The sequence below is a fragment of the Lolium rigidum genome, chromosome 7 (genome assembly GCF_022539505.1).
Source record: "Lolium rigidum isolate FL_2022 chromosome 7, APGP_CSIRO_Lrig_0.1, whole genome shotgun sequence".
Taxonomy (NCBI): domain Eukaryota; kingdom Viridiplantae; phylum Streptophyta; class Magnoliopsida; order Poales; family Poaceae; genus Lolium; species Lolium rigidum.
In genome coordinates, this window is record NC_061514.1 from 274,521,568 (window position 1) to 274,593,656 (window position 72,089).

A 72,089-nucleotide genomic window follows, 5' to 3' on the forward strand; every position below is an offset into this window, starting at 1 on the left:
AACACATGTGTTCATATGAACCAGCGGAGCGTGTCTCTCTCCCACACAAGCATGATGTAATCCAATTTATTCAAACAAAAACAAAAACAAAAGCACAAACAGACGCTCCAAGTAAAGCACATAAGATGTGACCGAATAAAAATATAGTTTCAAGAGAAGGAACCCGATAATGTTGTCGATGAAGAAGGGGATGCCTTGGGCATCCCCAAGCTTAGACGCTTGAGTCTTCTTGATATATGCAGGGGTGAACCACCGGGGCATCCCCAAGCTTAGAGCTTTCACTCTCCTTGATCATAGTATATCATCCTCCTCTCTTGACCCTTGAAAACTTCCTCCACACCAAACTCGAAACAACTCATTAGAGGGTTAGTGGACAATAAAAATTAACATGTTCAGAGGTGACACAATCATTCTTAACACTTCTGGACATTGCATAAAGCTACTGGACATTAATGGATCAAAGAAATTCATCCAACATAGCAAAAGAGGCAATGCGAAATAAAAGGCAGAATCTGTCAAAACAGAACAGTCCGTAAAGATGGATTTTATTAGGCCACCAGACTTGCTCAAATGAAAATGCTCAAATTGAATGAAAGTTGCGTACATATCTGAGGATCACTCACGTAAATTGGCATAATTTTCTGAGTTACCTACAGAGAATTAGACCCAGATTCGTGACAAGCAAAGAAATCTGAACTCGCGCAAGAATCCAAATCTAGTACTTACTTTACTATCAAAGACTTTACTTGGCACAACAAAACACAAAACTAAGATAAGGAGAGGTTGCTACAGTAGTAAACAACTTCCAAGACACAAATATAAAACAAAGTACTGTAGCAAAATAACACATGGGTTATCTCCCAAGAAGTTCTTTCTTTTAGCCATTAAGATGGGCTCAAGCAGCTTTAATGATGCACTCGCAAGAAATAGTATTTGAAGCAAAAGAGAGCATCAAGAGGCAAATTCAAAACACATTTAAGTCTAACATGCTTCCTATGCATAGGAATCTTGTAAATAAACAAGTTCATGAAGAGCAAAGTAACAAGCATAGGAAGATAAAACAAGTGTAGCTTCAAAAATTTCAGCACATAGAGAGGCATTTTAGTAACATGAAAATTTCTACAACCATATTTTCCTCTCTCATAATAACTTTCAGTAGCAACATGAGCAAACTCAACAATATAACTATCACATAAAGCATTCTTATCATGAGTCTCATGCATAAAATTATTACTCTCCACATAAGCATAATCAATTTTATTAGTTGTAGTGGGAGCAAATTCAACAAAGTAGCTATCATTATTATTCTCATCAAGTGTAGGAGGCATAGTATAATCACAACAAAATTTACTCTCCATAGTAGGTGGCACCAAAAGACCACTATCATTATCATCATCGAAATAGGAGGCAAAGTATCATCAAAGAAAATTTTCTCCTCAATGCTTGGGGGACTAAAAATATCATGAAAACCAGCTTCCCCAAGCTTAGAACTTTCTATATCATTATCAACAATGGTGTTCAAAGCGTTCATACTAATATTACTACCAAGATGCAAATAAGATTTCATAGGTTTTTTAATTTTCGCATCAAACAATCCATGTTTTAAATCAGGAAATAGAATAAGAAGCTCACTCTTTGTACATTATGCCAAACTAGTGTAAACAAGAAACAACAAGATGCAATTGCAGGATCTAAAGGAAATAGCTTTGAGCACACACACAACGGCGCCGTAAAAATACTTTACCCGAGACCGTAGTATGAGTGCCTTTTACCTTTCCTCCCTGCAACGGCGCTGTAAAAGTGCTTGATGTCTACGGGAGCTTCTATTCTTGTAGACAAGTGTTGGGCCTCCAAGAGCAGAGGTTTGTAGAACAGCAAGCAAGTTTCCCTTAAGTGGATACCCAAGGTTTATCGAACTCGTGGAGGAAGAGGTCAAAGATATCCCTCTCATGCAACCCCGCAACCACAAAGCAAGAAGTCTCTTGTGTCCCCAACACACCTAATAGGTGCACTAGTTCGGCGAAGAGATAGTGAAATACAGGTGGTATGAATAAGTATGAGCAACGAGCAACGGTGCGTAAAAGTGCTTGTGCGTGATAGTTGATGGCGGTAGTAACTGCAGCAGAGTAGTAACGCAAGAAACAAGAAACAAGCAGTAGTAACTCAGCAGCATTTAGGAACAAGGCCTAGGGATTACACTTTCACTAGTGGACACTCTCAACATTGATCACATAACAGTAATAGATAAATGCATACTCTACACTTTTGTTGGATGATGAACACATTGCGTAGGATTACACGAACCCTCAATGCCGGAGTTAACAAGCTCCACAATAATGCTCATGTTTAAGTAACCTTTAGTGTAAGATAGATCAACGCGACTAAACCAAGTACTAGCATAGCATGCACACTGTCACCTTCATGCATATGTAGGAGGAATAGATCACATCAATATTATCATAGCAATAGTTAACTTCGCAATCTACAAGAGATCATGATCATAGCATAAACCAAGTACTAACACGGTGCACGCACCGTCACCTTTGCACACATGCAGGAGGAATAAAACTACTTTAATAACACATCACTAGAGTAGCACATAGATAAATTGTGATACAAAACATGTTGCATCCGAGCTCTTCTTCAGAAGAACAAGGGAGTTATGTCTAGGCTGCATGCCATGATCTTTCCAAACGCCAATCAAGAGAAGTCGCTGGAGAAACTAACGGACGCTTTCGCCATTGACACCGAAGCTACCATCGAGGTATTCAAACGTATCTTGCTTACCTACGGTGCTCTCCTTGCTTTCCATATTATGATGGGGCACGACTTTAAGGCCGATATGGAGATGATGACGAAGGAGCTGCTGAAGGATCAGGACGGGCAAGCTATTGACCTTAGCCTTTTCAAAGCATCAGCGCGCAAATGCGCACTACAGCTTCTTGAATTGGTTTCGGCTAACAAGTCAACTGCTGGGAAAGCTGGCCCAAGTTTATCGACCCAGACCCAGGCTCCTTGATTTTCTGTTTGTCACTTTGTAATCTTCATCGTTTTATTTGAACAATGCCTTTTCAAAAAAGGCCTTTTGATTGTAATGAATTATGTGCTAGCAGTGTTGTCAGTATCTCCTTGTTTTAATTGTGATGTTCCTGGCTTTTGAATGTATGCTCCCGATGGGAGTGAGATCAATTGATATTTTATATACCCCTTGACACACTTGATGGTGTATCTTGCAGGTGACTCCTGTACCTTCCTTTGCCGAAGGTTCTTCGGCTAATGATTCTTAAAACAATTGGCTTCAACGCATGAAGACCCGTATTCTCCAGATGGAAAAAATATATGCGTGGTATTCATGCCATGGCTGCTATCATAAAGAAGAAAGGTGAGCTAGACATTGATGCAGAACGATACGCACTCAGTGAATTGCAAAAGATAACAGAAAGCTTGAGTTGTAAGTGTTTGCCTCTTCATTAGTTTCTTTGATACCGCCAGGGGTTTCTTTCTGATGTCATCTCTGTTATTGCTTTCGATAATCATAGCTCTGAATTTATCGGAAGAGAACAAGCGCGTGCACGAACGTGTAAATGCTTTGACCAGTTTAGCACATTTTGATTAAGTCTTCTTGAAGAATCAATCGAAGGCTGCTACTGTTGAAAAGTTTCAAGATCGGGTGCAACAAGTACACCGATTCTTTGATAAGTGTTATACTGACCGAAACTGCTTTTGCTTTTGTGCTATCGAAACATCCTTCCGCGAATTTAATGGCAATTGCAAATGCTGATGGTGATGTAAGCCGATTTTATCCTGCTATGAAAGTCCCCGCTTCCATTGTAATTGAGTGGCTGGAAGATAACTCAAAGTTAGATGATCAAGCAGAATAGCTTCAATAATATTTGTATTTGTAATATGCTGATAACTTTAATTTAGCCGATACTTGATACAGCCGAATATTCGGGTTCAAATTTATTCATGTGTATGATGTAACTTTACTTAATATACTGGAGATGTTATATTTGCCACTTTTGGCTAAATATCACTTCCTCCTAATTTATTTTCAGATTGTGGGTGGCAAATATTTGATGTCTAAGAAGCAAAGTTTGATTCTCTTAGCATTTTTCAGGCATCAGTATTGTGATGCTACTATTCGAAAGTTATCGGTGGCGAATTCTTTGAGTGATCAACTCATGTTGCGGGTTCGATGAACTCGTAGTAATCGCAACTTCGCCCCAACCGATGATCCATGTTTTGGCGGCAGCCCCCGAGCGAATCGAGGGAACTATACATGTCGTCGACTCCGTCGCTCTTTAGTACCTCTTTTGTTCGATGTACCGACATGGGTCTTTTTGTGAGTCATTTTATCCTTGCCATCAGCAGCACTCACTTATTGTTGAGGCTTCAGCAAAGGACAATCGTATTGAGTAACAGTAAAATGGAACTACCATGACCTCTCCACAGCGATTTAACGTCCCTGGCCGTTCGATCGAACGATCTAATGGTGTGAAATCTGTTTGCCGCACCGAACTAGCATTCTTACCGATCTCGTTAAAAGAAGCCATTTTCGCTCTAAAGGCCCATTTTCGTTTTAGGGCTTCTACTCTCAGCATTGTGTTAGGCCGCACCAGGTTACTTGGGCCCCTAAACGGTTAACGGACCTACGTGTTTGGGCCTGAAACAAATTAAGTCACGTACGGGTGGTAGAAAAAAAACAATATATCTTCATCGTTCTCGCTCGTATGGCTGCACAGCCAATCTTCCTCCGGCGCCAATCCTCCTCCGCTGCGCTGCCATTAGACCCCGCCTGCGCCGCCGACTCCCACTACCGTCTGAAAAGCGATGGTAGGTTAGGAACTCCCCGTCTTGGCGTTTTTTAGTTCTATTTCAGCATGATTTTGAGACTAGCGTTGACCAATTTCGATTCTTCTCCGGCTAAGGCACCGGCCAAATTGGCATTCCCTGCAGGCCGTTGAGTGGGCTCTCTTCAAACATGCCTACGATTCGCACATCCGTTCTAAGACCAGGCCCATCATCTTAATCGGAGGAACGATTGTCCTTCTACACGAGTTAACTGTATCTGCCGGCGCCCTAATGATGGATTCATGGTGGTAATTTCTACCCATTCAATCCGTCCTGTGATTATGACGATTAATCGAGCGTTACTGTCAGTTCTCCCTTCTCTTGATATAAATATGTGACAGCACCGTGTCTTTGCTCAAAACTTCCATCTCACATTGGAGGCTGTGGGTGTGAGGGTGTTCCAGGCAGTCGTGTAGGTGTGCGCAGGGAGGTAGTCAAATCCCGAGCAAGGCATACCCACGTTCGAGCATGGCGGCGGCGGGGAGGACCACGGTGTGGCTGCAGTGCGGCCATGACTTCCATCCCGGTAAGGAGTTATGTAACACCAATCTTCCATGGATTTGATTCTGAATTTCGATCCCCACCCACTATATTTCGTACTTTCAGTAGCAGCCAAGTTTTTTGCCTAGGTAGTCGGCTTCATGCTTTGGTGCAGATTCGACATGTGTTTCTTTTTCGTTCTCACCTATCAGACGACCAACTATGAGAATGTTATTATGGTTCCCAATGTTTCATGGACAATTCAACGGTAATCCAGTTATCTTATAAGCTTATTGAGCTCCTGGCATGTCATTAATGATCGATGAATTATTGTATTCTTCAGCGACAAATTGTACCAAAGGAATGAGGCATCAAAAATATTTATGTTCCCTGTTGAATGGATCTTTTCTCAAGGCTGTATATGTTTATATAACTACAGTCTTCTTCTATCCCCTTATTGTCAACGTTTTTGCCAAGCAAGTTGCTGAAATATTTATACATTGTTTCTAAAATCGATATGTATACAGCCTGTGTGATATCGTTACTTGTGCAGAATGCTGCTTACCGCTTGAATTTTTTGAATTGTTAATTCATTAAATTCTTACATGGAGGTGCTTGTTCTCATGGATATGAGCTATTGATCTATCACTACGGTGGAGATATTCGATGAAGATTGGTCCAAGAAGAGTTGTTTCCTGTTCTCTACATAAGGTTATTTTCAATCCCTAATGTTGCATTCAGATTAGTACTAATTTTCTGATGTGATCTGGCCTTTTGTTATATGGTTTTCTGTTTCAGGGGCTAAGAGAGTTTGTTTGCTTATATCATTGGCACTGCTACTGATTGCCTGCTGCAGAATGTTGCATTCAGATTAGTACTAATTTTCTGATGTGATCTGGCCTTTTGTTATATGGTTTTCTGTTTCAGGGGCTAAGAGAGTTTGTTTGCTTATATCATTGGCACTGCTACTGATTGCCTGCTGCAGAATGTTTCCCCTAAGACTTTGTCAGCAACCACTTATCACTTGGTTACTAGGAGTTTATCGAGAAAATGCTAATCGTTAATACATTACGTGCGAGATAATTCATTTCATTTGCAAGCACAATGTTCTCCATCTGAACAAACCTGGAGCTAGGTTTGTAAATAATGGTCTGCCTTAGATACCCAGAAGTTGTGTTGCCAGTTTAATGATTCTTCACATGAAGCAGCTATCCAAATCATATCCACAGTTTTACCTCATTTTGCCAATTATAACTTGGAATATGCTTATTTTCTGGCCGAACTAAGTCCAGTTGGCTGGATTTAACCAAAATTTTAGTGGCTGCACCTTTTAGCTCTGCTATAATACTCATTGTGTGCATATGAAGAAGATGTAAGGTATCAAGTTAATTATTGGCTCTATGTTTATTTCAAGTACAAATTTAAGGGCTGAAGCTCTTGTTACTTATAAGGAAGTGTGGGCTATGCTTGGGAATAAGAGGCTTTTGATTTTCTTTTTATCATTTCCATCCAGGAATCAATCAACTCTGAAAATACGTATATAATTTGATATAAAATATGGAGAACTCTCGGTTTAGCGAGTCCATTCTTGTTTCGTTACACACCCTCTACCTCACATAGTTATGTCTTCCCATCTTTGTATCATGTTATGTTGGGACAATAGCTCATCTTTTTCTGTCTCATGCTGTTCCTTTTCTTGATTAATCATAATTCACGTTGAACCCTTTTTCTGAAAAATGTGTGTGCTCTTGAAGAAATTATGATATTATAACATCGGAGGGAATTCCCCCAACGATGCATCTGAAGGATTTCTATTTTCATTACCATAATAATAGGACATGCAATCAAATAAATCAGCAACCCACCATAATAGAAGACATGGAGAAGCTCAAGAAACTCGGTAAAATAATTTTGAACTGATATCTCCATTTACTACCTCTCATGAAGCACTACAGAAACACATGGCAGCCAATCAGTTCTATTATATCCATATATTTTGCAACACATTACCAAGTAAAATATACAACACCTACATATAATCATGGACGGTGGACTGCCTCCGTCCGACTTGCGGTATGCAAGTGGAGAAGCAGCCCTGTCCGCTCGAGACGGGGAAGGTGAGCACCGGCCTCGGAGGGCCTCTCACATGCAGCCTGCACTACAACAATGACATATGCCATCGGAGTATATTACGGTAAGTAATCTTGTGTGGTTACAATGTTTAAGTATGATCTGAACGAAACACGGAACTGCATTAAACAAGTCGATGTCACAAATATTCGAGTGGCATATAATCAATTAAAGAAAGGACCATAGCAATTTTACCATGAAGCAAATCGATCTCCCTCGACAGGATATTAATCACTTCCAAATTAAAGAGCAATGGTTGCCTGACTGTGGTTGGCATGTATTTTCACTTTTAAGAAATTGCAAGATCTTATTTTAAAAAAATCCACTCGTGAAACATTGTTGTCAGAAGGAAGACGGCTTCACTATGATTTATAACAGATGTTTCAATTACCATATGAAACAAATGAGCTGGACTGGAACACTGAACTAAAAGTGTAATTGTTAGGATTAAATTTATCATTCTTATGAAGTTGGTTATAACATTGTTTTTATCTAATGGATACCACATCTGGTTGGTTTCATCGGAGCAAAAGGTATTGCAAATTGTTGTACACCGTTGCATAGAGTTATGTGAGTTCGAGTACTCTGCTTGAGCTCTGTAAGAAATATCTCTTAATATCTGCTGTAGTCATATTGATAGGTTAAGTTTATCTATGGAATTCACTGAAATCTTAAAGATGGCAGTATGAGAGCTGGACCTCATTTAGCATCCTATCACTCCAAGTTTGACTCCAGTTCTGAACGTATAATCATCTGTTTCAGCATAATTAAACTCTCCGCTTGTACACATTTGTTCATCCCTGAATATGCCGAAGTAGTAGACAATGAAACTTGATGGAAAAACTGCAAGACTAAAGGATATTGTAGTTAAAGCTCACTAGGCCATGGAAAATAACTAACATTAATTTTGACAACCGAAACTCTACAGAAATTTAAATTTACAGAAGCTAACCGCATAGTATCTGAATGAAACGAAATGGTAAAAAAATGATATAACATTTATGATGAAAAATTAAATCTGAAGTAACAGTAAACCCTAAACTTAATGCTCCGAATGTCTCCCAACCAGCCCTAGATTTTGATCGGCCAAATATGATACAAAGAAAGATAGAGGATGAGTGGTAGAAGGAGCGTACCAGAAAGTAAGATACAAACAGCAGGTTGAGAGACCTGTCTCGCGTTCAAGTGCTGCCGCCGCATTGATGCCGGCTTCAGCCCATCAAGGAGCTCAGGGAGCCCTTTAACCCACCCTCTCCCTAACCTCCACCGGCGACCGCTGCTGCACGAATGGTGACTTCAACATCCTCCATGTCAACCAGATGCAACACCAGTCGCCTGCACTTGAGTCGGAGACCATGCGGGATGCAAGAAGTGGGAGGGAAGAACGAGATGGTAGAAGGTATAACATGGCGGTGGTGCATCTCTGTTAGGGATATCCCGTCCGCTTGAGATCATGGGTGCAACGACGAGGCGCGGCGGGCAAAAAAGAGCATGCCCTCATCCTTGTCGAGGTGGGGCTGATGTAGTGGAGGAAAGATGGAGACTGCAGCGACGGTTTGATTGATCAAAAATTCCTCATCGGGGCGCTGGAGAAACCACATCCGTTTGCGGGTGGGCGGGTACAAGGTCGCGAATGAGGAGTGGGGCAAGCCGCACGACGAAGGACGAACGGGAGGAAACGGAACAAGTTCGTTCTTTCTAGGTAGCAGAGATAGAGATATATCTGATAGCAACAACAACGGGAGTTAACCAACCATAACGTTAAGCGGAATATTATTTGAAATTTGGAACGTCCATGTCTTTTACCCATATATTTATGACAATTCCATTTATTTATATTAAGAAGGACGGGCGCAGCAACGCGCGCTATTATGGTCTAGTATTGTTGTAAGTCCCGTTTGATTACCATCCATTGCAGTGCTCGTATTTTTTCGAGACTTTAGATGGTAATTTTGGGTATAGTTATTGGAATCGACCCTCGATCTTTTTTATCGAGTTCACTTGCTGAAGTCAGTATTCGCGGTATTGTGCGAAATAATCTTGAAGAACTTGTTCGGGTGTCCCGAATCAATTCAAATAAATGAAACTTGGGTCTTTATTAATAAGTCTACGATGATAAGATAAGATAATACTGTTATGGATAGAAAAGCCTTATTGATAGAAAATATGTATGAGAAAATAAAGATGCATAACACCGCTTGTCTTCTTTATGCAAGAGGAGGGTCCTTCTTGTCTTGGTTCTTGTCTAGGGAGGTGATAGCTCTAGAGATGCCGATGATTTCTGGAGCAGTGCTGATAGTTTCCTTAGGAGTACTTGCGACAAGCGCCAGAGTGTTAACGTCTTTGGCTGAGGCCTTATCATCAACTGCCGAAGGCGCAATCATTGGAACTCCCAGAGCGGGGTCATCTGGTTTCTTTTTCGACTTCTTGACGTTGTCATCCTCCTAGAGTTTGAAATCTTTGTCTCAAGAGGCTAATTTTTTAGATGGGAAGTCGATAGTTTCCTGCTTCACTCCAAACTTAGCAGCGATATTCTGAAACTCACGATCATGGTTATCTGAGCGAGAGAAACTTCCATGGACTGTGGCATCTTGTCAATAGGTTAGTGCCGGAAAATATATAAAAGTGCAACAAAGTGTAAAAAACATATAGAAATTGGTGTAAAAGAAGCATGGAGCATAAAAAATTATAGATACGTTTGCGACGTATCAAGCATCCCCAAGCCTAACTCCTGCTCGTCCTCGAGTAGATAAGTGATAACAAAAATAATTTTTAAGGTGACATGAAGCCAACACAATGTTGATCAAGTTATTGTAAAAGCATTGTGAGCTGGGATCAAAGTACTCTAAACATAGGTATGATAGATATAATTCTAATAGTAGAACTTAGCAACTATGTTACAACATGAAAAGTAACTCAAACAAAGGATCATGAATAATAGTGCACTGAAAGCAATTGTTTGTTTTTTAGCAGAGAGAAAAAATAGCAAAGTGGTACTCAGCTTGTCCTTTATGAAGTAGCAAAACATAAATGTCAGGACACCTTTAAAGTTCAAAGGGTGACTAGATACAAGTAATTTAAGAACAAACAATAGCATAATCATGAAAAAATCAATAATAAATTTTGGGACTATGCACATTATACTCAGAATGACAACTATGCTCTCTTAATTGGTGCATAAAGCAAGAAGATGAAGACTCAACATAAAAGTAAAAGAAGGGTCCTTCGCAGAAGGAAGGAAGATTAACAAGTTTTATAAACCTTCCAAAAAGTATGGTACTCATTAGCTTTGAGCTCTCATTACCCCTATCATAAGCATCTTGAATTGTTAAAGTTGATGTGAGGGCAAATATGAGTTATATGCTTGACCCTTGAATACGAGTACCTAAACCTCATGCTACTCAATTTAGGTCCCAAATAAGTTCTTGTCATTGTAAGCATACATGTATCATTGAGAACGCTAACGGGGTACCTCCTGCCCCATGATATAGGAGCATTCCCATACCAAAATGACAAGACAAACTGACAATGAGCATCTCAGCAATCCTTTTATTTACTATATGGGCATAGCTTTTTTATTGAAGATGCTTCACAGATTGCACACTATGGTTCGCTGTAAATTTCCACCATGAATGATGCATGTCTTAAGTTGACCGCCCAAGCATTTCTCTAACACATATACAAACTCCATGAACTTACAAGTTTTCATTTTATTTCACACCGCTAGGCATCCAGAAACAAAAGAACATGATATCAACTAAATAGGAATAAGTGCAATGTTGAAAGTGTGCCCCATGAAAGCATGATTGTGCTAACTCCCAACTCACAATTTGTAAGCATATAATCTTCATAAGATAGTCACAATGATTCAGGTTTATTAAGTGCAAGAAAGTAAATGTGACATCAAGTTTATGAGAGCTTTACTAACTAATTTTCTCATGACAAGATTTAATTTGGAAGATAGATAAAAACATGATGAATATACTTGGAATAGCAATGATGCTAGTATGTAGATATGGTGGACACTTTTGGAAACTTTGGTTTTTAGGAGTTGGATGCACGAGTAGAGCTCATACTCAGTACATGAGAAGGCTAGCAAAAGTCTGGGAGCGACCAACTAAGAGAGCAATAATGGTCATAATCATGCATAACGACAAAACATTATTAATCAAAGAATAAAGTGATATTACAAGTCAAAAACTAAATGATCATAAAGACTTTAGTTGACTGGTTTGTGGTCATAACATGGTATAAGCATGTGCCAAGTCAACCCAATAAAGCATCAAAGGGGAATACCACAATATTATGTTTTTTTATGATGGAAACAACACATGATTCTTTCAATGAAACATTATGCACTCTCAGCTATTTGAGACAAGTCATGCTACAACAATAACTACTAAGCATATGATAAGAATAACATCCAACATGACATGCCAAAGTCTATGCCACAGTCTAAACAAGCTTTCTTTTGCATCACTATAAACTAAAACATTTTACTCGTGTCAACTTTTTTGAAACAAATCTCATAGATAATAATCAATAAAGACTATAGATCTACTCATACCTAAATAAAGGAAACTAACAAGCTCTGAACAAAATAAAAATGGAAAACCAAGAGCTAAACGCAGTACTAGCAAACTAGAACACTCGCAGAACAATAAGAGCGAAAACTAGAGTGTTCTATGCAATTAAAACAGAGTGTGTCATCCTCCAAAACAAATATGATAGGATCCAACCATATTCTATAGCAAAAAAAACAAAACTAAATTAAAAACAAAAATAAAGACGCTCCAAGAACAACACATAGCATATGAAGTAATAAAAATATAGCGTCTAGAAAGATGACCCGATGCTTTATTGATGAAGAGGGGATGCCTTGGGCATCCCCAAGCTTTGACACTTGTACCTCCTGAATATTTCTTGTGGTGACATGGGCATCCCCAAGCTTGATATTTTATCCATACTTCATATCATTACATCATTTTTCTCTCCCTACATTTGAAAACTTTCTTCATACAAAACTTAACACAATTTTTATTAGCAGCATTACTGCAATCAAAATAACAAATCCACTTGGGTTCAGTTCTAAGATATATAAAATTTCCATTAAAACATTATCTATTGTAGAAACTTATTCAAAAATCTCTTTCCTTGAAAGAACTAAAAAAAGAGATTAAGAGGCAAATGCAAATAGTGGATGTAATCTGTCAAAACAGAACAACAGGTAAAGATTGATTTTTTTGAAAATCTTCTGTTCCTCAGATCGAAAAGTGTTCAACTAATGAAAGTTAGATAATAACTTGGGGCATATGCTCAAACATTGGCAGCTCAAAATTACGTTCTGGCTGGGAATACGAATTTTTATGGTGACAGCACAGAATCTATTTCAGGACAGCAACTTCCCCAAATCTTACTTTCATCCTATTAGAGGCTATTCTTGCCACAAAAACAAAAAAAAATGATAAGGAGAGGTTATTACAGAGGTAATAACTTCCAAGACTCAACAAAAGAAAAATTATAGTAATAAAACGTGGGTCATCTCCCAAGATTGCTTTTTTAGCGCCTTTCAGCTAGGCGCAGAAAAAGAGCTAGCATCAGGTATTTTCAAGTGAAGAAGCATCAATATCATAACTTGTTCTAATAATAGAGTCAAAAGGTGACTTCTTTGTTTTTATAGGGAATTGTTCTGTACCTTTTTGAGTGGGAATTGATATTTAATAATCCTATCTCTCATATCAATAGCAACACCAACAATTCTAAGATACGGTCTTCCCAAAATAATTGGACAAGAAGCATTGCATTCAATATCCAAAACAACAAAATCAACGGGGAAAAAGTTATTATTAACCATAATAAGAAAATTATTAACACTCTCCAAAGGTTTCTTCTTAGCAACATCAGCAAGATGAACATCCAAATAACATTGTTCCAACGGTGGCAATTCAAACATATCATAGATTTTTCTAGGCATAACAGAAATGCTTACACCAAGATCACATAAATCATTGCAATCAAAGTCATCTATTTTCATCTTAATGATGGGATCCCAACCATAGTCTAACTTTATAGTAATAGAAGCTTCACGTTTTAATTTCTCCTCTCTAATTTTCATAAGAGCATTTGTAATATGCTTTGTAAAAGCCATATTTATAGCACTAGCATTAATACTTCTAGCAAGATTTTGTAAGAACTTAATTACTTCAGAGATATTGCAATCATCAAAATTAAAGTTATTATTATCAAAGGTAAAAGGACTATTGTCTCCCATACTCCGAAAAATTTCAGCACTCTTATCAGAAATAATTTCAGTGGTCCTAGACAATTTTGTAGAAGGAGCGGTGACTTTTCCTACACCAGTTATTTTACCATTAATAGTAGGAGGTTGGATAGCATTTGATACTTTAGTACTACTGGTGGTGGTAATGGTACAAACTTTAGTCATATTATTATTTCTAGCAATTTCATCTTCTCTTTCCCACGTAGCATGCAATTCCGCTAACGTCCTAACATTGTCATCAATTCTAACTTGAATGTCATTCAAAGTTTTACTTTCTTTAACATCATGAGGCATAACCTTTAATTTAAGAAATTCAACATCAAGAGCAAGGCTATCAACTTTATAAGCAAGAACATCAATTTTGCCAAACTTTTCCTCAACAGATTTATTAAAAGTAGTTTGTTTACTAATAAAGTCCTTAAGAATGACTTCAAGATCAGAGGGTGCACTTCTATTATTAATGTAGGAATTACCATAAAATTTTCATAAGCATTACCATTATTATAAGGATATGGCCTATAATTGTTACTACCAAAATTATTCCTATAAGCATTGTTGTTAAAATTGTTGCTTCTAATGAAGTTCACATCAACATGTTCTTCTTGAGCAACCAAAGAAGCTAACGGAATATTATTTGGATCAAAATGTGCTTTACCACTAACAAGCATAGACATAATAGTATCAATTTTATCACTCAAGGAGGAAGTTTCTTCGACAAAATTTACCTTCTTACCTTGTGGAGCTTTCTCGGTGTGCCATTCAGAATAATTTATCATCATATCATCAAGGAGTTTAGTTGCAGCCCTCAAAGTAATGGACATAAAGGTACCTCCAGCAGCTGAATCCAGAAGGTTTCTTGAAGAAAAATTCAGTTATGCATAAAAAGTTTGGATGATCATCCAAGTAGTCAGTCCATGAGTGGGACAATTCTTTACCAAAGATTTCATTCTTTCCCAAGATTGAGCAACATATTCATTATCAAATTGTCTAAATTTCATTATGTCACTTCTCAAGGATATAATATTAGCAGGAGGATAATATTTTCCAATAAAAGCATCTTTGCATTTAACCCAAGAATTAATACTATTTCTAGGCAAAGATGTCAACCAATCTTTAGCTCTCCCTCTCAAAGAGAAAGGAAACAATTTCAGTTTTTTTTTTTTTTTGAAACGGAGGCAAAAGCTTTGCCTCATCCATTAATTAAGCAGAAGGTGCACGGTTTTTAGGAGAAAACCGGGCAAAAACCTACAAACAACAGGGCCACACCCAAAACACGACTACCCCCAAGAGCACACCCAGCCACCACGGCTACCCACAAAAGCTACACAACCGCGAAGCTCAAGTCGGCCTATGCCAAACAGATGGCTCCTCGAGTAGAGGCTGGCGGCTCCGATTACGAAGACGAGCCTCGGAGAGGAGATGCGCAAGACCCGCTCGCCGAATAGGACCTTCAGCAGACCACCCCTCAAAGGTCATCGTATACCGCCCAAAGGCGGCTTCGACTTCACAGCGAGATGAGACCAACACGAAGACATTCGAACACGCCGGAACGGAGCCGACTAACACAGTACTGACGCTTCGATTTCAGTTTTATAATATCACCATCTACATCCTTATACTTTTGCATCTCACAAAGTTCAACAAAATTATTAAGGTGAGAAGTAGCATCATCATTAATAACACCAGAAAATTGCTCTTTCATAACAAGATTTAACAAAGCAGGTTTAATTTCATAGAAAGCTGCTTCAGGAGTAGGTGGAGCAATAGGTGTACCAATAAAATTATTGTTGTTTGTGCTAGTAAAGTCACACAACTTAGTGTTTTCAGGAGTACCCATTTTGGCAGAATTAAAACAGAGCAACAGAAATAAAAGCTACAATAGAAACTATTTTTGTGTGTTTTTATATAATGAAGCAAACAAGACAAAATAAAATAAAATAAGCAAAAGAATAACAAAGTAAAGAGATTGGAGATGAGAGACTCCCCTTTCAGAAATCCTCTTTCTCCCCGGCAACGGCGCCAGAAAAAGAGCTGGCAGTTGACGTGGGAGTTTACTTGGGCTTCACCACGCAGCAACCACTGTGAAACTACTCTTTCAGTTCCCCGGAAACGGTGCCAAAAAAAAGAGCTTGATGAGCGCAAATGCACACCGTTGGGGAACCCCAAGAGAAAGGTATGATGAACAGAGTAGCAAGTTTTCCCTCAGTAAGAAACCAAGGTTTAATCGACCAGTAGGAGAAAGGCGTGACTTCTGAAGGTGTTGCTAGCTGACTTGTGGCAGGACGCACTATCAGCGTCAGCAACAACGTGGAACCTGCACACAACACAACCAAAATACTTTACCCCAACTTACAATGATGTTGTCAATCTCACCGGTTTTGCTGAAAACAAAGGATTAACCGTATAGTGTGGAAAGATGATGTTTGTTTGCAGTGGAATTAAAGAGAATAGTGCTTGCAGTAAGTAAACAGAACATGATGATTTTATGAGTGTAAAAGAAAGGACCGGGGTCCACAGTTCACTAGAGGTGTCTCTCCATAAAGATAAATAACATGTTGGATGAACAAATTACAGCTGGGCAATTGACAGAATAAAGACCATACATGACAAGATGATTAATATGAGATTCATTTGGACATTACAATATAATACATAGACCGTAATCCAACTGCGTCTATGACTAATAATCCACCTTCAGGTTATCATCCGAACCCCTTCCAGTATTAAGTTGCAAGCAACAGATTATCACATTAAGCAATATGTGTAAAGTAAATAATAGAATTATCCTTAGACAAAGCATTGTTGTTTTCTCCCTAGTAGCAACAGCACATCTACAACCTTAGAAGTTATTGTCACTCTTCCAGAAAACTAGATACATGAACGCACTATCGAGCATAAATACTCCCTCTTGGAGTTACAAGTATAAACTTGGCCAAAGCATCTACTAGCAACGGAGAGCATGCAAGATCACAAATAACATATGACAAGTATATAATCGATCTCAACATAGTATTCAATATTCATCGGATCCCAGCAAACACAACATGTAGCATTACATAAAGATGATATTGATCATGATAGGCAGCTCACAAGATCTAAACATGAAGCATAAATTGGAGAAGACAACCATCTACCTACTGCTATGGACCCGTAGTCCAGAGATGAACTACTCAAGCATCACTTCGGAGGCGGGCATTGCGATGTAGAGGCCTCCGGTGATGATCTCCCTCTCCGGAAGGGTGCCGGGAAGAGCTTCAGAACCCTCCCGACCTAGGGTCGGCGATGGCGGCCGCGAAGGAACTATTCGTGGATGCAGGCTCATGTATTTAGGGTTTTCCCAAGATCGTGAATAAATAGGCGGAAGGGTTAGGTCGGTGGACGCTTGGGGGGCCCACACCACCCCTTCGCGTGGCCAGGGCCGCGCCTAGGGCTGTTCTGGCCGCCCTGTGGCACCTCTTCATCTCTCCTCCAGACTTCGTCTTCATTACGGTAAAATAAGATCTTCGGCTTTTGTTTCGTCCAATTCCGAGAATATTTCTTGTACAAATTTTCTGAAATACAAAATAGCAGAAAACAGAGAACTGGCCTTTGTGCCATCTTGTCAATAGGTTAGTGCCGGAAAATGTATAAAAGTGCAACGAATTGTAAACAAAACATATAGAAATAGGGGTAAAACAAGCATGGAGCATCAAAAATTATAGATACGTTTGCGATGTATCAGTGTCCAGAATTGACGGCAATCAGACACTTGTGATCGCACGTGCGCAAAAATATGGCAATGAAACTGACACATGGAGCCCTAGTTGGTCCTATTGATAGGCCTATTCCACTTCGGTAGCTGGCTGGCTAGCGGAATGGGTGGCCCCACACAAGAAGATCGTGTCGGTACCTAACATGCGAGTCCAAGTGATGCAGGTCGGGTACATGTGTGGAGGCAGTGGCTATCTCCCCCTATAAATATAGATCCCAATGCTAGAGGCTTTGGACTCTTGTGCGGGCCAGGTCGAAAAAACAGGCGGCAGACAGAAAAGTACATGAACAAAAGCGTGCGGAGGGTGGATTAGGTGTGCCCAGCAGCCCGGAGCCGAGATCTTGTGACGTCCCCCTGGAGGCTGCATTTCGGGCCGCCCACCTCCTGCGACACTTTTTTCTGGACAATCGTTGACGCTTAGAGGCCAACCGTCATAATTTTTCGTGACGAGCGGCCCAAAACGCGATCCGTGACGCGAAAATACGATACAGTCACAAAAAAAGACATTCGCTGACGGATTTCTCAAACGTTACCCCTGTTCCTTCATTGATACTCCAAGTTGTTGTAGTGCTTGTTACGAAAAACGTCTAACAAGGACCAAAGTACACCATCTGGTATGAGGATAGTTGATATTCTTATGGTCTAAAAACACGATAATACTAACAACATTTAATGACATTATATCATAGATCTGGATCGGTTTAGTACCCAATAACAAGAGGACTTGAGTTTCATGTGAGCTATTGTAAGCTTCAACAATTGCTTTGAGGGTCCCTTTTTACAAACTAGGTGAATAATTAGTTCAACATAAGAGGCAATACATTTACTTAGGCGATTGTTTGGTTACTTAACATGTTGTCGTACCGTAGCGGAGCGCCAACCGTATGGACGAAGGACTCCAATACAAGTGATGTGACTTAACATACTAACATTATATCTAGATACAACCCATAATTAATTTGAGAGTGAGCGAGAGAAGAAATTATGTCATTGTATTCAACGCTTTATTGCATGCATGATTACTATTTGTTGCATGATCCAAAATGGCATAGCCAACTGCAGTGAAGATATAGTTGAAGAAGAAACTTGAGAGATAGATATATACATAGAGTAGAGGGAGGGGAAAAGAAACCGCAACAACGGGTGGTAGTTGTGGCGCCAGGAAGTTGATGCTCCGTATTCATTCACCTGGGTGGTATTCATTTTGCCAAATTTTTGCCGCTCTTTTGCCAAAATTTTCCATGTTTTATCGAAATCTTCACTATTTTGAGAAAATCTTTAGTATTCAATGGAATACGAAATAATACCCTTAGCGCCGCCACGGACGGGTGGACACTTGGCTAATATTGATGACAATCCAATCAAGGATCAATTGTTTCTTTAGAGTACGATATGCGTACCCTGTTTTTATAGAAGGTAGAGATTTGAGTACAAGAAAGCCACCACTCGCTATAATCAACAAGCATAGCACCAACTCCACACGAGCTAGTATGAAGGCAACCATCATAGACAACACAACACAACACGAAAGAGCATGGCCTAAGCTTATAAAAAAACGCGTCTCGACCAACGCTGGACACCTCCGAAGAACAACCGCTCCAATAGGACCGTCCTAGTCAACGCACCATCAAAAGGAGATCGATCGCGGAACTTATTCGGTCCGGAGAAGGAATAGTCTTGGACTTGCCGGACATGACGTGCATAGCGCCTCTGGAGCTTAGCCTTGGACAGCGGCGAACACCAGAGGAATGCAACATCTGACCTTCGAGACGTGTCTTCAAGTACAATGCTCCCATTAGAGATACGACGTCGAGGACACCGCCATCGTTCTGATCCTGCTCCGAATCAAGGCTTTCACCCGAAGATAGTAACCAACTCCAAACGAGCAAGGGAGATGTCGACACACACCCCAGCAACGCCGACTGACACCCGCGAGTGTCGCCGCCAGCCTAACCAAAGTCGGGCAGGACTCTCGTGTGTACCGTCACACCTCTCCCGCACTCCGGAAAATGGGGCAGTACTGTCCATGAAGCCTCGCAGCGCCTTGTCCTTGTAGTCACAAAGCCCCATTACTCCGACACCCCTCATGGCCAAGAGACATGGTCCATCTTCCTCCTCCATGCCGGACAGGGAAGCATCCACCGACCCAAATTTAACATTCCCTCTATTTTGTTCGTTCCTACCGTTCCTAGAAACTCTACACGGTGCTATGTGCACATGCTGTCCTTGCCTATTTTTTCTTTCATCAAGGATCTCAAACGGGGAGAGCGACCGTTTGCGTCCACGGGTCGAAAAATGCGTCGGGTCCCTGCTCCAGCCGGGCGACGCAAAGTGACCGGGCCGTCCACGGCGACACAAACCTGGCCCAAATATGCGCATCGCATGCGTCTCCGCGGATGCTACACGGACGCACAAAGTGTTCGCTCGCGTCTGGCGGATGTTTCGTCGGGCCCTCCTGGCAGCGACCCTGGCTCGATACGTCTTCTCAGACGCGCCAACGACTGGCGCCGCTGCGTCGCTTCAGCAGTCTGCGCCACGTTAATGGTGATGCATCGCATGCCGAGCGGTCTCCGCCCACCTCCGCCAACGCAGTAATGGCGATGCCACGTGTCCCGCGGCCGTCGCCTGCCTTCGGCCTATATAAAGAGGGTGCACGCTCTTCTTCCTCATTCGCTCCTCCACACAAACCCTAGACGCCACAAGCTCCACCGTAGCGCCGCCTAGCTCTTCCTGCGACGCAGCCAGCCCCGCGAGGAAGTCCAGGCGGGTCCTAGTGGCCGGCGAGGCGGTCGAGGCCGCGGGCCTGGGCGCCCCCGGGGCCGAGGCCGGGGCCGCCGAGGTGGAGCAGCTACGGCCCCACGGTCGTCGTCGCCTACGCCGTCCTCGTCTTCGCAGGAGGAGCGCTGCTTCGAGTTCCTCCTCCGCATGGACGATGACCCACTCAGTATCAAGCGGCTCCCGGACAAGTTCGCTAAGTTCGTCGATGGCGTTGAGCCGACCCAGTTGCAGCTACGGGAGGCCAGTAGCAACTTCTGCCGGTGGCCTATCGAGATCTTGTTCGACGGACACGGCAAGATGTACCTGCACACGGGGTGTGACAAGTTCACCCGCGACCTCGCGCTCGAGCCCGGCTGCTGGCTCACCTTCATCTACGAGGGGGATGTCGGGCCGCTGGAGCCACCCCCATGCGCAAACGGACGCGCGGACAAAAATGATCATTTTCGCGTCCGCCAGGCGACGCAAACGGACGCGCGCGAACAATTTAGACATCCGAAATGCGTCGTTCCGTTGGAGATGCCCTCAAAGTAGGAACACAAGACGCATATTTATTTTTAGGCATTCACAAAGGTTGTCAGTTGTCACTCAGACAATTCCCGTTCGAACTGGTTCACCGAGCAGTGGGTATAACACCTTATTTTCCTTTTTTGGTAGTCACAGAGGTTGTCACTCGCCGAAATGTCTAGTGAGTCAGACGATCCACGTTTGAACTGGACATTTGTTCAGTCGGGTCTTTCACCAAGCAGTGCCGATTAGGGCGAGCGATCGACCCACTGCCAGATGGGGCCCAACGGGGCCAGCCCACCGGCTGGTCGTCGCCAGATGTCACTCGCCGTCTCGCTCCCTTGTACCCGACAAGCGCAGACCACACACGAGCCCTGGCAAAAACTTTCCGCACCGGGCGCGAACCCCACCACCCGACCACGCTCGCTCCGGCGACCAATCCCCGGCCGCGGGCGAGGCTCCCCAGCGGCGCACGGACATCCCGGGCCCGCCGGACCCACCCGCACCTGGGTCGCAACAACGACGCCGTCCGATCAAACGGCGGAGATCCGTCCACGTCTCCCCGGAGCCGCCCGCACCAACCACAACTCGACAGCGCCGCACGCGAAACCACCCCGGTTTCGCCACACCGCCCCATCGCCCGCATCTAAGCATTCCCTCCTCCCCCTCTTCCTCCTCCTCCGACCTCCATATCCCTCCCGACTCCCTCTCCCTCAGGTCGCCACCGTAGCAGCCAGCTAGCTATCGAGGTGCCTTCGCCGGCGAGCAAGGGACCCGGGAGGAGGCGGAGATGGGGCGCGGGCCGGTGCAGCTGCGGCGGATCGAGAACAAGATAAACCGCCAGGTCACCTTCTCCAAGCGCCGCAGCGGGCTGCTCAAGAAGGCGCACGAGATCTCCGTGCTCTGCGACGCTGAGGTCGCGCTCATCGTATTCTCCACCAAGGGAAAGCTCTACGAGTACTCCAGCCAGGACAGGTTATCAATCATCACCCGCGCGTTTTGTTTTTTCTTTTCTTTCTTTCTGCCGCTCGCTGCTTCTTTACGAGCTCTATTTGGGGATTGATTTGGGTTGGTTTGGATCGCGCGAGCTCTTTTCTCCTTCGGGCGCTCCGGTGGGGAATTTTGTCGCGGGAGATGGTTCCGGGTGCTTTGCGTGCTTGTTATTATTTCCTGCTATTTCTTCTGGTTTCTCCCTGCATAGTTGCATGGGTCATCTAGCTCGGCTCGTTTTTGATCGTGGAACCTGTTGCTGCCAAAGCTCAGGAAATACTGGATCGCTCTGCTCGATTCCCAGTATTAGTTCACACGCGCGCGTGCAGTCCATAGGTTCTAACATATGATTATAGTACATACTGTTTGGTACTTGACGGATTACCGTACACTTGTAGCACCTATTGTGTGAATGGTAGTTTCCTTCTTCTCTTGTCATTCCTTCTACTCCCTCCGGTCGGATTTAATCGACGCGGAGGGAGACTTGCTCACACATGTGATTACTGATTAGTGGGTTGCTGCGTCGATTAATTCTGTCCAGAGGTAGTACATATGTAGACATAGTAGAGCTTATTTTTCAGAATGTGTAGTGTTGGGCCTAAAAAACAAAGTACAACGAGAATAATTTTCGTCCAACATGTTAATTACATTAAAGGAGGACCTTTCTACTATATGTTTCCTAATTGGACTAACGTTCGCTATTTAATGATGATAATGTTTCTCTATCATATTAATTTCATATACACTAGTACAGTATGACATTACTGCTTGTTTGCTGTATAAACAATTTAGTATCAAAGCAAAGCCTCCATATGAGGAACAGCTGGTATTCTTTGATTTATTTCCCATTTTTTCAAAATTCAGAAGCACAGATTTCTCTATAGGTGATGTCCACTTGTTTATCCTTCATATATTAGATAGGTTGTTATTCTATCCCAAACGGTCTATGTACAAGTTCCAACTGGTATGCCTTGGTGACTGGCCAGCTTATCTGGCACACCGTTCGGTTTTGTACCAGTATTCATATGAACACCAAAGTTACGCGGTTGACTACCTTGATTGAACCAGTACTCTATGTACCAGTATTTTGTCATTCCTTCTACATATGTGGAGCTAGTTGAGGTTATATTTCAGAGTGTAGTGTTTGGTCTTAAAAACAAAGTACTGAGAATAATTTTGGCCCAACATTTTATTTACTTCAAATGGAGATAAATTCCTTATGAAATGGCAGTAAGGAGGACAGTAAGGAGGACTTTTACGCTATAGGTATCCTAATTGGACTAAACTTTTCTATTTAATGATGGTAATGTCTCTCTATCATATTAATTTCATATGTATTAGAAAGTGCATAAGATTAACTGCTTGTTTACTGTACAAGCAGTTCAGTATCAAAGCAAAGCCTCCATATCAGGAGCAGCTGGTATTATTTGATTTATTTCCCGTTTTTTCAAAATTCAGAAACACAGATTTCTCTATAGGTGATCAGTTCCCATTTCACATCTTTCATATATTAGATAGGTTATTTATTCTATCCCCAATGGTCTACGTACCAGTTCTAACTGGTATGCATGGTGACCCACCAGCTTATTTGGCACGCGGTTCGGTTTCATACAAGTATTCATATGAACAGCAAAGTTCATGGTTGATAACTTTGATTGCGGTGTTGGGTTGTTTAGTCAAATTATTGCCGTTTTATTATTAAATTAAGCTGATTCAAGGAGAAAAGTTGCTACACAAACCCAAACACTAACCAGTTAACAAACAATGTTTTGTTTCAGATTCTTTGCTTAAACCGTAAAACGATCTTTATATTTTATGAGTTAGCTAACACTATGTTAATACTCCTAGCATTATCTTGGATGCTTTTTTTAGTGGATAGCATTATATTTTGCTGCAATTTTGGCGCTGAAAGCCAAATAATGTAATCATAAAGAAGATTTTTTTTTGGTGATACTTGAATTTAAATGTAAACTGGAGGTTTTTCTTTTGCCGTGTTGATGTAAAGAGTGCTACTATAATAAAAAAAATCTTCTTAGTTACAATGTCGACATGTATAGTGCACAAGAGTACAACTAAGTGAACCAACATTATAAAAAGGTATACAGGGCCGTGTAGCACAAATTGTATTCCTCAAATATATAACATTCTTTAGTTTTACTACTGAAGATCGACAATACCTACACGTAAGGTACTATTTCTGGCGCATTAACATATGAGGTTTGTTGCGTATCATTTTCTTGTTGGATAGGCAGACCATAGATTAATCATGAGCGGGCATAGTTATCTCTTCCTACTGACTATTTTTTCTGCGGGGCAATTATGCTACTTAAAATTATATGATGCAACCTTCTGTCATGAAATCTTTGGTCATACTTGTATGGAGCATTAGTAACTTTGATTCACTTGTCTTGCATTTCAGGAACATTATATTGTGAATTTGTACAGAATTTTACCAAGCAATCGTTTCAAAACTACATCACCGTTTATTTCTACAAAATGGCTGGGCTTAATTAGCTAGCTACATGTATGATTAGGAGCAGTTGAGAACCGGCATCACCTTATTGATGAACAAAGTATGCACAACTTTATACAAAGCACAACAGCTAGTGCAGTAAACGTTATCCAAAATGGTAAAAACAAAACACATCCTAAACGGTTTTTGGGTCCATTAGAAATCTACCACCGCCTTGGATTTGTGCCTCAAGTAGGCGTGGTGTTGGGGGTTGAGGCTAGAGGTGTGGGGGCTCAGACGGTTATAATACGATGACCGTTTATAAGGTAAATATGTATTACTCCCTCCTCCACCACGAAATACAAGTCATATAAATTTCATGGTTTTAAATAGCCGGCTATAGCCTGGCTATAGCCCCGCTATAGCCTTTCAGGAGACCTGCCGCTGTGGCTATGCTCTTTGTAGGCTAACTGAGAAAAAACCGCTAATAGCCGGCTATAGCCTAATTTAGCCCCTGTTTAGCCTCTAATTTAGCCGCTAAACCTCCTGTATTTTGAATTTATCTTCTCTTTTATTTTTTATTTCTTGTTTTCCGAATTTTCATTCAGTATAATTAGATAAAACTTGTGAGTTGAATATCTGAATACTTGTTTGCCTTGAATAGTTAAATAAGTTGTATCACGAATCGTATTTGAGTCATAGTTTTCCTCTTCTTTTGGTAAGATATGACAAAAATATTTCTAATTTTTGAAAAAAGGCTAAATGGAATAGCTCGCTATAACCCAGCTATAGCCTTTTATAGCCTCTAAAAAATTGCGGCTAAATGAGATAGCCGGCTATTTTAAACTATGATAAATTTAGATAAACGTAAAATGTAATGAAGTTTGACCAACTATATAGAATGGAAAATGAGCAGCTACAATACCAAATATATATAAAAATAAGAAAACTATTAAGGTGGATCTTTTGATATTGATTTGGTATTGTAGATCTCCATATTTTTGTCCATATAATGGTTAAACTTAGAAAATATTGACCTTTGACTAAATTTATGTGACACATATTTTGGGACATAGAGTACTAAAGAAAATGGCGCTTTAAAAGTCTAATTCATGTCATCACGACTTCACCTAAACCGCACTCTGTGCGGATCCTCCGTTGCTGTCTAGGCCATAGTTACATACTTGTCGTCAAAGCCATTGTTGCATCTTTATCGTCTAAGACATTGTTGCATCTTTATTGTCAGCGAAGTAGAGACCGACATGGCGTGTAAGGACTGTCATGTCATGGGCACATTGTATCGAAAATTTGACTCCGGTGATGTCATGCTTCATGCACTAGCCAACATAATCAAAAGTTCAAAAATATGGAAAGAGGTGATGGAATCCACTAAGGACATGGCCAATGATATGCCGCAACATACCGCCCCGCAGGTCCACGTAGGTTCGGATGTCCTAAACCTGAAAAAGTAGTAGCCTTAAAAGTGAAAGTGTAGCTTGCAGAGGAGCTGAGGAGGACACTTGTCCACAAGAAAAGTGCAAGAAAGAGTGTAAAGAGAGTGAAAAGGAGGCAAGAGAGACTGTCGCGTGTACTTTGCTGAGCTCATCAATACTCGTTGGCTTTGGGTGTAAAAAGAATTAGCTATAGCTTCATCTATCCATACCTTGGTGGCTATACTGGGCGACACAAACTTACCGCTTCCATTGTTGGTGCCCTTATACACTTAAACACACCTTCACGTATGTCTTGAGAAGAGAAAGTCAAAACATGAATAGAAAAGCCTCACAGATTTGGCTCAAAAGTCACATAGGTGGACATAGAGGGGGCTTCAACAATTTTACGATAAATTATGAAAACCAGGACTCCTACTCAAGACTCTAGACTTCGATACGATGCCAAGCTTCATGCACTAGCCCACACACCAAAAGTCCAAACTTATGGAAAGAGATATGCAATCCACATATACACTTGACCATCTGGTATAGGACATCGCCGTCGAATCCATGCATGCTTCACCACGACTGCTCATTGGTGGTGCCGCTGCATATACCTCCCAAATTTGGGAGTGGCCTTGTCGCTGTTGAAGTATAAATGTATTACCCTCCTTTCCCCGTCAGTTTGAGCTTTTGGGGTAACCGGTTCGGTGCATGGAGTTCTACATGGTATCAAACCATATGTTCAATACTAGATTGGCACAATATAAAATAAAATGTTGCAGCCCACTGTCATTCCATGTTTAGGCCTGATGGAGCCACTTGTGATGTGAAGTGTTGAAGTATAAATGTATTGCCATCCTTTCCCCATCGGCTTGAGCTTTTGGGTGAACTGGTTCGAGACATACATAGTTTTACAATCACTTCTATATCAAAACGCTGGAAGAGTCCATACATGGTGTCCACTGCCGCCACTACTTCCTTCTTCTTGGAGTGGGAGCTAGGTGCCTTCACTTCCACCTACCTCCCAGATATAGGTGACGAAATCGGTGGACACCGTCATGTTGCGGTCGCCGCCTCTACCGAAGCTAGGAGAGGCTGAAATGGTAGAGTAGATGGATAAAGCTAGAAATCAAGAGAACTAGAAAGGATTCTAGAAAACAAGAGAGATCGAGAGAATCAGGACTAATGCGCGGGTTTAGTAGGAGTGGACTTAGGGTTTGAGAGGTAGTTTTGAGGTGTGGAGGGAATGGGAATGGTGGTATATGAGATATAGATTTTCGGATACTATATTCGATACACCATTGGGACAGATTTTCCCAAACAACGATGGATCAAGACCCTCTGTGGATTAAAGGCCAAATGATCTGTGCCAGTTTGGGATGTTTTTTTGACACCTTTACCGTATGGAAAGCCCCTACGGTGTAATTTTATATATTAAAATAAGAGTGCAAGTAATCCAATAGGACAAATTACATCAAGGTGGGAAGAAGTGTCTCAGAAACCACATAAAGTTTATTACATAAAAATGGAGGTGATTCAACAATTGCGTGTTTCAGGACTTTCAGATGCCATTTTACAAACCAACAAATCAGCGCAATAGCCATTGCTAGTACCAGTCCACAACCAGGTGGCGGTTTAGCGGCGGCCAGGGTGGCGCCTGGGTCCAATTCAGGCCCAAATGGGCTCGATTGGGCCGCAGTTTGCACACTGCTTTCTCCCTACTATGGCATCGTCTGATGGTGCTCGTGGGCTTCACCATATTGTTTGAGGATGTTGGGGATTCTACCCCAACATGGTGGTGGTGGCTGCCTCCTCCCCTGGATGGGGTTGGCTGGTTGGTCTCGACGACATGTTGGGAAGGCGTGGATGCTGGTGAAAACCAAGCCCCGACTCCGGTCACGGCGGGCGATGATGGCGTTTACACGTCGTTACCTTGTTGAAGGCATCGCATTGCAGCCTATGTCTACTCTCTCGTGCTGCTTCGGAAAGCCCTAGATCTGGGTATCGGACGATGGTTGCGCTTTATGGTTGGTTTTACCTCTTGGGGTATCGTTTTTGGAGGAGCGGTTTGATGGTGGTAGCAAGTGGCGGAGTGGTGTGCATCAACCGTGTCGACGACGGTGAGTCTCGGCAGCGTTGCGCAGTGTTGCGCAGCGAGGACTCAGCGATGAACTTGGTGTGATGGACTCATGCAGGGAGTGGGACGTTGTCTGGCGCCATGGTGGCGTCGACGATTGGCCTGGCAAGAGCTATGCGGATCTCTATCATGAAGATGGACCAGCGGTTGATGGCCGTGGCGGCTTCTAAAGCGAGTACATGATGTGCTGGCCAAGGGTTTGCTAGACGGCCAGACTGGATGAGTGTTCCCGTTTCCACCATAGGGCGACTCGGTGATGCACCCGGTTTAGCTGGTGGGGCGTTGTTTCTGTTTTAGGGTAGAAGACCCTAGCGTCAGTTTCTTCACCCATTGTTGGGTCCGTAGGTGTTGAGTGGAGGCTTCGGGTTTTGTGATGTGTGCTCTTGACAAGTCTTTGTTAAATAAAATCTAAATAATGGCTATATGCATCTTCGGTGCAGAGGCCGGGTCTCATGCTCCATTTAGTGAAATAGGTATATAGTAAAAAGTATAGCTTCTCATGACACCTGAGGGGCTCTACTATGTACCACGTTGTCTGATTCTAAAGCACACCTTCTGAATTTTCGGTTGTGGAGTCTAGTGGTTGGCGTGACACATCTTCAGTTGGACTTCGTATAGGTGCTGACATGTGTAACCTGATACTGATATATAGTTACCATGGATAGAGAAATAGACTAGCGAAGCGATAGGCTTGACACAATATCACGAAAGGGGCTATCCCTATGCCTGTATCAGGGGTGGCCGGACAGCCCGTGGTGCGATGGTGGAGGTGGTCTCATGGCTTCGGCAAACTTAGTTATGCCAATTTAATACATGGATAGGAGCACCGGTACCCTGTAGTCATGCAACGGGGATTTGGTCAGTGTTGGATTCGTTAATAAATATGATCTCATCGACTTGTTGGAGAGTGGACTTTTAGAGCAGGTGCTTGGTGAGCACCCGTATCCACACCGTCTATGTTGCATCAAGATCCGTGCAAGTTCTTTTTTTCCCCTCTCAAACAATTTCTCATTTTTGTATCTATCACACACCACACATTATTTGAACTCGAAAATTTGCAGATCACTTAAAAATAACAATTGGAATGTGGGAAAAATATTTTGGATTTTTTATGTCATTATCTATATATGTATTTCAAAAATTTATTTTGAAATTTAAATAATTTAAATTTTACATTTGCATTCGGATCTATTTTTCCTCCATTCTATTTGTTATTTTTGAATGACCTGCAAAAAAATCAAATCGAAATGTTACATAATTTGGAAGATACAAACAAGACAAAGTGGAAAAAAGTGAAGGTGCGCAGGACGCACCTGCTCCATTGAAGTTTTCCCATGGTCTACTTGCTTGGTTTATTGAGTTGGTTGGTTCTCTGCAAGGGATACACGGTGCATGTGATAATGATATTACCTGCATCTGAATGTACCACACAAGTTGCTTTACAACATCTAACGATGAGGTTTGCTCCAAACACATGTATTGCATTTTTTCTTATACATGTTACTGGAGCTACCATCAGAATATAATCCGTCTTGCACTCTGAATAAAGAGTACATTAGACCTTCTTATTTTTCAATAGTTTCAGTCATACGAGATGACTGTTTCGTACGAATTTGTGTACCATGAGTTGTGCATTATTCTAAAATGTCATATCAGAATATTAGTTTGGTTCTAATTGAAGACCTAATTTTTTTGCTGCATGCACAGCCTTGTTGTGGGACATTTCTACACATGTATTGCATTTTTTGTTATACATGCTACTGGAGCTACCATGAGAAAATAATCCGTCTTGCACTCTGAATAAAGAGTACATTAGACCTTATTTTTCAATAGTTTCAGTCATACGAGATGACTGTTTCGTACAAATTTGTGTACCATGAGTTGTGCATTATTCTAAAATTAGAAATGTCATATCAGAATATTAGCTTGGTTCTAATTGAAGACCTAATTTTTTTGCTGCATGCACGGCCTTGTTGTGGGACATTTCTTCAGTAACATGGATGTCATTCTTGAACGTTACCAGCGTTACTCATTCGAAGAAAGAGCTATAGTGGATCAAACTATCGGAGGCCAGGTAAATCCGTAAATAACACTCTTAATTGTTGCATAACTATATATGAACATGCAGCGAAGGGATTAACTTTTTCCAGCTGAACTTACTCATAATATGTACTTGATTTCCTTCTTGCTCTTAGACAAATTGGGGAGATGAATTTGGAAGTTTGAAAATAAAACTTGATGCACTCCAGAAGAGTCAAAGGTATTGAATTTATGTTGGAACATTCTTATTCTGGTTATATGATGAGTGCTAACCAGTGTTTGGTCTATTTCAACTCAAGGCAACTCTTAGGTGAACAATTGGACCCACTGACCACAAAAGAACTTCAACAATTGGAACAGCAGCTAGATAGTTCTTTGAAGCACATAAGGTCAAGAAAGGTGAACAAAGAACAAATTGTGTTGACGTTATGCTCTTGTTGTGCAGAGCTACTTTCATTTGCCGTTTTTTAAACTGAAATCTTATGAAATAGCATTGTGTTCTTTTCCAGAATCAGCTTCTGTTTGAGTCAATATCTGAGCTTCAGAAGAAGGTCTGTTACTCTCATTAAGTTTCTCATGTGATTAGCATGCTGCATGTATATAATTACCACTAAGGAGTACTGTTGACATGATCCATTGGCCTCCCGCAGTCTCGCCTTAATTGGGCAGTCACAGCTAAACATTTGAAGAAATAACTGCGCACATTTGTTAGAAAGGCTAGCATGTTATTAATGAGATTTCCAGTGCTTTAATTAGGGTTAAACATAGTTGAACATCTATTCCGATTTCATTTTCCCATGCATAAATCATAGCTGAACATCTATTCTTCATCATTTGCAAATGTTAAGTAGTTATGTTTGCATATGTTTATGCCTTGTACCGTGTAGGAGAAGTCACTTAAAGATCAGAATGGCGTCCTGCAGAAGGTAAAGCAGCTATGTTTACATCAAGGTAACTATGATGTGTACGAGGCTAAAATCTTGTTTTTGTTTTTCATAGCACCTCGTGGAGACAGAAAAGGAGAAAAATAACGTTTTATCGAATATTCATCACCGAGAGCAGCCGAATGGAGCAGCAAATATTCATCGCCGGGAGCAGCTGAATGAAACAACACATATTCATAACCAGGAGCAGCTGAATGGAGCAACAACAAGCTCACCGTCACCTACACCAGTGGCGGTCCTAGATTCCGTGGCAACTCTAAAAATTGGGTACTTTGACTTTCACTGTATTTAGGCTCAGTTCTTTTGGCAGCTTCTCCGAGAAGCTACCCTCCCCCAGCTTCCTGGGGAAGCCGCCCCCAAAATTTAGGAAGGCTTCTGAAATGGTCTAGCCTAGACTAGTCCGGAAGCCTCCCTAAATTTTGGGGGCGGCTTCTCCAGGAACTGGGGGAAGGGCAGCTTCTCGGAGAAGCCGCTAAAAGAACTGAGCCTTACTATTTTTTTCTCATGTACTGACTGTTCTCCTTTAATTATCTCATGCATGCCTTGCATATTACTAACGTATAGGTAAGTATGAAGTATACTTTAGCTATCTCCAAAAACTTAATTTTATGGAACGGTTGAGTCAAGGGTTCTTACTACTGTAAATTCTTTTTTCTAACTTAGTGTTCAGCAGGGCATGGCTATCGACAAGCCATCGAGTTGAATCCACGTATCCATTTTGCACATGCCTGAAACCATTTAGTTAGGTGATAAACCTTCTGTAAAGCACATCAGCTAGCTTGTTTCATTTATTTGCCAAAAGAAGAGCTTTTCGTTTTGCTAGATAAACCTTATGAAACCGAGGCTGGACTGCACTTACATTATCAACCATTTAGCAACGTATCTATCAGATACTTAAAGTTTTAGCCACGCTACCATTTCTTTTACAAAATGCAGGTCATCTCAATCTAGAGAAGCAGCAGGAGAGGAGCCAGAATCTCAGCCGTCCCCAGCACAAGCAAACAGCGGCAAGCTACCACCATGGATGCTCCGCACCATCAGTAACAGATGATGAGATGAAGGGTTCCGACGGGGCCTTGTGTGACTCCACTGGAAGGCGATCTCGGCGCCTGACTGTCCATCATGGAAGCTAGCTGCCGGTGTGAAATCATCCATATCCAACGACAGATCCCGGCGTAGCCACCAATAAGACCATGTGTCTTTGTTACAGGCTGAATGGGGTCTTCCCGTTCTTTAGCTTTTCCGCATTATAAGACACTGCGTCTTGTTTCCACGTTTCCTCCCTCTTTTTTTCTCCGATTGATGAGCTGTGTCTTGTGATTGGAGTTTGTATGTATGTTTTAACGGAGTGGTATGTTTCACGTGTTGTGACGGTTTGTGTGTTTATCTGCTGTAAGAAAACGAAAGGGCGCCAACTTCTCTCTGAATTGCTATTAAATGAGTAAGGCGCTAAACTTTTGGCAAATGCAAGCACGACTGGTGCTCCATTCTGTTTAGCTTCTGTCGGAGACAACATTTGAACTGTATGTTTTCTTTTACTGTCTTACCTGAACTCAGCAAGTTAATTCACTCTGTTTTCAACTCTCCGTCAAGTTTTACAACTGAAAGGTTAGCTCCTCCCGTAACAATTCACTAGCTATCATTTGTAAAAGCGAGTTGTGATACTTTTGAATAATAAATAAATCGTCGTATGCATCAATTGAGGGAGAGATAGGGCCTCGCCCCATTTCAAAAAAATACATGTAAGTGGAGTAGAACCTGCAATTAGGCACAAGGACCATGGACAAATCGGCCCCGAAGCACGGCACATCCCATAATTTGGAAGTTTCTCCTAACATTTGATCTATAGGTAGTGAAGTGACTAAAGTGCAAAATTTTCTCCTGTTTAGCCTAGAAATACAAAATTTGGACCTTTGGTCGTCTTCATGGACATGGTTTGCAAAGTATGCTCACAGGAGGAGGATGCTTAGAGAAACTCTAGTAGACTCCTTATGACTAGGCAATCCATCAAAATAACGAATTTTGAAGGTTTTGGTGGAAAAATAGGCCAAAGTCTTACATATAGGAGGTTTTGGCTGCTTCTTCAATCATCAAAACTTGGTACACTTGGTGCCCATTGATGGTTAGGCTGACCACCAACGGGGGTACAAATCGGAGGAAAGCTGAACACTACTTGTACGCATATCCATACATTGACACGGGTCGCCAACAAAAAGAGTGGAAAGAGGCCCTAGTGAATTTGAGCTCCCGGACACTCCTCGTCTTCGCTCTAGCCGACTTGCACCTTCTCCTTTTGCGTTCTTTTCCGTACCTTTCGATGATCATGAAGGTTTCCCCCACCGCTTGATGGCGCCTCGAGGCTGGGGGTGGGGGGGGGGGGGGGGGGGGGCTCCAGGTCTGTTTCGTTGACCCCACCTTCGAAGTCGGTACGAACTGCAATTTCATGAGAGACAGTCTTCCACAGCGTGAGAGCTGTAGTTGCCTTCCTGCATCTTGAGGCGGTACTCGAAGGTGGATCCTTGAAGGATACCCGCTTATCGGCGGCGGTAGCCCAGCCGTTCGCCCTCTTACTCTGGCTTCTTCTACCTTGACAAGGGTGGCCGCCTTCACGCAAGGTCCCTGCCTCGTAGTCGTGTTGCAGTGGATGGCTTAAACGGCGGAGCTTGTTCTCGTCCTCATAACCCTCTTGGTTTAGTGGGGAATTGCGTCGTCGGGCATTGAGGGTGTGGTGTAGGTCGGCGTGGCGATCTAAACGCTCGTGCACACCCCCAACTTGTTGTTCTTCTTATGGCTCCTTTTTGTGAGCAGGACTTCTTGCGCTTGTGCACCGGCTTGCCACTCGTAGGCTTTGGCGCCGGGGAGCCCCACTAGTAGAAGACCTTTGCCGAGTGCCCGCCTCGAGGAGCACCTTCATTTGTCTTACTGCTTCGTGACCTGGTGCATCCTCGGGTATCGGAAGGGTCCACGCGATGGAGGCCACGAACACAATGTTACCCAAAGCATGCTAATAAACACAGAATCTTTCCCTTTTATGTGTATTGATATAATGATGGTGACCGCATTGTGCAGTGTTAGCTATAGGTCTAGGGAAGGCGTACCTTGGCCTACGATGTCGGTGCTTGACGCTTGCCTTCAGCCTTGGTCATGAAATGCTCGCCATGGCTAACCATGTGCACCTCCCGAATGTCGGGCTTGTCTTTGGATTTTGTCTGTCGATGGTGGCTGTCCAAGTGTACAATGCGCCAACCCCTTGCATGCCCCATTTTTGAGGGGGTTGAATGGAAAAGCTCGAGGCGCGGCTTCCCCCACTTGAGAGTTGTTCTTACGATTGGTGAGGAAGTGGAGGTTACTCACATCGCAGTTTTCCTCCGTTGTGCGGAGATGTCTTGATGCATCCCCGATGCATCCCCACTCCCTTTGAGGGTCGGGGGAATCCATTCGGCAGCGTAGGCTGCCGCCAATTGATGAACCCATCGAAATACTTCGTGCCACGCAAAACCCCTACCTAGCGCTACAACTGTCGGGGTTTCAATTCCAAGTCGTAAATCTGTATGTAGGTCTGGGGTTTGTGACCATGATTCGATGGGATAAGAACCTCAGGCACACAAGATATATACAAGTTCAGGCCCCGGGAATAGATCGCAGGTAACAAACCCTACTTCCTGGTGGTGTCAATGGGACTAATATGTGTGGCTATGTGAGGTGTTGGTTTGTTGTGAGGGATGCCGACTTTCGGTGGGAAGTCAACTATTGCTTGTCCTTCCCTCCTAGTAAGAACAAACTATGAACGTTGGAAAATAAAAAGGTTCTCACTGCCTCGTTATCTCTGAGTGCGGGAGAGGAAAAAATTGAGCTTATCTCACTTTGTGACAAGGTATCAACTTGTCAATGCCTACAGAATGTAGACTTGGGTTTGGTAAGAAGTAGAGGGCAAGTAGATCTCGAAGGTTTTAGTCGACAAAGGTGTTTCGACTAAAGCTATGGTGGTTTCTGTTGACAATGAATCAATCCCCTTCTCTCCCCTCGGCTCCCCTTTATATAGGAGGCAGAGCCGAGGGATTTCGTGTCGTACAAGTTACAAACTCCGAGAGGGCCATCCGAGCCTCTCCCATATTGTTACATGATTCGTGATTCCTAATACAACTCTATATTCCTTATCGAGATTCTCTAGGCTTCTGGGCCTTGAAAGCTTCGGGTCGTGGGCCTCCAGATAACCTAAGGTACCTTATTCGGCAGGCCTATTTGGGATGCCTATGTCAGTATCCCCCGAGGTTTTCCTTGAATTGCAGAGTCGAGTACTCCCTCGTAAAATCGAGTCGCATATTCATAAAACCTTCGACTTATAACGAATATTTTTCTTAATATCAATTTTGTACAGGGATAATGGTAAATGGGGCTGGTTCATCTGACGGATCAGGTACCAGTTAAACTTACTTCAAGCTCAAGTCCCTGGACTCGAACCCGGGATACTGGCGTAATTCAACACGCGCCGCTTTAGGACTTATCGTAAATAGAATCCCAGCTGTCTTTTATCGAGTACCTAACGCATCCGTTAGGATTTTTCTTTGCATCTGCTGATACGGATAAAGTGGGAGAGCGCATTTGGGTGCGATACCATGCCACACATGATAGATCCTGGGGACTTACCTTCATAATCTCTCTCGAGTTACGATATTCAGAGTTTTTACCGTGGTAGACGCGCTCTAAGGATATATTGTCGAGTGCCTTTGTCGGCTGCTGGAATTGTGAATTTATTCGAGTTGTCTGATGAAATAATATCTTGATCTCCCGATGGGAGTACATGATGAGTTATGTGTAACTCAATGAAAATTCTTTGTCTTCAATTCTATATTGTCTTTTTATTCTCTTCTTTCTTCTTCCTCATATTTCATCGGGTGCGCGACCAGCGCTCCCGATGGGAGTAGCCCCCGAGGCTACAGCCGAGTATTTGCACTTGGTTGTAGGCTCAACTTTTGCTACTTTGATCAACTCTTTATTTTTTCTTTCGCCTCATCATCTTATCAGAAGTATAGACAATACTTCTGATAAGAGTAGCCCCCGAGCATATGAACAGATGCTTGCATCTGAACATAGGCTCTCGAAGTTTTTCTTTTTAACCACACTTCTTTAGATCTCGAAGTTTTCCTGTCGCTATATTTTGTTCTACCACTCGAAGTTTTCTTGAATGACGTCGTTGCTGACGACGGCCATGCATGCCCACCTTGGGAAGCCATGACTCCTGGCAACCCATTGGGCCGTGGGTCCAAACCTCTGCACCATCGACACGTCGCGCAAGTGGGGCGCACACGTCCTCCGAAATTCCCGGCACGCGCGCAGTAACTTCCCTCCAGTAAAACTGGAGCGGTAAGACCATTTTACCCTTTGGACACGCGTAGGGTTCGGAACGCTCCCCCTTTTCATCCGACGGTTGGACGCATCGTCTTCTTCCTATAAATTCACCTCTTATTCCTCATTTATCCCCTTCGCTGCACCGCACGACTCCTCTCTCTCTGCCATTGTTGCTTCTTGAGCTCCTCGCGCACGCACTCTCCTTCTTCTCCCTCTTTTCTCCACCGATCTTTCCTCCATGGATCCGTGCTCCAAGCAGTGCAGGAACCGTGCCCCAGGCACCAACGAGCTTGTGGAGAAAGCCAAGATCTTCGGCTGGGAGAGGTCGAAGCTTTCCGCTCAAGACCATAAACTGCTGAAGAAGATGGGCCTGCTCAAAAAGTAGGCCTTGAAGATGCCCGGAGACGAGAGTTCTCCTCATCCTCCCATTGGGTTCCGGGTAACTTTCATCGACTTCCTCACATGCGGCCTTGTTGTTCCTATCCACGAATTCCTTCGTGGCTTGCTTTTTATCTACGGGATCCAGCTGCACCAGCTGACCCCAAACTCTCTTCTCCACATACCTATTTTTATCACACTCTGTGAATATTCCTTGGGCATCCACCCTCACTGGGGCCGCTGGAAACACATCTTCTACCTCTGGCGCAACAACTCGAAGAACGTCATCTACAACGCAGGTGGCGTTTGCATCTGCGTCCGTCCCGATGTTGGCTATTTTGATGTGAAGTTCGCAGACTCCGTCCAAGGCTGGCGCAGGAAGTGGCTTTACATCAAGGACGAGTCTTCTGTCGCCCAAGAATACGGTCTTGCACCCTTTGATGCTACCGAAGAAATTCATAGGCACAAATCCTGGGATGCAGAGGCTAAAGCCGAAGAAAAGGTGGCCACTGACGCTCTGATTACCCGCATCCACGGACTTCAAAATACCGACGGGGCGGAACTATCGGGTGTGCAAATCATTGCACATTTCCTTAGGATTCGAGTGCAGCCTCTGCAGGCTCGCAAAAAACCCCCCTGGATGTATTCGGGTGCTGAATATGCCGACCGGATTTCCGATGATCTTTCTGTGAAGGATTTGGAAAAACTTGTCCGCCGCTTCACCTCCTTGAACAAAAACCATGAAGTCCCTTCATCCTGTTGCGTGGAGCCATTCGGTGGTAGCCACACCCTTCCAAAAGTAAGTGCTTTCTTTCAAGTTGTGTTTCCTGTTTTTCGACTGCTGTTGTTTTTTCCTTTGTGTATTGATTTTCTTTTGTTCTCTTGTTTTGTAACTGGCAGAACCACCAAACTCTTTCCTCTCTTCCCCACTACATGAAGGTGGGGAAGTGGATGAATGGGTCGTTGTTGCCGACGACTCGCAAGAATCCTCCCTTCCTGAGAGTGAACCCGCAGGATCTCAAAGATCTGCGGGTTCCTCTGACAAAGACACGGAGTCAGAACAACGTTCTGACTTTGCCCACTCCGTCTCAACTCCTAATGCCACTACTCCGGATGGGCGCAAGAGGAAGAGAAACGATGACAAAGATTACAGCGCGTCCAAACTCGCCGAACCAGCCGCCGAGGAATCTTCTCCAGACGATCAGCTTGTAAGTTGTTCTTTTTTGTCTTTTACTATCTCCTTTTCTTTTGGTTCCCTTATATTTTTATTTTGATGCTATGTTGACAGAGCTGACGAGGTGGAAGAAGAAGAAGAACCCGAAGCTCATCGGCCAGCTCCAACGAGCACTTCCAACACGCTAGTTCTTTCCGAGGAATGCCATGTTGCTTCGGGAGCCTCGCCTCCCCCGCAGCATAATTCAGATGCACCGACTCCAGTGCCCATCCCACGAGCGCCGAAGCGGAAGAGAGCTAAAAACCGGGGCTGGTAGCACACACGAGCTTGCCACTGGGAGTACGTCGAGTCCTTTCATTGAGGATGTAAGTTTCCATTTCCTGCTTGTAACCTTTTTTGTTTAGCCTGAAAGATTTTATCTTCTCTGACATTGTTTTTCTGTCTTGTCGACTTTTTGGCAGCCCTTAATGAAAGAGCTGGTCAACTTGGGCTCCCGATTTATCGAGTTTCGCGATGAGGCCGCCGCTTTAAGAGGTAAAACTTTGCTGCTCTTGACATGTTACATATCCCTATCTTGATTCTGCGTCCTCTTACCTTTTTCTTTCAGATGCACTTCGCCGTGCCAAGGAACGCGCCGACGATCTGGAGGCCTGATGGCGCGTGATGCACACGTCCGTTGGGAACCCCAAGAGGAAGGTGTGATGCGCACAGCAGTAAGTTTTCCCTCAGAAAGAAACCAAGGTTATCGAACCGATAGGAGATGAAGGCCACGTGAAGGTTGTAGGTGAAGGAGTGTAGTGCGGCGCAACACCAGGGATTCCGGCGCCAACGTGGAACCTGCACAACACAATCAAAATACTTTGCCCCAACTTAATAGTGAGGTTGTCAATCTCACCGGCTTGCTGTAAACAAAGGATTAAACGTATGGTGTGGAGAATGATGTTTGTTTGCGAAGAACAACAACGAACAGAGATTGCAGTAGATTGTATTTCAGATGTAAAAGAATGGACCGGGATCCACATTTCACTAGTGGTGTCTTTCCAATAAGATAAATAGCATGTTATGTGAACAAATTACAGTTGGGCAATTGACAAATAGAGAGGGCATAACAATGCACATACATATCATGATGACTAATATGTGATTTACTTAGGGCATTACGACAAAGAACATAGACCGCTATCCAGCATGCATCTATGCCTAAAAAGTCCACCTTCGGGTTAGCATCCGCACCCCTTCCGAGTATTAAGTTGCAAACAACGAGACAATTGCATTAAGTATTGTGCGTAATGTAATCAACACAAATATCCTTAGACAAAGCATTGATGTTTTATCCCTAGTGGCAACAGCACATCCATAACCTTAGAACTTTCTCATCACTCGTCCCGAGATTCAATGGAGGCATGAACCCACTATCGAGCATAAATACCCCCTCTTGGAGTTACAAGTATCAACTTGGCCACAGCCTCTACTAGCAACGGAGAGCATGCAAGATCATAAACAACACATATATGATAGATCAATAATCAACTTGACATAGTATTCCATATTCATCGGATCCCAACAAACACAACATGTAGCATTACAAATAGACGATCTTGATCATGTTAGGCAGCTCACAAGATCTAAACATGATAACACAAGAGGAGAAGACAACCATCTAGCTACTGCTATGGACCCATAGTCCAAGGATGAACTACTCACGCATCAATCCGGAGGCGGGCATGATGATGTAGAGTCCTCCGGTGATGATTCCCCTCTCCGGCAGGGTGCCGGAGTCAATCTCCTGAATCCCCCGAGATGGGATTGGCGGCGGCGGTGTCACAGTAACTTTTCTCGTATCGTGGCTCTCGGTACTAGGGTTTTCGCGACGGAGAGAATAAATAGGCGAAGGGGCAGAGTCGGGGGGCGCCCGAGGGGCCCACCCCATAGGCCGGTGTGGCCAGGGGCCCCACCGCGCCGCCTTGTGGGGTGGCCGCCTCGTGGCCCCTTTTCGTCTCCTCTTCTGACTTCTGGAAGGCTCCGTGGAAAATAATACCGTGGGCTTTTGTTTCGTCCAATTCCGAGAATATTTCCTGTGTAGGATTTCTGAAACCCAAAACAGCGAAAAACGAGAACCGGCGCTTCGGCATCTTGTTAATAGGTTAGTGCCGGAAAATGCATCAAAATGATGTAAAGTGTATATAAAACATGGGAGTATTGTCATAAAACTAGCATGGAACATAAGAAATTATAGATACGTTTGAGTCGTATCAAGCATCCCCAAGCTTAGTTCCTACTCGCCCTCGAGTAGGTAAACGATAACAAGGATAATTTCTGAAGTGACATGCTACTCTCATAATCTTGATCAATACTATTGTAAAGCATATGAGATGAATGAAGTGATTCAAAGCAATGGTAAAGATAATGACTAAACAACTGAATCATAAAGCAAAGACTTTTCATGAATAGTACTTTTTAAGACAAGCATCAATAAGTCTTGCATAAGAGTTAACTCATAAAGCAATAGATTCTTAATAGAAGGTTTTGAAGCAATACAAAGTAAGATATAAGTTTTAGCAGTTGCTTTCAACTTCAACATGTATATCTCATGGATAATTGTCAACACAAAGTAATATGATGAATGCAAATAAGCAAGTATGTAAGAATCAATGCACACAGTTGACACAAGTGTTTGCTTCTAAGATAGAAAGAAGTAGGTAAACTGACTCAACATAAAGTAAAAGGAAGGCCCTTCGCAGAGGGAAGCAGGGATTACTCTTGTGCTAGAGTTTTTATTTTGAAAACATGGAAACAATTTTGTCAACGGTAGTAATAATTCATATGTGTTATGCATAAGACATCCTATAAGTTGCAAGCCTCATGCATCGAATACCAATATTTCTCGCACCTTGAACTAATTAGCTCGGATTTCCATGGATTATCATTGCATTACATATGTTTCAACCAAGTGTCACAAAGGGGTACCTCTATGTCACCTGTACAAAGGTCCAAGGAGATAGATCGCATTTGATTTCTCGTTTTTAATAGATCTCAACTGGAGGACATCCATACCGGGACAACATAGAAAACAGATAATGGATTCCTCTTTAATGCTTAAGCATTCAACAACAGATAATATTCTCATAAGAGATTGAGGATCAACGTCCAAGCTGAAACTTCCACCATGATACATGGCTTTGGTTGGCGGCCCAATGTTCTTCTCTAACAGTATGCATACTCAAACCATTTAATCATGATAAATCACCCTTACTTCAGACAAGACGAACATGCATAGCAACTCACATGATATTCAACAAAATTTAACAGTTGATGGCGTCCCCGGAAACATGGTTACCGCTCAACAAGCAACTTATAAGAAATAAGATACATAAGCGACATATTCAATACCACAATAGTTTTTAAGCTATTTTCCCATGAGCTATGTATTGCAAAGACAAGGAATGAAATTTTAAAGGTAGCACGCAAGCAATTTACTTGGAATGGCAGAAAAATACCACATAGTAGGTAGTTATGGTGGACACAAATGACATAAGTTTTGGCTCAAGGTTTTGGATGCACGAGAAGCATTCCCTCTCAGTACATGGCTTTGGCTAGCAAGGTTGTTTGAAGCAAACACAAGTATGAACCGGTACAGCAGAACTTACATAAGAACATATTGCAAGCATTATAAGACTCTACACTGTCTCCTTGTTGTTCAAACACTTTTACCAGAAAATATCTAGACTTTTAGAGAGACCAATCATGCAAACCAAATTTCAACAAGCTCTACAGTAGTTCTCCACTAATAGGTTTAAACCACATGATGCAAGAGCTTAAACATGATATATTTGAGAGCTCAGAACAATTGCCAAGTATAAAATTATTCAAGACCATATACCAATTACCACATGATGCATTTTCTGTTTCCAACCAAATAGCAATGAGCGAAGCGGTTTTCAGCCTTCGCCATGAACATTAAAAGTAAAGCTAAGAACACCAGTGTTCATATGAAACAGCGGAGCGTGTATCTCTCCCACACAAGGAATGCTAGGATCCGAATTTATTCAAACAAAAACAAAAATAAAAACACACAGACGCTCCAAGTAAAGCACATAAGATGTGACGGAATAAAAATATAGTTTCACTAGAGGTGACCTGATAAGTTGTCGATGAAGAAAGGGATGCCTTGGGCATCCCCAAGCTTAGATGCTTGAGTCTTCTTGAAATATGCAGGAATGAACCACGGGGCATCCCCAAGCTTAGACTTTTCACTCTTCTTGATCATATTATATCATCCTCCTCTCTTGATCCTTGAAAACTTCCTCCACACCAAACTCAAAACAAACTCATTAGAGGGTTAGTGCATAATCAAAAATTCACATGTTCAGAGGGGACACAATCATTCCTAACACTTCTGGACATTACCCAAATCTACTGAAAGTTAATGGAGCAAAGAAATCCATTCAACACAGTAAAAGAGGCAATGTGAAATAAAAGGCAGAATCTGTCAAAACAGAACAGTCCGTAAAGACGAATTTTTTAGAGGCACTTAACATGCTCATATGAAGAAGCTCAAATTGAATGAAAGTTGCGTACATATCTGAGGATCACTCATGAATTTTCGCAGATTTTTCTGAGTTTCCTACAGAGAGTTCTACTCAAATTCGTGACAGCTAAAAATCTGTTTCTGTGCAGAAATCCAAATCTAGTATCAACCTTGCTATCAAAGACTTTACTTGGCACAACAATGCAATAAAGTAAAGATAAGGAGAGGTTGCTACAGTAGTAACAACTTCCAAGACACAAATATAAAACAAAAATTGCAGAAATAAAATAATGGGTTGTCTCCCATAAGCGCTTTCTTTAACGCCTTTCAGCTAGGCGCAGAAAGTGTAAATCAAGTAACATCAAGAGATGAAGCATCAACATCATAATTTGTTCTAATAATAGAATCAAAACATAACCTCATTCTCTTTCTAGGGAAGTGTTCCATACCTTTCTTGAGAGGGAATTGATACTTAATATTTCCTTCCTTCATATCAATAATAGCACCAACAGTTCGAAGAAAGGGTCTTCCCAAAATAATAGGACAATATGCATTGCATTCAATATTCAAGACAACAAAATCAACGGGGACAAGGTTATTGTTAATCGTAATGTGAACATTATCAATCCTCCCCAAAGGTTTCTTTATAGAATTTTCAGCAAGATTAACATCCAAATAACAATTTTTCAATGGTGGCAAGTCAAGCATATCATAGAGTTTCTTAGGCATAACAGAAATACTTGCACCAAGATCACATAAAGCATTACAATCAAAATCATTTACCTTCATTTTAATGATGGGCTCATCTTCCAACTTCCTAGGAATAGAAGTTTCAAGTTTTAATTTCTCTTCTCTAACTTTAATGAGAGCATTTGTAATATGTTTTGTAAAGGTAAATACTATACCTCGGAGCCCGATGGGAGACAAACTATCGGACCGATTCGGCGCCTTCCATCTTGGCTTCATCGGACGGCTGTTTCGTATCTTTCTTTTCTCCCGTTAACGATGCACAATTTGCCAACCCAAAATCCCAATATTTATGGTCGGTTATTGATCTTCCGCATCGCCTCCGAAAATGCCTCCCCCAAATCGATACCCGCTGCCCGCCAGCGAGACGACGACCCTGCACAGCTCGCTTCATCTCTCCTCACCATGCCACATCCTCCCATCCAGGCCGCCTTCATCTGGTTCGACGGTGCATCGGAAACAGTCGGCATGTTGCTCATTGCTTCCTCCGCCGGCGCGTTTACCGGCCCTTCTCCACTGTGATGGCCGGCGGTAATATCAGGAGGATATCACCAGGCTCCAAGGGGCACATGGTTGAGGAAGCCCACTTCGCGCGAGCACATTTGGGCACCAGCAGCAGCAGATGCGGCATGCTCCACCAACCAGGTCAATTCACCCTAGATTTTGGTCACCTACATCTTTGCAGTGGTACCATGTATATTTATCGCTTATAAATTTCTACGCTTCTGCTGGGACTCCCAAGTACTGTGATAACAGTATTAGATTGCTACAGAGATCCGGTGTCTAATATATGTATACTTTGTTCTTGTATCGTACTTCAACTTTGCAATATGTGCTTACTTTATTGGCAAATACAGCTAAGCTTCTTAAGTATGAATATATTCATGTTTTTTTGTGGGAAAAATATATCCATTGTTCTTGTATCTCCAACACAGGCTTCCTCGATCAGTATGTATATTCGTTTCAAATTTTCAAGCAAATTTTAAACATTACCAATACCGTTACCTACATCTTTGCAGCAGAGCGACATGGTGATTTTCGTTTATAAATCTCTATGCTTCCATTATTAGGTTTCCCAAATGCGCTGATAGCAATGTTTAATTGCCATAGGGACTTGTTGCCTCATATATATATGCAATATGTGCTTACCTGATTTTTTTTGACAGAAATGTGCTTACCTGATTGGCAGTACAGTGGTGCTTCTTAAGTTTGTATTCATGATTCTTATATCTCCTTCATATGCTTCCTAAGTAAGATGCACTGCAGCTGAGCTTCCTCAGTTTGTAACGGAGTTTTCAACATTTCCACATGGTTATTATATTTCTCATTTTTGTTTTCCAAATGGTGCCTGTTAACAAATCTGAGAATTCTCTTTTAATTGTGGAGGGCATATGCATGTTGTGTAAGAAATATGCAAACTGTAATGTGAATGCCACCTAAGTGCTATTCGAAATTCTTCCTTTCTTTAGTCCACCCTTTTGCTACATGAAGGAGGCCCAATTTGGTTATCTACATGAAGGATAAATTGTAAGAAGTATGCAAACTGTAATTGTTTCATTGTTCTAGAAGCAAACTTGTGAAGCATGACCACCATCTAAATGAAGCACTACCACAATCTGAATGAACCATAGTGACATCGGAAGGTAGCATGCCAGGATCAACCGGTGGCGTACAAAGGAAGCACTAACAACATATGAATGAAGCACAGTGACCATCGGAAGGAAGCAGGCAAAATCAACCGGTGGGTATGAAGGAAGCATAACCACCATCTGAATGAAGCACAATGACCATCGGAAGGAAGCAAGTAGGAAAGAAGTAGCATAATGAACGAAAACAGTTGTCATAGATCTTCTAGAAATTGTGCTTCGTCGACTCCAACGGCATGCATACCATCCGTACATAATTGGGAAGCATACAAGAAAAAATAGCTAAATTAGTGGACACATTTTTCATTACCTATCTTGTAAGAAATGTGATTTTAGACTGAAATGTCTTATCCATGGAGCAATTTTTTTCCATTCGATGGAAGCAAATTGTTATTTCTTTTGAAGCATCATCACCAATTCTTTGAAGCAACATCCCCAATTCTTAAATCATGCCTAATCATGACAGTAAAAAAAATTCTTTGCCGAAACAGATCTGCCATGATTATTCAAAGGAAATAGTAAGAACATTTCCCCAAGAAACGGTGCTTCCAGTGTAGAAAAAAATATTTCCGTGGCACAAAACTAATTGATGTGACGAAAAAAACCATAATTAGTTATTAGATTTTGTTAGTTGGAAACAACACGTAATTTTCCAAAATTATCTCCAATTAACAAGAGATAATTTTGGATAGTACGGGCGTGCATCACGGAAGCCCTCTAGATGGAAACCTTCAAATTTGTTCCTACAATCAAGTAACCCGTCGAGGCAGCACACTTCGGAGTTGTTGGCTACATTAACGGACGTCAGTTATGATCCGCTAGGAAGCATGCAATCAGTCCATAATTAATGGAAATTGACCGCGCGGGCCTAGTTAAGATCGTATGGTCCAGCTCCTTCTAATCCTACGATCATGTACTGGTCCGATCAGAAGCAATAAATCGGCATCCGATTCCTAGTAGTGCCCTTTTGTAAAGGCCAAATTTATAGCACTAGCATTAGGACTTCTAGCAAGTTTTTGTAAGAACTTAATAACTTCAGAGATATGACAATTATCAAAATCTAAACCATTATGGTCTAAAGCAATGGGATCGATGTCCCCAATATTCTGAAAAATTTCAGCACTTTTATCACAAGCAGTTTCGAGTTTAGCGGCAATTTTGCACGCTTTGTACTAGGAGTAGAAACATTGCCAACGCCAATTATTATACCATTGATAGTAGGAGGTTTAGCAACATGTGAAGCATCAACATTACTAGTGGTGGTAATAGTCCAAACTTTAGCTACATTATTCTCTTTAGCAAGTTTTTCTTCTCTTTCCCACCTAGCATGCAATTCAGCCATCAATCTAATATTGTCATTAATTCAAACTTGTATAGCGTTTGCTGTAGCAAATGACTTAATATCTTTATCTTCATTAGACATAACTTTCAATTTTAAAAGATCAACATCAGCAGCAAGACTATCAACCTTAGAAGCAAGAATATCAATTTTACCAAGCTTTTCCTCAACATATTTGTTAAAAGCTGTTTGTGTACTAATGAATTCTTTAAGCATGACTTCAAGAACAGATGGTACACTCCTACTATTGTTGTAAGAATTACAATAAGAATTACCATAAACATTACCAGTATTAGAAGGATATGGCCTATAGTTGTTACCCAAATTATTCCTATAAGCATTGTTGTTGAAATTATTATTTTTAATGAAGTTCACATCAACATGCTCTTCTTGAGCAACCAATGAAGCTAAAGGAACATGATTAGGATCAACATTAGATCTACCATTAACAAGCATAGACATAATCACATCAATCTTATCACTCAAGGAGGAGGTTTCTTCAACAGAATTTACCTTCTTACCTTGCGGAGTCCTTTCAGTGTGCCATTCAGAGTAATTGATCATCATATCATCAAGAAGCTTTGTTGCGGCACCCAAAGTAATGGACATAAAAGTACCTCCAGCAGTTGAATCCAATAGGTTCCTCGAAGAAAAATTTAATCCTGCATAAAAGGTTTGGATGATCATCCAAGTAGTCAGTCCATGGGTAGGGCAATTCTTTACCAAAGATTTCATTCTTTCCCATGCTTGGGCAACATGTTCATTATCCAATTGCTTAAAATTCATTATGCTACTTCTCAAAGATATAATTTTAGCAGGAGGATAATATCTACCAATGAAAGCATCTTTACATTTAGTCCATGAATCAATACTATTCTTAGGCAAAGATAGCAACCAATCTTTAGCTCTTCCTCTTAAGGAGAAAGGAAACAATTTCAGTTTTATAATGTCTCCATCTACATCCTTATACTTTTGCATTTCACAAAGTTCAACAAAATTATTAAGATGGGCAGCAACATCATCAGAACTAACACCGAGAAAATTGCTCTCTCATAACAAGATTTAGTAAAGCAGGTTTAATTTCATAAAATTCTGCTGTAGTAGCAGGTGGAGCAATAGGAGTGCATATAAAATCATTATTATTGGTGCTAGTGAAATCACACAACTTATTGTTCTCAGGAGTATTCATTTTAACAATAATAAAAATAAACTAAGCAGAACAGAATTAAATAAATTAAAACTAGTAACTAATTTTTGTGTGTTTTTGATACAAAGAAAGCAAACAAGACAGAAAATAAAATAAAGTAAAGCAAGACAATAAACAAAGTAAAGAGATTGGATGTGAGAGACTCCCCTTGCAGCGTGTCTTGATCACCCTGGCAACGGCGCCAGAAAACAGTCTTGATGGCGCGTGATGCACACGTCCGTTGGGAACCCCAAGAGGAAGGTGTGATGCGCACAGCAGTAAGTTTTCCCTCGAAAAGAAACCAAGGTTATCGAACCCAGTAGGAGATGAAGGCCACGTGAAGGTTGTTGGTGAAGGAGTGTAGTGAGGCGCAACACCAGGGATTCCGGCGCCAACGTGGAACCTGCACAACACAACAAAATACTTTGCCCCAACTTAACAGTGAGGTTGTCAATCTCACCAGCTTGCTGTAAACAAAAGATTAAACGTATGGTGTGGAGAATGATGTTTGTTTGCGAAGAACAACAGAGAACAGAGATTGCAGTAGATTGTATTTCAGATGTAAAAGAATGGACCGGGGTCCACAGTTCACTAGTGGTGTCTCTCCAATAAGATAAATAGCATGTTGGGTGAACAAATTACAGTTGGGCAATTGACAAATAGAGAGGGCATAACAATGCACATACATATCATGATGACTAATATGAGATTTACTTAGGGCATTACGACAAAGAACATAGACCGCTATCCAGCATGCATCTATGCCTAAAAAGTCCACCTTCGGGTTAGCATCTGCACACCTTCCAGTATTAAGTTGCAAACAACAGACAATTGCATTAAGTACTATGCGTAATGCAATCAACACAAATATCATTAGACAAAGCATTGATGTTTATCCCTAGTGGCAACAGCACACCCATAACCTTAGAACTTTCTGTCACTGTCCCAGATTCAATGGAGGCATGAACCCACTATCGAGCATAAATACCCCCTCTTGGAGTTACAAGTATCAACTTGGCCGAGCCTCTACTAGCAACGGAGAGCATGCAAGATCATAAACAACACATATATGATAGATCAATAATCAACTTGACATAGTATTCCATATTCATCGGATCCCAACAAACACAACATGTAGCATTACAAATAGACGATCTTGATCATGTTAGGCAGCTCACAAGATCTAAACATGATAGCACAAGAGGAGAAGACAACCATCTAGCTACTGCTATGGACCCATAGTCCAAGGATGAACTACTCACGCATCAATCCGGAGGCGGGCATGATGATGTAGAGTCCTCCGGTGATGATTCCCCTCTCGGCAGGGTGCCGGAGGCGATCTCCTGAATCCCCCGAGATGGTGTTGGCGGCGGCAGCGTCACAGTAACTTTTCTCGTATCGTGGCTCTCGGTACTAGGGTTTTCGCGACGGAGAGAATAAATAGGCGAAGGGGCAGAGTCGGGGGGCGCCCGAGGGGCCCACCCCATAGGCCGGCGCGGCCAGGGGCCCCACCGCGCCGCCTTGTGGGGTGGCCGCCTCGTGGCCCCTCTTCGTCTCCTCTTCGGTCTTCTGGAAGGCTCCGTGGAAAATAAGACCGTGGGCTTTTGTTTCGTCCAATTCCGAGAATATTTCCTGTGTAGGATTTGTGAAACCAAAAATAGCAGAAAACGAGAACCGGCGCTTCGGCATCTTGTTAATAGGTTAGTGCCGGAAAATGCATCAAAATGATGTAAAGTGTATATAAAACATGTGAGTATTGTCATAAAACTAGCATGGAACATAAGAAATTATAGATACGTTTGAGACGTATCAAGCATCCCCAAGCTTAGTTCCTACTCGCTCTCGAGTAGGTAAACGATAACAAGGATAATTTCTGAAGTGACATGCTACTATCATAATCTTGATCAATACTATTGTAAAGCATATGAGATGAATGAAGTGATTCAAAGCAATGGTAAAGATAATGACTAAACAACTGAATCATAAAGCAAAGACTTGTCATGAATAGTACTTTCAAGACAAGCATCAATAAGTCTTGCATAAGAGTTAACTCATAAAGCAATAGATTCTTAATAGAAGGTTTTGAAGCAATACAAAGAAAGATATAAGTTTCAGCAGTTGCTTTCAACTTCAACATGTATATCTCATGGATAATTGTCAACACAAAGTAATATGATGAATGCAAATAAGCAAGTATGTAAGAATCAATGCACACAGTTGACACAAGTGTTTGCTTCTAAGATAGAAAGAAGTAGGTAAACTGACTCAACATAAAGTAAAAGAAAGGCCCTTCGCAAAGGGAAGCAGGGATTACTCTCGTGCTAGAGCTTTTTATTTTGAAAACATGGAAACAATTTTGTCAACGGTAGTAATAATTCATATGTGTTATGCATAAGACATCCTATAAGTTGCAAGCCTCATGCATCGAATACCAATAGTGCTCGCACCTTTTCCTAATTAGCTCGGATTTCCATGGATTATCATTGCATTACATATGTTTCAACCAAGTGTCACAAAGGGGTACCTCTATGTCACCTGTACAAAGGTCCAAGGAGATAGATCACATTTAATTTCTCGTTTTTGATAGATCTCAACTTGAGGACATCCATACCAGGACAACATAGAAAACAGATAATGGACTCCTATTTAATGCTTAAGCATTCAACAACAGATAATATTCTCATAAGAGATTGAGGATTAATGTCCAAGCTGAAACTTCCACCATGATACATGGCTTTGGTTGGCGGCCCAATGTTCTTCTCTAACAGTATGCATACTCAAACCATTTAATCATGATAAATCACCCTTACTTCAGACAAGACGAACATGCATAGAAACTCACATGATATTCAACAAAGGTGTAACAGTTGATGGCGTCCCCAGAAACATGGTTACCGCTCAACAAGCAACTTATAGAAATAAGATACATAAGCGACATATTCAATACCACAATAGTTTTTAAGCTATTTTCCCATGAGCTATGTATTGCAAAGACAAAGAATGAAATTTTAAAGGTAGCACGCAAGCAATTTACTTGGAATGGCAGAAAAATACCACATAGTAGGTAGTTATGGTGGACACAAATGGCATAAGTTTTGGCTCAAGGTTTTGGATGCACGAGAAGCATTCCCTCTCGGTACAAGGCTTTGGCTAGCAAGGTTGTTTGAAGCAAACACAAGTATGAACCGGTACAGCAAAACTTACATAAGAACATATTGCAAGCGTTATAAGACTCTACACTGTCTCCTTGTTGTTCAAACACTTTTACCAGAAAATATCTAGACTTTTAGAGAGACCAATCATGCAAACCAAATTTCAACAAGCTCTACGGTAGTTCTCCACTAATAGGTTTAAACCACATGATGAAAGAGCTTAAACATGATCTATTTGAGAGCTCAAAACAATTGCCAAGTATCAAATTATTCAAGACCATATACCAATTACCACGTGAAGCATTTTCTGTTTCCAACCAAATAGCAATGAACTAAGCGGTTTTCAGCCTTCGCCATGAACATTAAAAGTAAAGCTAAGAACACCAGTGTTCATATGAAACAGCGGAGCGTGTATCTCTCCCACACAAGGAATGCTAGGATCTGAATTTATTCAAACAAAAACAAAAATAAAAACACACAGACGCTCCAAGTAAAGCACATAAGATGTGACGGAATAAAAATATAGTTTCACTAGAGGTGACCTGATAAGTTGTCGATGAAGAAAGGGATGCCTTGGGCATCCCCAAGCTTAGATGCTTGAGTCTTCTTGAAATATGCAGGGATGAACCACGGGGGCATCCCCAAGCTTAGACTTTTCACTCTTCTTGATCATATTATATCATCCTCCTCTCTTGATCCTTGAAAACTTCCTCCACACCAAACTCAAAACAAACTCATTAGAGGGTTAGTGCATAATCAAAAATTCACATGTTCAGAGAGGACACAATCATTCCTAACACTTCTGGACATTACCCAAAGCTACTGAAAGTTAATGGAGCAAAGAAATTCATTCAACACAGTAAAAGAGGCAATGTGAAATAAAAGGCAGAATCTGTCAAAACAGAACAGTCCGTAAAGACGAATTTTTTAGAGGCACTTAAAATGCTCAGATGAAGAAGCTCAAATTGAATGAAAGTTGCATACATATCTGAGGATCACTCATGAATTTTCGCAGATTTTTCTGAGTTTCCTACAGAGGGTTCTACTCAAATTCGTGACAGCTAGAAATCTGTTTCTGCGCAGAAATCCAAATCTAGTATCAACCTTACTATCAAAGAATTTACTTGGCACAACAATGCAATAAAGTAAAGATAAGGAGAGGTTGCTACAGTAGTAACAACTTCCAAGACACAAATATAAAACAAAAATTGCAGAAATAAAATAATGGGTTGTCTCCCATAAGCGCTTTTCTTTAACGCCTTTCAGCCTAGGCGCGAAAAGTGTAAATCAAGTAACATCAAGAGATGAAGCATCAACATCATAATTTGTTCTAATAATAGAATCAAAAGGTAACCTCATTCTCTTTCTAGGAAAGTGTTCCATACCTTTCTTGAGAGGGAATTGATACTTAATATTTCCTTCCTTCATATCAATAATAGCACCAACAGTTCGAAGAAAGGGTCTTCCCAAAATAATAGGACAACATGCATTGCATTCAATATCCAAGACAACAAAATCAACGGGGACAAGGTTATTGTTAACCGTAATGTGAACATTATCAATCCTCCCCAAAGGTTTCTTTATAGAATTTTCAGCAAGATTAACATCCAAATAACAATTTTTCAATGGTGGCAAGTCAGCATATCATAGAGTTTCTTAGGCATAACAGAAATACTTGCACCAAGATCACATAAAGCATTACAATCAAAATCATTGACCTTCATTTTAATGATGGGCTCCCAACCATCTTCCAACTTCCTAGGAATAGAAGTTTCAAGTTTTAATTTCTCTTATCTAGCTTTAATGAGAGCATTTGTAATATGTTTTGTAAAGGCCAAATTTATAGCACTAACATTAGGACTTCTAGCAAGTTTTTGTAAGAACTTAATAACTTCAGAGATATGAAAATTATCAAAATCTAAACCATTATGATCTAAAGCAATGGGATCGATGTCCCCAATATTCTGAAAAATTTCAGCACTTTTATCACAAGCAGTTTCAGTAGTTTCAGGCAATTTTGCACGCTTTGTACTAGGAGTAGAAACATTGCCAACACCAATTATTTTACCATTGATAGTAGGAAGTTTAGCAACATGTGAAGCATCAACATTACTAGTGGTGGTAATAGTCCAAACTTTAGCTACATTATTCTCTTTAGCAAGTTTTTCTTCTCTTTCCCACCTAGCATGTGATGGGATTCGTAGCATAGAAAACAAAAGTTTTCCTACCGCGAGAACGCAATCCAAGCCAAGATGCAATCTAGAAGATGGTAGCAACGAGGGGATGATCGAGACTAACCCTTAAAGATTTCCAAAGCCTACGAGATTAGATCTCGTTGTTGCAGAAGATGATCACTTGCCGCTTTCAAAAGCGCGTAGAAGATCTTGACGGTGCCACAATCGGGCAGCACATCCGTACTCGGTCACACGTTCGGTGTTGATGAAGAAGACGTCCTTCTCCCCGTTCCAGCGGGCAGCGGAAGTAGTAGATCCTCCTCGGAATCCCGGCAGCACGACGGCGTGGTGGCGGTGGTGATGCAGAACTCCGGCAGGGCTTCGCCTAAGCGTATGCGGGAGTTGTATGTGGAGGAGATGTAGCTAGGGTTTGGGGAGAGGGGGCTTGGGCGCCGGCCAACTAGGGGCTGCGTCCAAGGGTGGCAAGGTGTAGCCGACCCCTCCCCTATGCTCCTCATTATATAGGTGGAAATCCCCAAGAGTTGTAGTCCAAGTCTTCGAATAAGACCCCAACAACAATACCTCCCAAAAGTGGGAAACCTACTCAAGAAGGGGGGATCCTACTCAAGGTGGGGCTCCCACCTTTGCTTGAGGTGGGTTGACCGGCCACCAAGGTGGAGCCCACCTGGGACTCCTTCCCCTTAGGGTTTGGCCGGCTATGCAAGATGGAGTCCCTCCGGGACTCCACTTTCCATGGTGATTTCTTCCGGACTTTTCTAGAACCTTCTAGAACCTTCCATAAATGCACCGGATCATTTCCAAACTTGGAAAGTGACTTCCTATATATGAATCTTATTCTCCGGACCATTCCGGAACTCCTCGTGATGTCCTGGATCCAATTCGAGACTCCGAACAAAACTTCGAACTCCATTCCATATTCCATATCTACTTGAGTGTGTCACCCTATGGTTCGCGAACTATGTAGATATGGTTTGAGACCTCTCTCCGACCAATAACCAATAGCGGGATCTGGAGATCCATAATGGCTCCCACATATTCAACGATGACTTAGTGATCGAATGAACCATTCACATACGATACCGATTCCCTTTGTCACACGATATTTTACTTGTCCGAGGTTTGATCATCGATATCTCTATACCTCGTTCAACCTCGTCTCCTGACAAGTACTCTTTACTCGTACCGTGGTATGTGGTCTCTTATGAACCTTTCATATGCTTGCAAGCTAATTAGACGACATTCCACCGAGAGGGCCCAGAGTATATCTATCCGTCATCGGGATGGCAAATCCCACTGTTGATCCATATACCTCAACTCATACTTTCCGAATACTTAATCCCACCTTTATAACCACCCATTTACGCAGTGGCGTTTGATGTAATCAAAGTACCCTTCCGGTATAAGTGATTTACATGATCTCATGGTCGAAAGGACTAGGTAACTATGTATCGAAAGCTTATAGCAAATGAACTTAATGACGTGATCTTATGCTACGCTTAATTGGGTGTGTCCATTACATCATTCATATAATGACATAACCTTGTTATTAATAACATCCAATTTTCATGATTATGAAACCATGATCATCTATTAATCAACAAGCTATTTATACAAGAGGCTTACTAGGGACTCCTTGTTGTTCACATAACACACATGTATCAATGTTTCAGTTAATACAATTATAGCATGGTATGTAAACATTATCATAAACACAAAGATATATTATAATAACCATTTTATTATTGCCTCTTGGGCATATCTCCAACGATCTCCCACTTGCACTAGAGTCAATAATCTAGTTTACATTTCTAAAGATATAACACCTTGGCCTTCCGGTGCTTTATCATGTTTTGCTCACGGGAGAGGTTTTAGTCAACGGATCTGACACGCTCAGAAAACGTATGTATTTTGTAATTCATTTGCGTCTCAACGCATCACTCATTTTCAAATGAGTCGGCATTAAATATGTTTGGTCTTCTGGTGGAACCTTAATTCCGCGGTCTGAAATATGTTACTAATATTGTCACACACAATATAGCTTCAAAGTTCTGACACTATCAGAACTACACCAAATTCTCAAGAACTTCTTGACTTAACATCCTCAGTCATTGTCAAAACAATGACATACTCTGCCTTCGTCTGTAGAATCCGTCACAATATTTAGAACTCATCTAAATCTAGCATAGACAACTTCTAGCTCATTGTGCTACCTTTTAAACAACACTTAGTCCAATTTTAGATTTGAAATTGTATTTTATATGTGACAAAACCAATATCGGTGCAACACCTTACAGTGATTTGTTTGTCATTTCTCCATACAAAATTATATATATATATCCTTGGTTCTTCTTAAGTACTCAAGAATATTCTTACTGTTTTTCAATGTTCATCACATGAATCATTCTGGTACATGCTCATAACACTTTTAGAGCACAGGACATCTGATTGTGTACATATTATTCATGATCTATAATCACTCATGTGTTTTTACTCATTGAGTGTCAGATACACTCAAGTCTTGTTAAACCTTCACATGACAAGAACATTTTCTTAATATTTCTATATTGAACTACTTCAATATCCATTCTATGTACTTTGACTTAAACTTATTATGTGTTTCAATCTATCTTCATAGATCTTGACACTAAATTTGTTTCAGTCCATATCCTTTCATTGAAATTAATTCTCAATGAAACCTTTTTAATCAAGTATATAATTACATCATTTATAACCAACTATATGTCATCTACATAAAGTATTATAAATATGTCTCAGCGCTCCCACTTAATTTCTTGCAAATGCAAGCATCTTCATCGTTTCTGATGAAATCAAAAACTCTTTGACCATTTCATCCGGTGAAGATGCCAACTCCGCGATACTCACTTCATCCAATTGAAGTTTATATACCTATCTAGTATTCCACGGACCAGCAAAACTCTTTGGTTGTATCTTGTATACACCTTTAATACACACTTCTGATAAGTAATGTATTTTGTCATCCTACTAGCATATCTCATAAAAGAAATATGTAGTGATTACTAGAATAATCCACATAGACTATAAGCATTGCTACGGAAGATCTAATCTAATCGTAGTCAACTCTTTGAACTTTGTCGTAAACAACTTTTCGACAAGTCAAGCTTCATCAATTTTATAGATCCATTTACTTTCAATAAGTATTCATCTATCTTGGATTTCATGGCGTATAGCCATTTTAAAGAGTCGTGGCCTATCATAACTTCTTTGTTTGTAGTTGGTTTATTATTGTTCAAAATCAATCCTTTGTCCACAAATCATTTATTTGATCACAAAGTAAACCATACCTACAAGGTTCAATATGTACTTCGATCTCCATGGCTAAAACACTTTGTAGTCATGGGAGCCATGATCGTCGTGGCCGCTTCCGGAACCAATTCCGATGCTGCGCTACTTTGATCATTATGCTCAGGTTCATAAACCTTATCAAATTATATTGTCCTCCCACTCTAATACTTCGCTAGAAACAATTTCTTGGAAATAAATAAGAAACATCGACAAACACTTTTATCTTTGTATCCATAGTGGAAAGAATTCCCAATCAATACTTTGGGATAACCAACAAAGACATTCATCCGATTTTGGTTGTAAACTCTTAGACCAAAATTTTAAAGAAAGGACTATTAGGGTTTATGCCCATTCCATAACTCGTATGGTGTCATTTCAACGGATCATGATGATGCTCTATTTAGTGTAAACGCGGTAGTCACTAAAGAATAATCCACAAAAATATAATGGCATCATTTTATTTTTATCTCATCATTAACCCAACAAGGTTTGGATACATCTCTCGGATACTATATCATCACTATGATACTCCAAGAAATGTGAGTTGTAGAACAATTTCATAACTCTCTTAGATGTTTGCTAAAACTCGTAATTCAAATATTTTCCCAATGATCCAATCATAGATATTTGACTTTTCTATTACGATGATTTCCACTTCATGCTAAAATCTATTTGAATCCATTCAAATGTTTCAAACTTCTTCCTTATCGAATATATCCACATATATATACTCAATTCATTGTTGGAAGTTTTCATGAAGTAGAAGAATATCCCGCACACAACTATGCCCAGTGAACCACATATATCATCATGTATGTTTTCACTAAGTTAGTTTCCCGTTCAACTCTTGGCCTATGAACGGTATTTTAGTCATTCTCTTTAGAAAAGATTTGCAAGCGCCAAACGATTCAAAAATCAAATGACTCCAAAATCCATTTGCATGGAGTTCCTTCATGCGTTCCTTTCTAACATGACCTAAATGGCGGTTCCAGAAATAAGTGGAATTCAAATCATTTGCCTTATGGCATTTTAGCGTCAGTATTATGTGTGTGTGTGTTTCACCATTAAGATTTATAATAACTTATCCATCGTACATGGAGTAATGTCATAATTTGAACAACTCATTGTTTTCATTTGACCAGAGCAAAATAAAAATTATTAAGTTCTTTATTATAAATTCTAAGGGCTAGGTAGAATGCCAACGAAAAACATGATAACACTTTATTATGTTCCAGATGTGCATTATTACCATATTCTTTATTAGTCACTTAGGCCATCATATTCTTGTATTGCGTTGTATTGTATGACATCTCATACCAACCAATCTGGTACTATTACCCAAGAATTTTATTATGTGACCAAAACAAAGAATATATCCATAACATGTATATCATTTATATACATCTGAGCTAGACCTTCTAGTCTTTTCTTTCTTTCTGCCAAAATATCTTTTGTATTTTCTCTTTTAGCTTTCCTCATTCTCAAAAAACACTTCACCTTCAATAACTTCTAGGTTTGTTGGTCAAATACCAATAACCTTGAGGTTCTTACTTTGAAGTTGATCATCATATGACAAGTGTTTCAGATTTCACTATTAGTAACTTTGTAATATGATGAACAATTTCACTCATAATTTTATCCATCATATCATGACGACTTTTCCGAGACCATGTCTGTACATGCTAGGCTCGTAAAGTTTAACCTCGCATTCGCATGTGCAAATCTGGCTTGCACCCGTTGTATGCACACGTAGAATCTATACCTTAGTATTCGAAACGACGAGTCTTTAGCAACGGTGCATACTAAGGACGATCACTTCATGGATATGCGAATATCGTTAGTGCCCCAATAGTTGGAGGATTGGGACGCCTTGCGTCTTCAACCTTTGTACATTCCCATAAAACTTATGAGTTTATGTAGTCTCACCAAATTATATTCTATCATCTTGCAATAAGGTCTTAGATATCACATATATCTCATACCTTGATTATTTCTGAAAACTAAATTTTCAGCTCCTTACTTTTCAAACAGATTTGAACTTCAAGTTTCACGGAGACAAGATAACTTTAGGTACTAATTGAAACCATACTTCTTTGAATCAACAATGTGAGGTTTACTAAAAGTTTGCAATATGACTTAATCATTTCTTGATTCTTTAACAATACGGTACCAGTCCGTAAAGTTTATTTTCAGATTTTAACAGTATTTCTATCTCAATTACAAGACTAGCGCATGGTAGAAAAACGGATGCCAATACTACAAAATTAATTCAAAATACTACTCAGACTATGTTTATGATAATTAGTTCATGTTTTAATCTAATTACTAATGAACTCCCACTTAATACAACATCCCTCATAGTTGTTAAGTGGTACACGATCCAAATCCACTACACCAAAACCGATCATCACGTGAGACGATGTAGCTTCAATGGTGAACATCAACATGTTGATCATATCATCCATATGACTCGTGTTCAACCTTTTGGTTTCCTGTGTCCCGAGGCCATGTCTGTACATGCTAAGCTCGTCAAGCAAACCCAAGTATTCCGCGTGTGCAAACATGGCTTACACCCGTTGTATGTAATCGTTGAGTCTATCACATCCGATCATCACGAGATGCTTTGAAAACAACGAACTATATAAACGGTGCATACGAGGGGAGAACACTTTATTATCTTGATATTAATGTGAGGGATCATCTTATAATGCTACCTTCGCGTTCTAAGCAAAATAAGATGCATAAAGGATTAACATCACATGCAATTCATATGTGATATGATATGGCCCTTTAGTGTTTGCGCCTTCGATCTTCATCTCCAAAGCACGGACATGATCTCCATCATCAACGGGCATGATCTCTGATACGCGTACAGCACGCGTCCGTTGGGAACCCCAAGAGGAAGGTGTGATGCGTACGGCGGCAAGTTTTCCCTCAGAAAGAAACCAAGGTTTATCGAACCAGGAGGAGCCAAGAAGCACGTTGAAGGTTGATGGCGGCGGGATGTAGTGCGGCGCAACACCGGAGATTCCGGCGCCAACGTGGAACCCGCACAACACAACCAAAGTACTTTGCCCCAACGAAACGAGTGAGGTTGTCAATCTCACCGGCTTGCTGTAACAAAGGATTAGATGTATAGTGTGGATGATGATTGTTTGCAAAGAACAGGTAAAGAACAATAGCAGCAGATTTGTATTCGATATAAAAGAATAGGACCGGGGTCCACAGTTCACTAGAGGTGTCTCTCCCATAAGATAAATAGCATGTTGGGTGAACAAATTACGGTCGGGCAATTGACAAATAGAGAGAGCATGACAATGCACATACATGATATAATGAGTATTGTGAGATTTAATTGGGCATTACGAAAAAGTACATAGACCGCTATCCAAACATGCATCTATGCCTAAAAAGTCCACCTTCGGGTTATCATCCGAACCCCTTCCAGTATTAAGTTGCAAAACAACGGACAATTGCATTAAGTATGGTGCGTAATGTAATCAATAACTACATCCTCGGACATAGCATCAATGTTTTATCCCTAGTGGCAACAAGACATCCACAACCTTAGAACTTTCTCGTCATTGTTCCCGATTTAATGGAGGCATGAACCCACTATCGAGCATAAATACTCCCTCTTGGAGTTAAGAGCAAAAACTTGGCCGAGCCTCTACTAATAACGGAGAGCATGCAAGATCATAAACAACACATAGGTAATAGATTGATAATCAACATAACATAGTATTCTCTATCCATCGGATCCCGACAAACACAACATATAGCATTACGGATAGATGATCTTGATCATGTTAGGCAGCTCACAAGATCCGACAATGAAGCACATGAGGAGAAGACAACCATCTAGCTACCGCTATGGACCCATAGTCCAGGGGTGAACTACTCACTCATCACTCCGGAGGCGACCATGGCGGTGAAGAGTCCTCCGGGAGATGATTCCCCTCTCCGGCAAGGTGCCGGAGGCGATCTCCAGAATCCCCCGAGATGGGATTGGCGGCGGCGGCGTCTCAGTAAGGTTTTCCGTATCGTGGCTCTCGGTACTGGGGGTTTGAGATATGAGCGCCACGCCAAGGAAAAGTCAAGAGAGCAAGACGACGTGGATAGGCACTGGGACTGTCCCTTCTTCAGACACTGCTGGGATTCAGGAATGAGCCGATTGCCTACAATCGGCAACTGCCCAGAATGTAGACAGAAGAAGAAGGATGCAGGTGACGTGTCCGTGTTCAAACGTCTAGGGCCTCTCCCGCCTCGGAACAAGCACGTTGTGTCCTCTCGGGTGGAAGATCTCGAGGGGTTAGAAGAAGATGATGAAGAAGAAGAAGATAAGTACCACCGGCCAAGGTGGTGCCCTGATGGACTCAGCCGTTCCCAAAAGCGTAGGGTTCAGCGACTACGTGGTTTGGAGGAAGCCGAAAGGTTATACCTGCACACGTTAAGGAAGGCGCGGCCTGATTTGGCCGCGAAAATTCAGCGAACTCTGGACGAAGAAGGTCGGCCACAAAAGAAAGAGTGGCGCCCCAGACAAAGGAAAGCCGATGATGAGACATCGGCTGGCACAAACATGGTGTTCATCCTCCCAGCGGAGTTTAGTGCTCCAGGATTAGACGAAGCACCTGTGGCACAACTTGACTGCGGCCCCCGGCCAGTTATCTTTGAGAAGCCACGAGAACGAAGTACAGTGCCTTGGCGACCTACAGAGCCGATATCTGCAGTTACCTGACAGATTCGGCTCGGGGGGCACCTAATCAGATGAACATGTGCGATACATGTGCAGTGAAATATTGGGGGCCGATGGGAAAATTGGCCAGTAAAAAAAAAGTACACGCAAGTCACAGCCGATGCACAGACATCGACTTGAGAAAATATGCGAAGACAAATCACAGCCGATGCACAGACATCGACTTGAGAAAAGATGCGAAACAGTATGCAAGTCACAGCCGATGCACAGCCATCGACTTTAGACAAGTCCAGCAAAACATTTATCAGTTTACACAGAGAGGCTCTACTGAAGAAACGCGTTGAGGGCGTGAAGGGCGTCGGCACGGATACGATCCACCTCGGTGATCTCAGCCTCGTCGTCCTCGTCTTTGCCCGTCACCAGCTGACTGCTCAGGGCACGAATTTCAGCCAGATCGGTCTTCAGATCGGGCTGTGAGGCTTTTGCTTCCTCTTGAGAGCGGGCAATGAGGGTTTCCTTGTCTTGGATAAGTTGCTTGGTCTCCCTGACCCTCTCTTCAAGGTTCTCCAGTTCCTTGCGCAGGGTCTCGAGTTCGGCACTATTGGCAGAAGTGTCGGTTTTGGCGTCTAAAGCAGCCTTCTTCTCGTTGAGCCGTTGACACTTGTCTGCAATATCGGCTCTCAACGGAAGCTGTGCGTGACGAAGGGTGATTCTTTGACGAGCCGACTGCACCCTTGACCTGAAGACCGACAGAGTCACAGCTGGCCAAAGTTTAACCTGCAGTGTCACCGGGAGATGGGGCTGGATGTCTTCGAGGATGCCCTTGACTGCCTCGGGATTTTCGACCAGGGTCTCAACTGAGGAGGAGAGCAAAGCCTTGAGACGCTGGAGCGGACCATGGACCGTGCTAGGGCTTGGCTCTTCACCTGCCTTGGAAGTAGCTGGCTCGATGGATTCAGGATCGAACGTCAGCAAGCTTGAAAGATCACAACCCTGACAGACGAACAAGAGCAGTATTAGTATACAACAAAGAAAAGGGTAGAGCCGAGGGAGTGGAGTGTACCTCTCCCAAAGTAGGAGGAGCAGCCGATGTTGTGATAATCGGCTTTTCGGTGGACTTGGCTAGGGTAGCCACTTGGTCAGCCACGCTCGTCGAGGTGGCTAGGTCTAGCGTGGCGGATGGCATCAGTACCTCTTCAACGTCCCCGCTAGAGGTCTCATTAGTCTGCAAAAGAAATGGTGAGTCGATCTAGGTAGCAATGGGACGACATGAAATATGAACTGGTGAGGCAATTACGTTTGAAACCTCCTGGCTTGGCGAGGAAACTCGTGGGTCTTTGCGAGCCCTTTTGACGCATCGACGCTTCACGCGTGATCCCGTTTTGGTCGGAGCTTGAGGAGCAACAGGCTCGGGAGTCGACCCTTTCCCAGAAGCCGACGCTGGCGAGTCCGTCTGACTCTGTGTGGTGGATCTCCCGGAGTTGCCCGGGTTTGAGTCCCTTTGGCTGGACTGTGCCTCCCCGCTGGAATTCTCTTCGGTGGAAGTCTGTAAAAAGAAGTTCAAGCATGTTGCGAAGGACTGGGAGGACAGATAAATTTAGTCAAGGCACGAGTCAGCTTACATGCAAGCTTTCTTGGGCAGGAGCTTTGCGCTTCAGGGTCTTTCTGACAGCTACTTTCCTCACGGCCTTCCTCGCTTGGATTGAGGCTCGGGGGGCAACTGGCCCCGAGGATGCTTTACTCTTGGGAGCCGATTTCGGTGAAATCGGCTGGCTTTGCATTATGACCTTCTTCAGGGGTGGCGAGCTCTGGCAGAAGAGAACCACCGGGGCTGGTGGAAGGAATTTGAAGGGGGAGCCATCGGCTTGCGTGGGCTCTGGGCCATCTTGTTGCTGCCAATAGATGAGAGCCAGGTTACAGACAATCATCATGAGCCATTGCAAGAAATTTATATGTAATGGTACCTGGTGTGCAGGAACGTCATATTCGGCATCAAGTTGCTTCAGCAGCGGTCCTAGAGCTCTTCTGAAGGCGTGGGTCTTCCACATGGACCACCAAGCCTCGAAGCCATCGGTAGTGATGGTGAAACAGAGGTTGTGAGGAATTGGAATGGCCAGAGCGTCAAAGAAGGTATAGCACCTTTGGCCGGTAAGGATGTCAGGCAGCTCAGCTCTGCTTGCTGTCAGGTGGTGGAGGAAGAAGTGTGGGGGCACTTGCCCGAGACCAAGCTGACGGGCTACTACCACCGGTTGGTAAGACTCATAACCAGGCTTGATGATCCTGTTTGAGGTACTCATGCCAACTGGGAGAAAGCAAGGACGGATCATGATAGAGTACAAGTGCCGGGTGCTAGCGTCATCGGTGAAGCTGTCTAACCGGAAGGAGACTGGATTCTCAAAGTTCTCCGATTCAGTGTAAGGAAGGAACAGGGGGTTGTCCAAGCTTTGGAAGAAGATCTTGAACCACTCTGCTGCTTCCTTAGGGATCAGCCTGCTGCCTGTGAGGCTATACAGAGCTTGGCCATAGCTAGTGCATCGGATCTCCTTCCCATTAGCATCTGGGAAGGTGCAGGTGGCCAAAGGTGGGAAGTTTGGGATCTGGTTCTGAAAGTACAGCTGAGCCCATAACTGAATAAACCACCAGGGGCCTCCTGTTTTAACTGTCTTTTGGGAAAACAGTTTGACAGACATCAGTTGAAGGGATCGATAGACCTCTCCAAGGAACAGATTGCCAAGGCCAAGTTGTGTGCCTTTGGCGAGTTCATAGGCCAGGGAAAGGTAGTTCTTGGTTGGGGCGAGTGAAGGACCACAGAATATGAAGTGCTCCAGCCAGAAGTTCAAGAAGGCCGTGTGCTCTTTCTCTGTCACAGGGCCTTTGGTTTTCATATAACGCCTCAGGTAGGCGCCCAGCTTGTACACTCTGTTTTAGAGGAGAGGGTGAAAGGGACCTTTGGCAATTTAAAGGCAGAGGGGCTTGAGGATGCAATATCCAGGTCTGTGATCATGGCTACGTCCAAAAGAGTTGGTGTCATGGGGCCATGGCCGAACATGAAGCAATTCAGCGCATCAGACCAAAAGTAGCCGATGGTTTTCAGAATGTTCTCATTCTTTTCAAGAGGAGACAATGATAATGACAAAGCATCGGCTATCCCTATCGTTTCCCAGGTGGCATAATGGGTTTTAGACACTCTACGGTACCATGCCACCCAACCTTCAGGAGGATTAGGCCATGCTCGCAGGCAGTCGGCCCAGGAAGTCAGATCTAAATTCTGGTTCACGAAGGGGATTCTATTGGCCTCGCATGAGATTAAGTGAGCGGGACTCTCGGAAGAACGGGGGCCAAGACACATAGAGTTTGGGAGAGAGGGATGCGGCAGCAGGATGTCTGAAACCTAAAATTAATAACGGAATAGGACATTAATTCAGGTGTTTGCTGTTTAATCGTAACATTGATTCGAATGGCGAAGAAGCGGTTAAGGATTACCTTCAGACCGGAAACCATGGCGTTGGCGTTGGATGATTCCGCCATTTGATGCGCTGTGGGGTTGGGACGGCGCGGTTGAGATCTGAGATTCGTGGAGCTGCTTGGGCGGCGATTTGGGGATCTGAGGTTGCTTTCTCAGGCGGAGGTCGCAGGTTACCGTTTGGAGGGGCAATTAGGTTGGCCTTGCTCGTGTTTTATGGTAAAGGCCGATGCGATGCCATCGGCTCTTTTGAGGGAGTGGTTGACTTTGACTATCGGCAAAATTAACTGGAGACACTTCTTCATTAATAATAGGGGTTTTTACAATGAAGAGCCGATTGCTCAAGAGAGGAAGAACAAAAGAAGAGCCGATTGCTCAGGAACTACTAATCCTACACTACTAATCCTCGCTGGCCTCGTCATCGGCATCGTAGCTGTCGTCGGCGCTGCTTCCGGAGAGTTCCTCGTCGCTGCTGCGCCAGCCCTCGGCCAGAGCCTCTTCTTCCTCGTCATCATCATCGTCTTCGCTGTCCGCCCAAGCACGGAAGCGCTTCGCCGGCGGATACCCAGCGGAGGAGGAGGAATCATCCTCCTCTTCTTCCTCCTCTTCCTCCTCTTCTTCTTCTTCCTCCTCCTCGTCGGAGGAGGTGGAGTTCGCCCAGGAGTGGAGGTCGTCTTCGCTCTCGCTCTCCAGCTCCCCTTCGATGAGGAACTGGAGGTCATCCTCCCCATCGGTCAGGGGTAAGTCACCATCTGACCCGACGAGGGCCTCGGGTGGGCCATCTGGCACATAGTCAAAGTCCCACTCTTGCTCGCTCGAGGAACAAGATTGGAAAGAGAGGCCTGATGAGACGGAGGAAGAGGAAGACATTGCTACAGGGAAAGAGGGTTTTTTGGTGCCGATGGTTGGAACGAGAACAAGGGGATGAAGAGGCGAGCCGTTTGGCACAGCTTAAATAAGGGGGTATAGTGGAGATTTAATGCCACTACGGTTTCCGAGGAAGTGATGTTAAAGCTATCAAATCTTGCGAGAGAAGTTGATAAGGCAAGGCATCATGATGAAGGATACTCGCGACGGTTCCGCTTCTGCTACGACATGACCCGACGAAGGAAAAACGAGTGATTTTGGAATTATCATTTCCAAAACCAGGGGGGCATGTGTTATCACCGGAATTTGACCGGATCGAGAGGTGGGCCGCGATTAAGATGGGCTTGAAGAATATACACGGAAGAAATACATGAATCGGCCTTGTATACAAAGTTTGGGCTAGTTTGCCCGTGTATCCGTAAATATAGTAGGATACGTGTCGGTTAGATAGAATTTGGCTCGTGCACGGTTGGGATTATTCCCACGTTAGAAAGTCCACGGACTATAAATATGTATCTAGGGTTATTGAGAAAAACAACAATCACGTTCATCACAAACCAATCTAGGCGCATCGCCAACTCCCTTGTTTCGAGGGTTTCTTCCGGGTAAGCATCATGCTGCCTAGATCGCATCTTGCGATCTAGGCAGTACACGTTTATTCGTCGTGCAAGCGTTGCTCGTGCTGAAGCCTTGTTGATGGCGAGCAACGTAGTTATCATAGATGTGTTAGGGTTAGCATTGTTTCATCGTATCATATGCTTTCGTCCATGCAACCCTTAGACGTCTAGCCGCCCTTACACCTATCTTAGGTGTAAGGGCGGCACCTCGCTTGATCATTATTTAGTAGATCCGATCCGTTATGGTTGCTCCTTGTTCTTCAAGGATTAGTTTAATATCTGCATAGTTAGGCCTTGCAAACGGGTTGAAGGATCGAGTAGCACGTAGGGTGTAGTTTGGTAGCCCTAGATAAGATGTTCCGGGGATCAACTTCATGTTGGTTTTTAGGCCTTGTCTAGGGTCGGTTTATTAGCACCGTGCGTGGCTGCCAGGCTCAATCACGCGTAGGATGTTCCGATTATGTGGTGAAAACCCTAAATCGTCGTAGGTCATTTCAGCTTTATATTGATCAAGCAGGACCACCATGTGATCGTAGACCTCATACGAACCATGGGTGGATCGGCTCCTTGAGCCGATTCACGGGACAACTCGAGAGCCGATCGAGGCTCGTATTTAATGTTTACGTGTATGCCATGCAGGAAACTAAGCGAAGCAAATCCATCACCTTCCTGACCAGGTATAGGTGAGGTGGCACGCCCTTGCACCAGCATCGGACGTGCGTGCCGAAGCTTTGCGGGCCGTCGCTCGAGGGACCAGGGCCAGCCGCAGTCCTGGGAGCCTCCCGGCTCTACTGTGTTGCCCGTCGTTGCTCGCCGGTGGGTTTCTGACCGCAACAGGGTTTCGCGACGAAGGCTTTAAGTAGGCGGAAGGGCAACGCGGGGGGCCACACGAGGGCCCCACACGCCAGGGCCGCGCGGCCAAGACCTGGGCCGCGCCGCCCTGTGGTGTCGGCGCCTCGTGGCCCCACTTCCTTTCCCCCTCGGTCTTCTGGAAGCTTCGTGCAAAAATAGGACCCCGGGCGTTGATTTCGTCCAATTCCGAGAATATTTCCTTTGTAGGATTTCTGAAACCAAAAACGACGAGAAAACAAGAATCGGCTCTTCGGCATCTCGTTAATAGGTTAGTGCCGGAAAATGCATAAATACGACATATAATGTGTATAAAACATGTAGATATCATCAATAATGTGGCATGGAACATAAGAAATTATCGATACGTCGGAGACGTATCGGCATCCCCAAGCTTAGTTCTGCTCGTCCCGAGCGTGTAAACGATAACAAAGATAATTTCTGGAGTGACATGCCATCATAACCTTGATCATACTATTGTAAGCATATGTAATGAATGCAGCGATCAAAACAATGGTAATGACATGAGTAAACAAATGAATCATAAAACAAAGACTTTTCATGAATAGCACTTCAAGACAAGCATCAATAAGTCTTGCATAAGAGTTAACTCATAAAGCAATAAATTCATAGTAAAGGCATTGAAGCAACACAAAGGAAGAGTAAGTTTCAGCGGTTGCTTTCAACTTGTAACATGTATGTCTCATGGATATTGTCAACATAGAGTAATATAACAAGTGCAATATGCAAGTATGTAGGAATCAATGCACAGTTCACACAAGTGTTTGCTTCTTGAGGTGGAGAGAAATAGGTGAACTGACTCAACATAAAAGTAAAAGAAAGGTCCTTCAAAGAGGAAAGCATCGATTGCTATATTTGTGCTAGAGCTTTTATTTTGAAAACAAGAAACAATTTTGTCAACGGTAGTAATAAAGCATATGTATCATGTAAATTATATCTTACAAGTTGCAAGCCTCATGCATAGTATACTAATAGTGCCCGCACCTTGTCCTAATTAGCTTGGATTACCGGATTATCGCAATACACATGTTTTAACCAAGTGCCACAAAGGGGTACCTCCATGCCGCCTGTACAAAGGTCTAACGAGAAAGCTCGCATTTTGGATTTCTCGCTTTTGATTATTCTCAACTTAGACATCCATACCGGGACAACATAGACAACAGATAATGGACTCCTCTTTAATGCATAAGCATTTAGCAACAATTAATGTTCTCATATGAGATTGAGGATATATGTCCAAAACTGAAACTTCCACCATGATTCATGGCTTTAGTTAGCGGCCCAATGTTCTTCTCTAACAATATGCATGCTCTAACCATTAAAGTGGTAAATCTCCCTTACTTCAGACAAGACGGACATGCATAGCAACTCACATGATATTCAACAAAGAGTAGTTGATGGCGTCCCCAGGAACATGGTTATCGCACAACAAGCAACTTAATAAGAGATAAAGTGCATAAGTACATATTCAATATCACAATAGTTTTTAAGCTATTTGTCCCATGAGCTATATATTGCAAAGGTAAAGAATGGAAATTTTAAAGGTAGCACTCAAGCAATTTACTTTGGAATGGCGGAGAAATACCATGTAGTAGGTAGGTATGGTGGACACAAAATGGCATAGTGGTTGGCTCAAGGATTTTGGATGCATGAGAAGTATTCCCTCTAGATACAAGGTTTAGGCTAGCAAGGTTATTTGAAACAAACACAAGGATGAACCGGTGCAGCAAAACTCACATAAAAGACATATTGTAAACATTATAATACTCTACACCGTCTTCCTTGTTGTTCAAAACTCAATACTAGAAATTATCTAGACTTTAGAGAGACCAAATATGCAAACCAAATTTAGCAAGCTCTAGGTGTTTCTTCATTAATGGGTGCAAAGTATATGATGCAAGAGCTGAAACATGAGCACAACAATTGCCAAGTATCAAATTATTCAAGACATTTTAGAATTACTACATGTAGCATTTCCCAATTCCAACCATATAACAATTTAACGAAGAAGATTCAACCTTCGCCATGAATACTATGAGTAAAACCTAAGGACATATTTGTCCATATGCAACAACGGAGCGTGTCTCTCTCCCACACAATGAATGCTAGGATCCATTTTATTCAAACAAAACAAAAACAAAAACAAACCGACGCTCCAAGCAAAGCACATAAGATGTGATGGAATAAAAATATAGTTTCGGGGGAGGAACTCGATAATGTTGTCGATGAAGAAGGGGATGCCTTGGGCATCCCCAAGCTCGACGCTTGAGTCTTCTTAAAATATGCAGGGGTGAACCACCGGGGCATCCCCAAGCTTAGAGCTTTCACTCTCCTTGATCATATTGTATCATCCTCCTCTCTTAATCCTTGAAAACTTCCTCCACACCAAACTCGAAACAACTCATTAGAGGGTTAGTGCATAATAAAAATTCACATGTTCAGAGGTGACACAATCATTGTTAACACTTCTGGACATTGCACAAAGCTACTGGACATTAATGGAACAAAGAAATTCATCCATCATAGCAAAAGAGGCAATGCGAAATAAAAGGCAGAATCTGTCAAAACAGAACAGTCCGTAAAGATGGATTTTATTGAGGCACCAGACTTGCTCAAATGAAAATGCCCAAATTGAATGAAAGTTGCGTACATATCTGAGGATCACGCACGTAAATTGGCATATTTTTCTGAGCTACCTACAGAGAGGCAGGTCGAAATTCGTGACAGCAAAGAAATCTGTTTCTGCGCAGTAATCCAAATCTAGTATGAACCTTACTATCAAAGACTTTACTTGGCACAATAATACACAAAACTAAGATAAGGAGAGGTTGCTACAGTAGTAAACAACTTCCAAGACTCAAATATAAAATAAAAGTATTGTAGTAAAAACATGGGTTGTCTCCCATAAGCGCTTTTCTTTAACGCCTTTCAGCTAGGCGCGTAAAGTGTATATCAAGTATTATCAAGAGACGAAGTATCAACATCATAACTTGTTCTAATAATAGAATCAAAAGGTAACTTCATTCTCTTTCTAGGGAAGTGTTCCATACCTTTCTTGAGAGGAAATTGATATTTAATATTACCTTCCTTCATATCAATGATAGCTCCAACAGTTCGAAGAAAAGGTCTTCCCAATATAATGGGACAAGTTGCATTGCATTCAATATCCAAGACAACAAAATCAACGGGGACAAGGTTATTGTTAACGGTAATGCGAACATTATCAACTCTCCCCAAAGGTTTCTTTATAGCATTATCAACAAGATTAACATCCAAATAACAATTCTTCAATGGTGGCAAGTCAAGCATATCATAAATTTTCTTAGGCATAACGGAAATACTTGCACCAAGATCACATAAAGCATTACAATCAAAGTCATTGACCTTCATCTTAATGATGGGCTCCCAACCATCCTCTAGCTTTCTAGGAATAGAAGTTTCAAGTTTTAGTTTCTCTTCTCTAGCTTTTATGAGAGCATTTGTAATATGTTTTGTGAAAGCCAAGTTTATAGCACTAGCATTAGGACTCTTAGCAAGTTTTTGTAAGAACTTTATAACTTCAGAGATGTGGCAATCATCAAAATCCAAACGATTACAATCTAAAGCAATGGGATCATCATCCCCAATGTTGGAAAAAATTTCAGCAGTTTTATCACGAGCGGTTTCAGCGGTTTTAGCGAGTTTCCAGTAGTTTTGCAGGCTTTGCATTAGAAGTGGAAACATTGCCAACACCAATTATTTTACCATTAATAGTAGGAGGTGCAGCAACATGTGGAGCATTAGCATTGCTAGTGGTGGTAATAGTCCAAACTTTAGCTACATTATTCTCTTTAGCAAGTTTTTCATTTTCTTCGCTTTCCCACCTAGCATGCAATTCGGCCATCAATCTTATATTCTCATTAATTCTAACTTGGATGGCATTTGCTGTAGTAACAATTTTATTTTCAATATCCTTATTAGACATAACTTTCGATTTCAAAAGATCAACATCAGAGGCAAGACTATCAACCTTAGAAGCGAGAATATCAATTTTATTGAGCTTTTCCTCAACAGATTTGTTAAAAGAAGTTTGTGTACTAATAAATTCTTTAAGCATAGCTTCAAGACCAGGGGGTGTGTTCCTATTATTGTTGTAAGAATTCCCATAAGAATTACCATAACCGTTACCATTATTATAAGAATATGGCCTATAGTTATTACTAGAATTGTTCCGATAAGCATTGTTGTTGAAATTATTATTTTTAATGAAGTTTACATCAACATGTTCTTCTTGGGCAACCAATGAAGCTAACGGAACATTATTAGGATCAACATTAGTCTTATCATTCACAAGCATAGACATAATAGCATCAATCTTATCACCCAAGGAAGAGGTTTCTTCGACAGAATTTACCTTCTTACCTTGTGGAGCTCTTTCCGTGTGCCATTCAGAGTAATTAATCATCATATTATCAAGGAGCTTTGTTGCTTCACCAAGAGTGATGGACATAAAGGTACCTCCAGCAGCTGAATCCAATAGGTTCCGCGAAGAAAAGTTCGAGTCCTGCATAAAAGGTTTGGATGATCATCCAAGTAGTCGATCCATGGGTTGGGCAATTTTTAACCAAAGATTTCATTCTTTCCCAAGCTTGTGCAACATGCTCATTATCCAATTGTTTAAAATTCATTATGCTACTCCTCAAAGATATCATTTTAGCAGGGGGATAATATCTACCAATAAAAGCATCCTTGCATTTAGTCCATGAATCAATACTATTCTTAGGCGAGAGATAGCAACCAATCTTTAGCTCTTCCTCTTAATGAGAAAGGAAACAATTTTAATTTTATAATGTCACCATCTACATCTTTATACTTTTGCATTTCACACAATTCAACAAAATTATTGAGATGGGCAGCAGCATCATCAGAACTAACACCAAAAAATTGCTCTCGCATAACAAGATTCAGTAAAGCAGGTTTAATTTCAAAGAATTCTGCTGTAGTAGCGAGGTGGAGCAATAGGTGTGCATAAGAAATCATTATTGTTTGTGATTGTGAAGTCACACAACTTAGTATTTTCAGGAGTAGCCATTTTAGCAGAAGTAAATAAAGGAAACTAGATAAAGTAAATGCAAGTAACTAAATTTTTTGTGTTTTTGATATAGAGTGCAAGACAGTAAATAAAGTAAAGCTAGCAACTAATTTTTTTGTGTTTTGATATAAGTGCAGCAAACAAGTAATAAAATAAAGCAAGACAAAAACAAAGTAAAGAGATTGGATTGTGGAGACTCCCCTTGCAGCGTGTCTTGATCTCCCCGGCAACGGCGCCAGAAAAAGAGCTTGATACGCGTACAACGACGCGTCCGTTGGGAACCCCAAGAGGAAGGTGTGATGCGTACGGCGGCAAGTTTTCCTCGGAAAGAAACCAAGGTTTATCGAACCAGGAGGAGCCAAGAAGCACGTTGAAGGTTGATGGCGGCGGGATGTAGTGCGGCGCAACACCAGAGATTCCGGCGCCAACGTGGAACCTGCACAACACAACCAAAGTAGTTTGCCCCAACGAAACACTGAGGTTGTCAATCTCACCGGCTTGCTGTAACAAAGGATTAGATGTATAGTGTGGATGATGATTGTTTGCAAAGAACAGTAAAGAACAATAGCAGCAGATTTGTATTCGATATAAAAGAATAGGACCGGGGTCCACAGTTCACTAGAGGTGTCTCTCCCATAAGATAAATAGCATGTTGGGTGAACAAATTACAGTCGGGCAATTGACAAATAGAGAGAGCATGACAATGCACAT

General features: G+C 42.0%; 1 protein-coding gene across 1 annotated transcript; it reads left to right on the plus strand.

Moving 5' to 3' along the window:
• Positions 1 to 21,567: 21,567 nt before the first annotated feature.
• On the plus strand, positions 21,568 to 31,976 carry LOC124676070 (MADS-box transcription factor 18-like). The gene is made up of 8 exons (XM_047212149.1): positions 21,568 to 21,752; positions 29,785 to 29,866; positions 29,988 to 30,052; positions 30,132 to 30,231; positions 30,342 to 30,383; positions 30,720 to 30,758; positions 30,832 to 31,043; positions 31,713 to 31,976. The coding sequence occupies exons 1-8, from the start codon at positions 21,568 to 21,570 to the stop codon at positions 31,825 to 31,827; spliced, it is 840 nt and encodes a 279-aa protein (XP_047068105.1). The 3' UTR covers positions 31,828 to 31,976.
• The last annotated feature ends 40,113 nt before the right edge of the window (positions 31,977 to 72,089 follow it).

Bases quoted from the DNA above. Each gene is read 5' to 3' on its own strand.
- LOC124676070 (XM_047212149.1), top strand. From the start codon at position 21,568: ATGGGGCGCGGGCCGGTGCAGCTGCGGCGGATCGAGAACAAGATAAAC. The intron at 21,753-29,784 runs GTTATCAATCAT...ACATTTCTTCAG, and splicing joins GAGTACTCCAGCCAGGACAG to TAACATGGATGTCATTCTTG. The intron at 31,044-31,712 runs GTACTTTGACTT...TACAAAATGCAG, and splicing joins GTGGCAACTCTAAAAATTGG to GTCATCTCAATCTAGAGAAG.